The sequence below is a fragment of the Gasterosteus aculeatus genome, chromosome 21, assembly GCF_964276395.1.
Source record: "Gasterosteus aculeatus chromosome 21, fGasAcu3.hap1.1, whole genome shotgun sequence".
NCBI lineage: Eukaryota > Metazoa > Chordata > Actinopteri > Perciformes > Gasterosteidae > Gasterosteus > Gasterosteus aculeatus.
In genome coordinates this window covers 6,463,484-6,535,572 of record NC_135708.1, presented here as the reverse complement: position 1 = coordinate 6,535,572, position 72,089 = coordinate 6,463,484, and positions in this window count along the sequence as shown.

Genomic DNA, 72,089 nt, shown 5'->3' with positions numbered 1-72,089 from the left:
GATTGGTTCCACCTGTGTCCAATCACCTGCACCTTCCCAGTGTATTTAAACCAAGTTTGTCCATTGGCTCTTGTTGGTTCATTCAGTTGTCTGAGTGGGTGTCTTGTCGATGTCGGTGAGTTTTTGTTTGCTTGTGTTCCTGGTCTGCAGTTTGCCACTGGATATTTTTCACTTTTTGTATTAACAAACTAGTATTATTCTTGAAATGTGCGTTTGAGTCCTCCTTTCTCCAGTGCTGGACTCCTGTTGGCACTTAAGGACTGAAACAAGAGTAGGTTTGATTAAATAAAGGCAACTAATAAAGATGCACTCTTCACTTAATTAGCAATGCACTCCTAGAACAATGTTGGATGGAAAAAATAACCAAAAATGTTTCAGGTTTTTACTCCACTCTTCTTAATTGTATAAATCTTGTGCCTACTTCACCCAAGATGCAAATTGACGACAACCTTCCAGTTTGGTGGATTAAGATAGAAGTCCATCACCTGCAATAGTGATGGAGAGCTGGAAAGTTTGGATGAGAACCTATGTCTGACTCCCAACCTGTTGTCAGTTTAAAAAAAGCAAGTTGCAGACCCAACCAAAGTTAACTCGTAGAGGTCTTTTATCAGACGCCTTTCATCATTGTTCATTTTAGTTTGACTGTCCAGAGCCATATTGAGTTTACTTTTCGTTCTTTCTGAGCAAAAGCCAAAGTAATCCCTTTGAAATTACTTATTGTATTGTGCTTTACAGAAAATGTCATCATTTGTTTTAATAGAGAGCAGCTCCTAATAACATGCTCCAATGAAAAGGTCAATATTATTTCTCTCTGGCATGAGTTGCATGAGCCAGAGGCTGAAGGGAAGAGAGAAATCAGGGAGATAAATAGATATAGAGGCAGTCAGGTTTCTGTGTAAATTTACACCAGTTTTTACATTATTCTGAGAAAATCGGAATACTTCTAATTGCTTAGATGCCAATATTAAGAGTTGGATCATCCAGACGAGCAGTAGGTGGCGGCCATCAACCAGTCCAATTCCTGAAATAGCCATGATATGCAATTTAATGGTTCCATGTGGAACATTTCTCCTGCATTTGACACCGTAAACCCCCAGATCCTTATTTCCTCCCTTTAGGAAATTTGTGTCTCAGGCTCTGCTCTTTCCCGTCTCATCCTACCTTGACGGCCGCACTTACTAGGTGAGATAACACCTTGGAGAGGATCCGGAGTCCGACTGGACGCTTATATCGATTTGTTTGGCACCTCCAGGCTGTCGACCGTATTGTCCGCCGGTCGGATCGTAAGCGCCACCCCTCACTGTAATTTCAATGGTCTGGCCCGCGTTCGATCGTTTGGGAGATATCTGGCCCAAACCTGAAATTAGTTTGACACCCCTGCACTACAACATCAGGAGAATACATCCCCTCTCACTCAGTAGGCGGTGCAGGTACTGATTCGGGTTCTTATCATCGGCCGCCTTGACTATTGTAACTCCTGGCGGGTCTCCCTGCTAGCGCCATTTGCAGCTCATGCAGAATGCAGCAGCTCGACTGAGCTTTAACTTTCCTAAATTCTCCTGCGCTCTTTACTGACTACCAGTTGCTGCCCGGATCCAGCCCAAAACATTGGTACTCACAGTGAATGGATCCAGTCTACATCCAGGACATGGTCAAACCCAACCCGCACACTCCGCTCTGCATCTGCCAAACTGGTTGTTCCTTCCTCAAAGAGCAAAACACTAGACAAGATCACGACTCTTTGCTATCCTGCCTTCTAATGGTGGAATGAGCTCTCTGATGAAATCAGGACCTTTACTCGGACTCTGTACTTCTTCCGCCGCAAACTAAAGACACACCTTTAGGGTTTAACTTGAATAAACACTTATGGCTTAGCTATAGCAAGTTGTAAATCGGCGTATTTGATGAAATTGCACTAGTTTCTTGTTCTTCTGGGTTTGTATCCTTATGGTCGAAAGGCACTTATTTAAGTTGCTTTGGATAAAAGCGTCAGCTAAATGACATGTAATGTAATGAGCTCAGCAGAGCATGTTCATCCTGAGGCAGCTAAAGAAATTCAACCTGCCGAAGACAATGATCGTGCATTTCTACACCGCCATCGTTGAGTCCATCCTATGCTTCTCCATCACCATCTGGTACGCTGCAGCCACAGCCGAGGACAAGGGCCGGCTGCAGCATGTCATCCACTCTGCAGAGAGGGCGATGGGCTGTTAATCTGCTGTCGCTCGAGGACCCTGAAATGAGCTAGAAAGATTGCAGCCGACCGCTTACCCCGGCCAAAAACTGTTGTGGTCCTTCCATCTGGCAAGCTGAGGTCAATCAGGACCAAGACCCCTCGCCCCTTTCAATTTACATTTTCCACTGGTCACTCTCCTGCACATCCCTTCATTGTATATTTGTGTAGAGTATGGCCCTGTTTATCTGTGCACTTTATTCTCCAATTTATATTGTAATTATATCTAAATTGAATATTTTATAGATCTGTCTTGTTGTTCAGTGCTCTGCTTGCACCACCCACAATGTCAAATTCCTTGTATGTCTGATATATTTTGACAATAAATGTTCCTGATTGACGCGGGGCATTGTGAAGTTTCTAATTGGTAATATTTTTTATGAAAACTCAATGAACAGAGCTTGACTTATAGAAACTTTACCTAGGCACATTGATGCCTGAAAATTATACTCTTCGTACTAGTATAGCATAGTAGTCTATGAACCACAGCTCTGTCACGGTGTGGTTGTATTTTGTCTTATTTTGTAGTTTCTGCCTCTTGTCTCCCTGGGTAACTTCACTTCCTGTCATCCCCTGTGATTGTCGGATTGTTTCCACCTGTGTCCAATCACCTGCACCTCCCTAGTGTATTTAAGCAGTGTATCTCTCGTCACGTCATTGTCTATTGTCCCTGCCTGCCTTTTTTCCCCTGGTTCCTGTGTGAGTCTTTGCCCCTTGCCCTTTTGCTTTGGACCATTTGGACTATTAAAGTCTTTTGTTGCTCAAAGTCTGCGTGTGAGTCCTACCTTCCCCGCATCCCTGACACTACAGTATAAACCAAACCCTTAAAGATTGTAAAATTCTTGTGAATCAGACACAAACCTCAAAGCAAAGTACCAGTGTTTTTCAGACAATCAAGAATGCACAATAAATCAGACTTTCAATGATTGATTTATTTCTCACAGAAAAAACTTTCGGTTGTTTTATGCTACCACAACATCCTGCCATACTGAAATTATGTGGTTGAGAGAAGAAGCTCTGATATCCCTCAACGGTTTTGTTGGAATTGTTACCACAGCTCCATCACTGCGTCTGACAAGTCCAAATTGTCAGACAGGGCGATCCCTCGGAGCAGCACTACTACTTAGCGACAGAGGACAGATAGGGTATCGAACGAAGGACGAAAAGTTGTGAGATAGTGCTTTCGTTCATTACAGTGCACCTGATAAATGGCTCAAGGGTTCAGATATTTTTTCAGCAAACAGTTTGCTGTCCATCTCGTCACAGGCCTTCAGACAAGCCTGCTCCCCATCGGTAAAATACAATTCAATCACTCCCCACACTTGTCAACCGGCCCTGTTTTAGAAGTAGGAGTCTAAAAGTCAGAATACGTTCAAAGGTTTTTTTTTTTTCATCATTGGACTGTTTATGTAACAGGACCTAACCAGAGGGTTTGAACATGCCAGTGGTTCCCAAACTCGGGCTGTCTTATTTAACAAGATAATTAATTTATTATTAGATTACGTAATATGTATAAATCAAATTAATTTGATTGAAAACTGACTAACAATAGTTGGATATTATTTGATCAGTAGCTGACAATAGACGACACTTAAAATCAGCCGCTACCTATCAGAAATAATTGAAATGATTTTGAATTGACACCTGGTATAGCAAAGAGCACAACGTACAACAAAATTTGGACCTGAGGCGGACAGGATTGCCATTGATTCTGTTGGTATTTGGACAAGTATTGCAATGTTTTTACCTGATGGTTGTACTTGATAAAAAGAGGATTAGCTAAGTTAATTCAAATGAACGTGATGATGACGTATCTGACTATTTCAACCTCAAAGTAAAAGTCTGGGGATTACCAAAGTTATCAGTTACACACAAGTGTTTACCCTAGGTTTACAACTTCAGGGGTGGGTAGTAGTCGGGCAAACTTTTCGGCCGTCTGGGGTGGGGGGCTATTAGCCTTCAAACCGCGTAGGGAGTAGTCTCAAAATTTTGTTAAGGGATTTCAGTCCATACCAAAGTGGTAGAAGACTATCGCTGCCACAAAGCAATACTTTATCAATTAATCCATCAACAATTTTATAAAGTAAAAAAAATCATTAAAATAATTTCCTTTAAGTTCATGTATATTTTGAAAAGATCTCATTTGTTTGAGTCTTCCTTCGACTCATTTTACTCCTAACAACGCAGACAGGGATCCAAACGTCTTATACACCTGTTTAGCTGCAGGGGTGTCCCACCAGGATATAACTTGGGGGACGGGAATACCCGTCTGCCCCCCCATCTCAATTCAGTTCCCTCTCCTGCATAGACTGCATTGGTAATGGAGATACTATCAGTAGCCCGAGCCAATCTATCCCATTGCTGCTTCTAGCACTCCAGTTCCTCAAAATGAAATTCAGAAGCAGTGAACTCACTGAACTTCAAAATGGATGGCATATGCTTCTCTCCTCCTGACTAAAAGCTTTTCTCTCCGTCCGGCACGTATATCTGTCCTTCCGTCACCTCTCACATAAAGCACGCACAAACGCAATTACACACACACACACACACTCTTTCCTTGCAGCCTTAAGTTTACAGAGATCCAAAGTGATTCCTTCAAGCAGGCTGGAACAAAGGGTACCATGACAACAACATGCAGTGATGTGCTCTTTTCAAATGAGGCCGTGGAGCTGGCTGTGGACAAATCTCTCGAGTAATGAGACTGAAAACCTCTGGGCTTACTGTACCAAAACGCCAAGCCTGTTCTCTGTACACCATGCTCCGAACACCTATAGTGTGGGTTATGGAAATATGTTCTGCTGGATGTCATTATTTCAACACATTCTACTCTGATACCAGTTTTGAGTAATAACCTATGGGAAAAATATTCACATGCATGTTGATGTTAAGGAATCACTGAATTTGACTTTCCATTTAAAACATTCTATCTATTGTATGTATAAAATGACCTAAAATAAGTGACAAAAAGAGAACAGGCTGTAATGACTAAATAACACCCTGCCATTTAGCATCAAAATTTTAAGTTCTGCCCCACATTTTCACATGCTACATTAAAGAACGCCAAGTGGTGTAGAATGTAATTGCATTGTTGTTCTGTTGGAAAAACTGCAATAATGTCATGTCAAGAAGGGGTGTTTAGACATAACAATAGCGTTTGTACAATAGGTTGGTTGTATTACATGTCAGCTGAGAGAAGATGACCGCTCAGGATATAAAATCTGTGGGACGTGTGTGTCCGGTGTCTCATAAGGATTAGATGTATAAAGAACATGACGGTCCTTGTACAATGAGATCATTGTGCATTCGCAAATCCTGTTTATCAAACTATCCCAGTGTATATGTGGTGGCTGGAAAAGAAGTCCTTCGAGCAGGCTTGGCACATGACTTGTATGTGTGTCAACTCTGTCCCCTGTTTGCAAACATTAAATGTCCAGATTTTGATGATTTACACCGTGACATACACAGTGTTTAGTATTATTTTTTTCTAACATCTGTAATTTCAAAATTAGTGGTTTTACCATTACTTTATTGATTACATAGTTCCAGAATCATGGCTTTATTCTGGTGTGCACTAAATGCATTTCTTTAATTATTAATTTATGAACCGGGTCGTCAGTTTTTACTTTAAGCTCCCGAACAGCAGGCAGAGTAACGATGGGATAAAGGGCTGGTTGGTTCACCGGGAGTTGGGATAGTTGGAAGTGTGTGTGTGAGGCAGGAGACTAAGTAGGGAATTGACTAGTGAGGTGTGTGAACAGGTGAAGGGAGTTAAGCCTAGTTTATGGTTATGCGTTTTCAGAGAAATGCGTTCCCATCAAATTGAAGAGCTTTTGTCGAAGAAATATGACCTCTTATGCAACCTGTCATTGGCGGACTATGAGGATGCGCAGATGGCCTCCAATTCATGGAGGGAAACATCGGTTTGCGGTGTTTATTATTTAAAATGGAATAAATTATAAATTTAATTTATAAACAATGCAAAAAAATAAATTAATAGTATTGCATACACCACCTGATTGTCAGATGCGTGGGAAAGGCAGGACTCAAACTCAGACGTTGAGTAACAAAAGACTTTAATACTCACAACGGCAAAACGCAAAAGGCCAACGGGCAAAAACACACAGGAACCAGGGGAAAAACGGCAGGCAGGAACTACGAACATCAGGACGATTGACAATGACGCGACAAGTGACACACACTGCTTAAATACACTAGGGAGGTGCAGGTGATTGAACACAGGTGGAAACAATCAGACAATCACAGATGATGACAGATGACAGGAAAAGGTAGGAAGTGAAGTTACCCAGGGAGACAAGAAGCAGAAAACTACAAAATAAGACAGGAAATAAAACCACACCGTGACACTGATGTGTCCAGTTATTTCTGTTGAGTAGCACTGAATGTCGGGAATCTGATCTGTTTGTTCTTCTACGAAGTTTTCAGATTAACCTGAGCCCTTGGAAGCAAAATATCAATTTTGTGTTAGTTTTTGCTTATGTTTAAGAAATACTACTTTATTCTGCGTAAGACGAATCCATTTAATGTTCATGCTAGGATGTGGGTCAAAAAAATATTTTATCAGGCCCACGATGCAGAAAGTACTCCTATACACCTATAACTTGCAAGAGAGGGACCGTGGCCCTCCAGAGACAGGGTTTGTGCGATGCTACATATTCAACGAGCTGCCCCTGCACATGTGCGAGACCTGAGTTTTGTTTTTTCTCAGTGTGTTTGTATTGTTGACTGCTGGCGAAAGGGATGTGCAGGGCCTAATGAGCTTGGCTTCATTATGGAGCCAGCATCTGGAATCGATATGCCCCTCTGCATTAATGTTAATAACATTCGCAGCGGTGGCTAAGTCCCGTCATGTTAAAGCCACGTTCTCGCGCACATAACTCCTTATCGCCACCTTCACCCTCCCTCAAGAGTGGGAAAAGGTGTTAAGACGGGCGCATGCTTCGGCGTCTTTATGCACTGTTGTGTCGATGAACTCATTTCAATTCATGGTTCTAAAGTCTTGCGTGTGTTGCAGAGCAATTCACCACCAGAACAACAGGTGGAGTAACGTTTTTTGTCGAAGACAACCTAGAGTGTCATGTCTTTGTGTGTGGAAGTCGTTGGTTTGTTTATTCATTTATCATAGACTTTAGTACCCCGTGCATCGCCACATCGCCAAGAGGAATAAAGGATCATAAAATCAACAGTTCTCGAGTTGTCCTTTGCGTCCACCGGAGAGAAAGCTCTTTTCAAGTTTGGGCAGAGCCGTGGTTAATCCGGAAAAACACACGAAACTTGATAGTTTATAAGCAGTTGCGTCTCTGGGAGATTAGGAGCTGTGGCCACAGTGTCCTTTTCCTCAGGACCGAGTGAGAGGGCCATCTGAGCTCTCCACAAACGTTTTTTATGCCATGCGCTTCGTGTGGGTGGAATCTCCATTAGCCGCATCGTCGCCCCCTGCAGTCTGGGTGCGCTCCGACTGTCCGGGGTGAATATGGGCCTTGAGTGCTCTGTGCGGCTTGTAACCGGAGATTGACGCAACACCTCCCACTTGACCTCCTGGTTCCTCGGCCCAAGGAGGTCACACCAGTACCTATGTAGTGTCAGATTTAATCACTCCCCTTTTGATCCTGTTGCTACTGCTGCTCCTCAACTGGGAGTAGGACAACTACCCGCCGGACATCCCTGTGAAGAATTGTTGCAGGTATCTTGCTCGAGCGTTTTTTCCTCTTTTTTTGGGGGTGTCACAGTTGCGACTGGGTAGCTGGGAAAGGATCGGAGATATACATCCCTCACAATTCCCTTCCCGTCAGTGCTGACGTCAATGACCCTGGCAAGCCTGAACTGACTCAAGGGGACTCTCAAGGCGTTCTGGTCGGCCAGCCAGACGACATCTCTAATTGCCACATTCCTGTGAGCTGTGTGCCACTTAGTCCGGACAAACAAGTTTGGTCCGGCTAACTGGCTCCATTTCCTCCAGAACCTGTCAACTTCTGTTTGGATGGTTCTTAACCTGCTGTAAGAGTAGCCTTTAAAGTCAAAGGTCCCTGGATCCCCTCTGGGTCCAGTTCTTCCAAGCAGAAGTGCATTTGGGCTAATGTATTCTATACAGTCCTCTCGGCTCTGAGTCCTGGCATCGATTGGTCGTTCATTGGCGAGGTTGGAAGCCATATAGAGGAAAGTTTGAAACTCACCCCATGTGAAGACTCCATTACCCCCCAGATTGTGCAAAGCCCGCTTCACAGTCCGAACAGCAGCCTCAGCAGCTCCGTTTCTGTGAAGTGAGTCTGCTGGATGGATCTTCCAGCTCCACTCTGTGCCATGCTTGGAACCGTCATTTCCAAGCTCTGATTTCTCCAGTCGGTCCAGAAACATGTGGAGCTCTTTGAGGGCAGGTTTGGCTCCGACAAAGTTCCCAGGATCCGACGACAATTTCCTTGGGTGTCCTCTCAGTGCCGTAAATCTTTGGTAGGCTAGCAGGAAGCCTTCAGCCGACTGGTCACTGACTAGGTCTGTGTGCATAGCTCTGGACGCCATGCAACAGAAGACGATTCCCCACACCTTGAGTTTCACTTTCTTTCTTAACTCATCCTTCACTTTATGCGGTCCAAATAAGTCCACCGTTGTGTAATCTGTTGGCACCTTCGGGCCTTAAGTCTCCTGCATATCACACAGTTATCAACGATCTTCTGAGCTAGTTTCCGGCCTCTCACCACCCATGCTTTCCTTCTCATCCGGAGGAGTGTGCCTGCAATTTCTTCATGATTTGCCTTGTGGGCTTCTTGAGCCAGAAGAGTGGATACCCATGATGTGCAGGGCAAGACTGGTACTGCGGTTCTTTCTTTATTAAAGATTTGGAATCTTCCTCCACAGAGCAATAGTCCAGTGTTTTCCTCCCTGACCACAGCAAGCCTGCTGAGTGTGGAGTCTGGCAAGACTACCTCCATTTGAGCCGCAAGGAAGAGATCCCTGATCTTCCTCACACTCCATGATGGTAAGTGTAGCTTCCTTGACTCTGGACTTGATCTTGATCTTGAAGAGTTGAAAGAATCTCCTTCCTCTTTGGCTTGCTTCTGGTTGAGGTCTTGGCCAGCATTTCTTTCCACTTTGTGGCAGCTCTACACACCCAGGCAATGACTCTTATCAACCTGGTTAAACAGCTGAACTTACTGATGTTAAGTATTTAGTGGAGCATGTCGTTTTTGTCTAACTGGGCTCGGGTCAGTGCTGCTGTAAAACATTTCCTTTGGAGCCTGTTTATACCTTCTTTCGTCTACCTTCGTCTTTGGCTGACTTTGTCGGCCACTCTTCCACAGGTTTCTTTGAGGTCTTCTGGCGTTGCTCCTCTTGTAACGAGGTCAGCAATGTTTTGTTCACCTGGAATCCATTTCCAATCTCCAACTGACGTGGACTTCTGGATCTCTCCCACTCTGTTCGCAAAAAAGGTTTGGTACCCATAACTGTCCCTTTGGATGGCACCTAGCACGGTTTGACTGTCCAGCAGATGGAGCCAACGTTTGACTTGTATCCGACTGTGCTTTTCAATGTATTTTCTGAGTCTTGCCGCAAACACAGCACCACAGACTTCAGCCTTCACTGCTTCTCCCTTTTGGTCAAGTGGTGTGAGCTTGGCTTTGGACTCAATGAGCCGGACCAGAATGCCTTGCTCGGTCTCCCACCTGCAGTATGCAACTCCCTCATTTGGTTGGGGAGAATGAAGACTTCCGCTAATGATGCTGGACGTTCTGATGTGGACGTCTGCCTCCCACTTTGGCCTGATCGGACCCATGGCTTTAGGAAGAATCCACTTGCCTTCAGAATTTCTTTGACTTTTTTGGTAGTTCTGTCTAGCTTTTCCAGGTCATTGTGGGATGTCAGAATGTCGTCTACATAGGAATCCTCCTCAAGGACTCTCCGTTCCTCTTCCAGATGAGTGAACATGGGCAGCCTTGCTGTCTCTCTCATGGCCAGTTGTGCGATGCACCCTGCCGGTCGATCGCCCATGTTGACCCTGGTGATGGCAAATTCCTCAATTTCTTCATCTTCGCTGTTTCTCCAGAGAAATCTATGGAGGTGCATCTCCAGGTTTTCGAGCCACACAGAATTGTACATCTTTGATGTCGCAGAGGGCAGCATGGACTCCTCTCCTGAACCTTAGTAGCACTGCTCGAATGGGATTAAGCACATCAGGCCCTTTCAGGAGAAGGTCATTCATGCTGATTCCTCTAAACCTCTGGCTGCTGTTCCATACCAGTCGGACAGGTGTCGTTACAGAGTTCGGGTTTGGTGCCACCAAATGACTGACGTACCATACTGGTCCTTTCCAGTCAGCAATAGTCTCTCTAGTGAGTTTCTTCGCTGCCCTCCTTTCCACCATCTCGTGGACTTGAGTTTAGTATGCTGTACGGCACTCTGGTTCTTTCTTGAGCCGTTTCTCCGTCCTCAGAAACGTGGCTTCCACTGCGCTTCTGTTGTTGGGCAGGGAACTTGGATCTTCAACGGGTATTTTGCATCCCAGTGAGGCTCTCGACTATGCACATCTGACTTCACATAGCTGAGGCCCTGCCTGATCATCTCAAGCTCTCTTTCTTCACTCAGAGTCATGTTACCACACCGGCATCCTCCACACATGGGTTCGCAAGCCGCACCAATGCTGTCCCACTTCCACCAGTCCAAGAATTCCCTGCCAATAACAGTGGCTTTGGTTTCAGCTCTGGATTCTTGCATCTCTGCAATTTCTTGGTACTTCACTGCTGTGATCCTCATTGATCGTGCAAAGTGAGTCTCAGAATTGTGCAGGGCCATACCCACTACTTCACAGAGGTCTGGATGTGCTCCGCCAACAGTCTTTCCTAAGGGGCCTTCCCACAGGACGAGATCTCCTACTACTTTTATTCTCTGTGGAGCAAGTCTTCCTTCACGGTGGCTTATGAGAAGCTCAACATTCGGTCTGTGAAGATCTTCCAGGTTGGTCTCAGGGAAGAACTTCTTGAGTTGCTGTGCTTTGATTACTCTGTGAACATTTGCAATTTCATCCAACTCATAACAGATCAACTCATGAGCTCTATCCGTGCCTCTAGGTGTCTTGACTCTTACCTTGAGTAAGTATCTTTTGTTCTCCACCTTCATGACCATGCCTCCAACTCCATGGACGACAAGCGTGATATTTTCACTTTGGAGCTTCTGTCTCTTGGCGGCAACATGAGTGATGTAGTTGGTATCTGATGCTAAGTCAATGAGAGTTCCAATTTACTGTCCTGCGTTGGTAGTTACTTCGAGAAGCATAAGAATAACTGGTAACTCACATGTCCTTGAGTCCATCACTACAGGGAGGCTTCTTCCAGTGCATTGTGATTTTGCAGCCATGTTGGAGAAGGCTCTCCTGACTTTTCCTGCCATGTCTGGGGTCAGCTCAGATTTCAATTTCTCTTGTTCCTCTGTGAATGTTTGCCTCCTGGTGCTGGGTTTCCCACTTTCGCAGAATCTTTCCCCTTGAATCCTCCTTTCAGGCAGAGAAAGAAATGATGATCTGAAGAGCTTCCTCTTCTGCAGTCTCTGTTCCTGCACAGGTAAGTGTCGGTGCATTCACCATCATCTGCGTGACATCGGAGGCATCTTCTAAATGCTCCCAGCCTTTCAATAACATTCAGCTTTTCATTAGGTTCCAGTTCTTTAAACTGCTTACAAAAGAAGATCTTGTCACGATGCTTCTCCTCTCCACAGAATGTGCCGACAGACATTGGACACCCTGCTATAACGAGCTCGCTAATATGACCTGCTGGGCTCCTGACTAGCTTGAGCCAGGACTTGGAGTTTGTCAGGGGTCAGTCGTATATTAGGCAGGAAAGCACCGGCTTTGCCTCATTTGGGAGCCAACCACCTCTGGCTGCCGCCAGCGGTGCCTCTGGAGTTCATGCAACCCCCCCCCACAGGCTGATGCTATGTTGGTATTTAATGATGTGCTACCAAACAAAAGCCGAACTCCGGAGCCGGACATACATGCTGAAAAAAAGGTTGTCTGCTCTTAAATGTCATTCTAATTATCTATTATTACCTTCTCTTTATCGCTCAATAAATAATTATAAAAATAAATGAATCACTTGCAAAGTACTACACTTTTTACATCAGGGTTTGACTTCTTGGATTAGGATGTTGCTGCGTGAATGAGGTATCACAGGGAGCACTGCAAAGAATTAACTAATAACATATGAACCATTAATTGCCTTACTCCATATAACACTGGTACTTGACCAAATTAAGTTAAAATGATCATTGTTATTGGAGCTGGTATGTAACAAATGCACTTTAATAACGGAATACATTTTGTTTTTTAAACCACATTTCAGACAAATGACAAATGCAATTACCCAGAGAAACATTTCTAGCAGGGTGTGTTGCTGGTGATTACATTGATTAGTTTCATGCATGATGTCATTTTATCTGCACAGAAGCCAAGTAAAAAAGCGTTGAATAAAAAAACAAATCTTCCAGACTTCCAGGTGGAAACCAGCGGGTGTATTTTTAGACTCTTTGGGCCACAATAAGTCACTGCGTTTCAACCTGCACAGGTCAAGAAATGGCAACCCAAAGGCAATGTGACGTGCCGACAACATGCAGACAGGTCTCTCTGCAGTGAAGTGTATCGCTACTGCCCCATGGCTGCTTCCATTTTGTCCTTGCAGCGTGACACGGAACCCAGAGAGAGTGAGAGAGAGTCACGCTTGACCTTTCCGCATTTCCCAGTAAATCAAGACTACTCTTCATATCTAATGATGCAGAAACAGTCAAACATGACCTTTGAAGTTAGGATACTGTACTGTGGCACCGCCACCCCCCCCTCCAGTCCGCGCCCTCAATAGCCAACGGGCACCCTACTGCTGATTTCCACACTTACACGCCTCCTAAATCAAGACAAATGGTTAGGAGCGCAGAACATAATCAGGATGTAATTGACATCGATTTGCGAGATCAAACGAGCAAAGTGTTTATGGGAGAGTTGTCTGTGTGTGAGTAGGAGGTACATGTTGTAGTAAGGTGAAAGGTATTTTTCATCAGCTATTGTATCAGCTTGCTGTATCCCGCTTGTAGAAGGAGGTAGTACCGGCATTCACTTCTCCAAATTTTTGAATTGACGGGCAGAAAAAAATACAAGAAAAAAGGACAGACAAAAAGCAGCTACAGGGTTCCGGAGATGGTCAGAATGAAGTTGCGTGCTGCCAGTCATTGGTGGAATATGCCAATAATTATAGCCATCCATCTCTCTTCATTTCCAGCCTCTTGTCCTTCTTATGTATGTAAGCAATTGAGTTTCATCCCAAAAAGTCCTAGATATTTGGCTTCAGGGGGATGCCGTTAAATGGGAAATTATTCCAACCAACTGAATAGGTTATCATTCATTATAGTTAGACAAAGGATGGAAAATGTGAGGATATCTTGGGGGAAGGGCTGTGACCCAGCATCCGAAAGGAGAACGTTTAGAAACGCACAAAAGAGCGGTCCAGTGGTTGAATAAATAATGAATTATAGCATATTGGATAGTAATGAAACATTTGAATGAGCGGTTGACTGGATGAAATGGAAATAGTTGAGTATTGATGTACAAAATACTGAACAGTGCATACAGCAATGTTAAATAATGTGGATGAAACAAGAGTAATACCGGTGGCCTGATGCATTTGTTAATGATAGAAGCACATGGTCTGTCACATGAATCAAAGAGAAGGACATGTTACAACGATACTGGTGGCATCCGTACAAGAAGTGATGGAAAATGTTGATACTGACTGTTTATTGTTAAAACCATTACACAATGACAAACACATTTTATTCCTCATGCGATATTGACTCATAAGCTAAGTTTCGTCTTCACAGGTAGAAAACGCAGAAGCATCGTCCAACGAGGGATATCAGATATAGTTGCAAATGTGAGGAATGGCCATGGCTAATTGAGAATATATAAACGGAAGTCAAATGTAGGGAAAGAAGTTGAGGGAGTAAAACAGTTACCAAAGGTTTTCTGTAACCCACACCGATGTCCTTGACACCTCACCTAACAGTCTGTTCATAAAGGTGGACAATTTGCATCCCAGGAATAAGGACCACCCCCCTTGGAACTGTGGCGGACTCGGCAAGATGGTTTTGGCATGTTTATCTTCCAACTATATATTCCTGCTCTGAAGATGAGAACCTTTGAGTAGCCTTGGCGCATGACTTGTATGTGTGTTAACTCTTTCTCCTGTTGGCAAACATTAAATCCTGTTTTGATGATTTTACATCAGTGTCGAGTGAGAATTTCAGAACAGATCAAAGAACAAGAAAAAATGAGCCAAATCACTGATCAAGGACAACAGCCACACGTCGATTGAGCAAGCCTCTTATAACATTACATTACATGTCATTTAGCTGACGCTTTTATCCAAAGCGACTTACAATAAGTGCATTCAACCATACGGTACAAACTTAGAAGAACAAGAAAGTACAATATCCTCAAATAAGCCAATTTACAATTTGCTATAGATGAGTGGCGTTATAAGTACAATTTAAGTGCTTCAATTTGTCAGTCTTTTAGTCGAGGTAGAGTCTGAAGAGGTGTGTCTTTAGTTTGCGGCGGAAGATGTGAAGGCTCTCTGCGGTCCTGGTGTCTTCAGAGAGCTCGTTCCACCATTTTGGATCAAGGACAGCGAAGAGTCGTGATCTAGTCGAGTGTTTTGATCTCAGTGAGGGAGGGATGAGCAGTTTTGCAGATGCAGGGCGGAGAGTGCGGGTCGGGATGTAGGCTTTGACCATGTCCTGGATGTAAGCTGGACCCGATCCATTCACAGCATGGTAGGTGAGCACCAATGTTTTGAACTGGATGCGGGCAGCCACCGGTAGCCAGTGAAGAGAGCAGAGGAGTGGAGTAGTGTGGGAGAATTTCGGAAGGTTAAAGACCAGTCGAGCTGCTGCATTCTGAATGAGCTGCAGAGGTCGAATGGCGGTAGCAGGGAGACCTGCCAGGAGAGAGTTGCAGTAGTCCAGGCGGGAGATGACAAGAGCCTGAATCAGTACCTGCGCTGCCTTACAGGTCTAACTGAAGCCAGAGGCTGTGTGAAAAGAGAAGGATTCAACTTGTCTCACAGCATCCATACAAGAAAGTATAGCATATGCATACATGAAAGCAAGAATTGCATGTCCCTTCAAATACTTATCTAATATCACTCATATCACAGACCATTTCCAGCTAAGAAAAGGGACAGAAACCGCAAATTCAAACATACTAAATGGAGCTTTAGCGGTAGTTCTAGAAGAAAGACTCCCTTTATGCCACACGTAATTTAGATATGCTTCAGCTGGTCTCCCAGAATTATCCAATCAGCGGAGATTGGCTGCGCCCGGGTGTATGCGACCAACAGAGGCAGCTATGTGGCTCTAAACCAATCATATAGTTGCTGTCAAACCTTTTTTTAAGGGGTTCTCTCTGTATTGCTGCCAGGTGTCATTTCAGTGCGCAACCGGATGCGATACGTTGGCTCTGACGCCAGGCATTCACGGTAACCGAGACGAGGGCCAATTCAGACAGAGAGAAACAATTAGCCCTCAGCTTCATCTCCCTGCGCGACTGCAAGTTGTGTAACATCTCTACCACAGCAGGGTGGTCTGAGTCAGGACGTGGAGACCGATGCAGGGCATCTGAGTTTTTGGGGCGGGTTATGTGAGGCCACAAGACCCTGGCCTCATTCTGACCTCGCCACGATACTCTGAATCAACGAGTTTTGAAACTACCTGGTAAGTCGTGCATATAACTGGTGGTGGTGCTCTCGACCGTGACCGCCGTTTTCTCTGGGTCTAATGTGACCGCCGTTTCCTCTGTGACCAGTCGGATCTTGGCACATTAGTGGGTGTTTTTTGCAGTACTAGTCACTGGGGCTACTCCGGCTAGCTCAGCTAAAATGACGATGTAAACCGTTTCTCGCGTGACTAATGTTCTCTCTTGCTTAGGATGCAGCGGTAGGTAAGACTGTTCATTTTATCCATATAAAATTCATCTTTTGGGGGGATTCTGTCAAGCAGAACTCTGCATCACGGCCCCTTGATTTTCCGGCTTTAGGACAGAGTCCAATCCCCAAAGATTCTGCACATTTAATTATTATACATATGTGTAATGTCTGTCAATTCGGACAGAGTCTGTCCTGATTGAAACATGATCAAGATGCATACCAACGAATGCAAATGGTTGATATCAATATGAGAAAAGAAATTAAATTTCTTTATTGACTTCAGAGCAAGTAATTCCGTCAAAATGCCCAAAGAATTATCTGATGTCAAACTAAGCGACAGATATCCATATTCGCAGGGAGCATCTGGACTGACAGTCAAAGAAGGGAACTGTTCCATCGAAATGTGCTTATTCAGATGACCAATATAATCATTAAACGAGCGTTTTTATTATCATTTTCAAAATTCTTTAGAATGGTGTATATATCCAGAATGCTTTCTTTTTCACTCTCACCAGAGAAGGGAAAATTCTTTGAGCAATTTCACTCAAACATCTCGTTGGCGAAATAAAACTATGAACAGTGAAGTCATTTGAGTGCATTTGTGAAAAGGGTTTAAACCTGGCAGACTGGTTCCCTCTTCAACAGGTGTTTTAAAATGAAGAAATAGACACTTTTTTTATCATTTGTGTGTCATATACTTTTTTTTTTTTTTTTTGTGGGAAAAGAGGGGAACCCCTATGTGTGCGAAGATGTATAAAATCAGTTACCGTTAAAAAAAAATATCAATATTCCACACAAAGTTAGAATTGAGATTCGCCTCAAATGTCATAAACAGAGCCCAGAGTGTGGACAGTACTTGCAAGTTTCAAGTGAATTCAAGTCTAAATACGGTCACTTGAAAAAGATGCAAAGAGATGGCACTCATCAAAAAATGGGATTTGTGTATTAGTCCATTGTGAGCACTACTATGTTTGAAACCGATAAAATTTCCCGACCAAAGCCTCTCACAGCACCCTCTTCAAGAAGTCAAAGGTAATTGAGCAGGAGCCATATCAATTGGGAGGTTAACACCTGATACCAGAGACCATCTTTGTAGATGTAGATTCACCATATCTACCCATGCACAACCACCGGTTTTTACATGCCTCTGACCCTTTAGCATCCAGGGAATGCATTTATTTACATTTGTGAAACTTTCTCCGTATGACAGGGGCCATATAATTCCTTTTATAAATGGCCAACTTCAATATAAGGCTGAATGCCTCGCATTTCCCATCCCTTTTTTAAAGACCATGCGTGTCAACATGACCAATTACTAGGCTGATAAAACTCATGTGGCCCAGTCTACTTCATCGCCAGGGTCCTGATAGAGTACATTTATTCAGCTGCTTAAAAGCCCAGATGACTCCTAATATATCTGTTGGCCTTTGATCTCCACAGTGAGTTCCACTGGATGAGGGGTGACTTATAGAGCAATGTCTTTTTGCATGTGTATAAGATTACATGTTGTTTAGCTGATGCTTTTAGCCGAAGCGACTTACAATAAGTGCATTCAACCATAGGGATACAAACTCTGAAGAACAAGAAACAAAGTGCGATTTCATCAAATAAGCCAATTTACAATTTTCTATAGAGAAGTGCCATTATAAGTACAATTTAAGTGCTACAGTTTGTTAGTGTCTTTTTAGTGAAGGTAGAGTCTGAAGATGTGTCTTTAGTTTGTGGCAGAAAATCCTGATGTCATCAGAGAGCTCATTCCACCGTTCTGTGCTTTTTAGCATTGTTTGCCTTTTTTTGACTAATGTATGGTCATTTTAACTATTTGGCTAGTTTGAGTTGAAGTGGTCCTGCTCAGAATCATGATTTGCACAATTCATGCCTGTTACATTTTTGCCAAACTGGATCTTGACATGCTCTGACGTAATGCACAAGTCTTAAACGATAACCTCCGCTGGCTGCAGTCTTTAGAGCCAGACGCCACTTTCTACTGGGTGCATGACTCGGTCATTGGAAATGCCTTGTTGTCGCCAGATAAAAGCGCTGATTGGCTCCTGGATTTGACAACATAAATGTAATATTTACTGTTGGCTATCAATCTCACGTTGTGCTATAAAGGTTTAATCTGCAAATATCTTGTGGTTGATAATTTATTTATACAACCTATAAAAGTGAGCAGCAAAGTACTGTATGCAAACATAAAGAACAAAGCGCCACATACAATTCCGATACATGCGCATTTTTGTATACACATTTACAAACGCTCAACTTAATTACCATCCATTTCTATACTGCTAATCCGGACGGGGTGGAGTCAATCGCAGCTAATTTTGGGAGTGAGACAGGCTACACCCTGGACTGATCGCCCGTTAATCGCAGGGCTGACATAGACAAGCAACCATTATCTCTCCCATTCACACACCATTAGGCCATTTTCACCCATTAACCTTAAGTGCATGTCTTTAGACTGAGATGAATTGGACTGCCTCATTTGTACTTTCTACTTAGGGTTCTTTTTGATGCTTTTTTTTAATGCTTTTTTTCTTTTTTTTAAGGGCCTACTGAATTTCCCCTAGGGGCTCAATAAAGTACTTCTATTCTATGGTGAGTTTGCAGATCACTACCTAACTAATATACCCTTTCTCACTCCTCTTTGCAGGAGTTGGGTAACGTAATCCACAGAGTGCAAAAAGCCCATTTACCTTTGAGATGCATGTAATGGTAAAGTTTGTTACAACACTGTCTTGTGCTAAAGCCATCTCTCAAGTGTCTGTATTTGACCCTGATGTGCAAAGGCAGAAAAGATTTAAAGGCCTCCATATGCAGCTGTGTCTGAAGAAGGGAGTTAACTTGCTTTCACAGGCGCTCTAACAAAGGAACCGGGTGTGTTACCCTCATCTTCACCTGGGTTCTTATCTCAACCTGATTTGCTGCTTCTTGTACCCGGCACTGGCCTTCACATGTGTATAAAGACTCAGCGTTTTTACTGCTCGGAGATGCCTTTTACGCTGAAATACGTGCTTGTGTATTCGACCTCCTGCTTGCAAGCAATAGTTAGAGCCAAACATATCTGCGGAGAATTGCTCATGTTATCTTTTTCTCCAATAAATTAACTTTTTGACTTAATTGATCAACGTGTTGCGATCGGAGATCCCGACACCTTCCTCAGATGCCGTCCTTACCGCAATAACATTACCTTAAGAATATTGAAATCTGAAGCGCATTTGGTGGAACTACAGATTTGAATTTTGCGGCTCACGTAGGTGGCCTTTCAGTAACTTCACGCTTTGGGCATTCTTTGGAGCTGGTGGTTGATTTGTCCCTTCTGTAGAAATATTTGATGTAGAATACTTTGAAATTGCAATTTCTTGCTCTTCGGAGTTTGTATCCCTATGGTTGAATGCACTTATTGTAAGTCACTAAAAGCGTCAGCTAAATGACCTGCAATCTAAAATATGGCAGTGCAACATGCCCACACAAGTTGTCTCCGTCGGCATCCTAATGCGGACGCATTTGTTGACTGCATATGTCACTTTGGCTGCAACTCTGCTGTCCCATTCTGTCACTCCTCCGAATATAGTCGAGGGACTCAACCCTCCAGGCTGTATTTTGAGGACACATCTCATTGCTGGACAGCAAAGTATACTTTAGTTAGGACGGAAGCGGGAGTTCACTTTTAAATTAATATCCATAGACCGAAACAATGTATAACATCACATCTTAGTTTATAAAACTCCCAGTTGAATGCAACCCTCCTCCACTCCAGGCACCTCCAGCCACCTTCAGTCATGCTCCACGGGCAGCATAGGCTTGCAGCAACTTCCCTTATTCACCACCACCAGTGTCTCGACTCCAGGGGGGATTCTGTTGGAGCAGGACTTGGCATTGCGGCCCCTTGATTATCCGGTTTGGGTTCAAAGACATGCACAATTCCAATGTTACCGATGTAATAAAAGTATTGTTCATTCGGAATGATTCTCTCCTGATTGAAACTGAACTTTGCTCCATTTGTTGCATTGTGTTATTATGAAGTAACTATAAATTTAATTTTGTTTTAGGGCGACTGGGGAAAGCAGTATTAAGCTGAAGAGAACGATGTTTGTTGTAACAGCTACTGTAGCATTTACATATTTTGTAATATGTTACTGTTGAATTAGTTCGTATCACATGCAAGAAAAAAAGTCTGCATACAAGCTAATAAACGTGTTTGCTGCTGTTTTTTTTCTTGACTCTCGATTTATTTACTGATTTCTTTGCAATATTACCTCTAGCTAAAATTGAATGACTTATCCATTTTAATTTTAAATTACTGGAAAATATTCTTATCAAAACCCAAATATATTATGCCCGGAGAAGCATATAATCCTGAACTAAATAAGATTACCATCCCTATCCCCATTTTTATACGTTTTATTGCTTTCACCGTAAAGCTGTGGAGCAGCAGAAGCAAAGCTGATGAATCAATCAACCCATTCCAGGAGCCGCTTGGAACATGTCCATACTACTTTTATTTTTAAATTTCCCAACGTTTAGAAGTTTCCACACTATAACTAGTGTTGTAGAGCACCAAAAACGGATACCTCTTAGTGGTGAACAAATGCACAAGTTTGGACTGAACGTTTGTGCTTTATTGGGTCCAAGTAGTCACAATAGGTCACACCTAACGCTGAGCCTTTAAGGCAGTCGCGTCAAACTGTTTTTAGGTAAGAGGCCACATCCGGCCCACTTTGATCTTAAGTGGGGAAGACCTGTAAAATCCTATGGTTGCACCAACGGGGGGGGTTGGCGTTAGTGGATTGTCCGGCCGACGGATTTCAATCGACCCACTCATGGCAATCTACCCCCGCCCCAACCATCAGCTGGTTCAATTTTTCTGCTAGCTCCCGCGGTCGGCCACGGATTTTCCATTTCAACAGCAGGCGGTCCAGCGGCACTGATAGAAAAGAATAGCAGCTACTTTAATAGAAATTTGATTTGTTTTTCTAGAATTCTCACAATAGCAAAGTCATCCGGCGGGCCAGATTCCCGGCCTTGACCTCTGACACCTATGCTTTGAAGGGAACATCACAAAACAACTACCTGGTCAATGTAACATCCACAGCTGTTGTGCAGTAGCGGAGGAAGCGGCTGTTTGAGCAATTCGCGATTGGCCTATTTGGAAAGTCAAAAATTGTACAACAGGAATGTACAGCAATTTTTTCCTTTATTTGTCATCTGACAAATGATCTATAACGCAATATTGTAGATTATTATTAATATACTGAACACTGCACATGAATATTAGAAAAGATTAGCATTGGTTTATGGAGATCCAATAAAGTAACAATTCTCCCCCCCCAAAAAAGTCTACTGCACTCATGTCTCAGTTTTTCTATGGTCCGGTCATAATCACGGAAACATCTCCTGCTTTATGACTGCAATGTCTCTTGCAGCTCCTCCACGTGATAGAGACCAACAATTTCGTCCTCTTATCATGCAAGAGACTTCCGACTGTTTGCTGAAGAGTAAATTGGACTCGTTTTGCTGAGGGTCACGTTGAGGGGTGATGCTTTTTTATCCTCCTGTCCTGTTCCTCTTGGGTTTCATTCCCATCAGAGGCGTTTTACCTTTCCAGGAGTCTGTTATCTGGCGGGCCACTACCTTTTTAAACCTTCAGAGGACAGCAAGAAAGACTGAGAGCCCCAGCTGTCAGCTTATTATTATTAAAACCTTGCTGTTTACTCTGGAATAGTGGCCACTGTTTTTCATCTACCAACAAAATTAATGAGATTCTTTCCGCTAACATTGACACTCTCAGCGAGGCGAGCAGGGAGGGGGGGTGGGGGGATCCAAAAAGCCTTTGATGAGCTAATAAGCTTTTAGATTCATACTATCTTTCCTTTTTAAAAGGTTTACTGTTTCATCCCCTCTGGCGTTCTGCTTTCACAATCACACGTGGCGTTTTATTCCTCCTTGCCGCGTTGCTGTACGTGGCACAATTTTGAAAAATTGATTCAGTTTCTTGAAAGTGACATAAGGGCTGATCCCAGTGACACAGTGGGCTCGCCCTCGCAGAATACTCTCTCCTGTTGGGTTGTTTTAACCATGTTTCCATTGTGCTGCAGGGTCGTCTGCTGTAAAATCATGCAATATATTTGCAGAAGTATTCATTCATCAACCGGACGTAAGATTTCATTGTGTCAATGAGCAGCGACTGATGGCTCACTCCAAATGTTATGTGCCAGCTAGATATCCCACTTCAATTTTTTTGTCTTTATTTTCTTCCTTATCTCAGACATTTGCCGTGGAGATAATGCAGAATGTGAAAGCATTACCTCCGGCACTTAGCAACTTGTCTGGTAATGGGCTATTTTGTTTCACAGTGAACACAAGCCTTTGTTTCTGGGGAAAATATAATCTCAGAGAGAAAACTATGTTATTGAATGCATTATCACATCCCCGACAGAACCGACGGAGGCAAGGCCACGCTGATAAGAACCGTGCAGCCGGCATATTCATATGTACTGCTAAGCTCCCATCAGCGGATAAACCTGCTGTGTGCCGCCTGAGGACATCACTTTGTGAGGATTTTCAAAATAGGAAGCTGATGTGAGGCAGATGATAACTCTGCATACTCTCATCAACTCGGTGTTGGCAACACAACCTGTCACGACTCCCAACTCCCGCTTTCTCCAAAACACGGCCATCTCCACACATGTGAGCCCCTGCTTCATGTTCCACAAACGCAAGAACAGCATGCTGTTTTGAATAGCTGTAAATTTACGGTGGATTTTGAATGGTATCTCTTATTAGTATGTAGTTAAAACCTTTAACATTACAGTAAAATGTTCATCCCTTGCTTGTAAATGAATGGTCAATGGCATAAATGAACAGCTAATGTGGTCATTTCACGACAACAGCAGGCACCCGTAATTTAACAGCATGATAGATACAGTATATTTTGTGAAGTGGTGAAAATACACAAGTCCAGTGAATCACAATCCATCTACTCTTTATTGAAGGTTAATGTGTCTGTAAGGATGTTAGAATGTTCGTATTATTCATGCTGTTCATTGCCTAAAAGGTAATTTTTGAGTGACAAGACATGACTGACTGCTCCTGAACGTGACGGCAGCCTCCATTCATTCAGAACCCATGTCAGTGCAGTTCAACAACGGAAGAGTTACCTTGTTTCTTCAGGGGTTGCGTTTCTCATACCAAATTAAAGGTACTTTTTGTTTTCATGATTTTTGAACTGTTAAATTCTTAGATAATGTTTTACTTGGTCTATTCCGCTATATTAGGTTAATGAAAAACAATGCTGTAAACATATCCGGAACCCGGACTGGCCTTTCCACTAACATATCATGCGTCAGAACATGTAACAAGAATTCCCACGTCACTCGGCACATCCCGGTATTATGGACTGCATTGTGTTTAATAGTGATATGAAATTTCATGATCCAGGTCAGAATTCCAAACAGTCTGAAGTATGCCCAGAGGCTGAGAATAAGAGAATAAATTCTTCCGGAAATGGTTTTCTTTGCAAGCCAGATTTCTCCTTCCTGCCTCTGTGATTCAGATTATCAACATATACGTGACATCAGCCTAGTCACAACTAGTTTTCAAACTCAAGGAAGAACTTAGAATCTGGATCTAGCAGAAACTGACAGAGGAAATAATTGATACCCCATAAATGTGAATATCTCAAACACAAACATTAAAACTATCGGAGGAGAAAGCTGTCTTCAAGACTAACTGATTATAATAAATCAGTGCCCATTTTTTCAGTGGGTCAGCCAAGGAGTGTTTTGGATAGAGGTGTGTGGGATATCGTTGTTTTAAAAAAAAACACGATGTTGAGCTAGAAAAATCTTTATTAGGCATTATTCTTTTTGAAGATGCCTTAAAAGTTGTAAATCTAATTGGATCAGGGAAAAGAAAATGAAGTCGTTGCAGTATTGCTATATAAAGAGCAGGACAGTATTTTGACCAAGAGCTAGTATTTGGATCTTTGATCAGAGATCTAGAAGATCTTGAGACAAGTGGCATCACACTCCCTGATGGCAAAACCTACAAAGGAACTCTGTGCCATTGCAGGTGACAACTTAGGTTTAAACTGCATCAGACGCTTTCTTGAAAATTTCAGCAAGAGCTTATATTTGTGGCAGATCCTCTTGCTAAGGGCCTAGATCAGGGGTAAAATGTGAAGAGGTCCCGTTAGAGAAAATTTCTAGAGGCAAAAGGTGCGGAAGATCATAATGTGACTGTATGGAGGAATAGAGATTGATCAACATTTGCATTTAAACCAATACACAACAGAAAAATTGAAGTAATCTTGTTTGTCCTGCCAGGATGTTAAACCTGGGCCTGAACCAGGGCCGTTCTCGTCACGTGGAGGAGTTCATCGTGCCTCATGATTGCTGTTGTCCCCAGAAATCTGGGTTCATATAATGATTCCGATTTGGGGATTACTTGTAGTTGCGTGTGTGTGTGTGTTTTCCAGATAGGATTGGGACCCGGAGCTCCACCCCCCTCGTCAGTGGTTGCAGCTGGCTGGGCTCTTTAAAAAGCCCAGTTTTGGACCAGCTCTGGCGCTGCATGCTCGCTGCATATGCTGTTATGTTGTCTTTGGTTTGTACCCTGTGTGAGGATATATTCAATTGCGATAGTGTTAAATAACTTGTGTTCCTTTTGGAATGTGTAGCAGCAGGAGGGAGCAATTGTTTGTGTCATTTGACTAATTATTTGTTTCCTCTTTTGTTCACAGGGAGTGGGGAGTAGATTTAGAGCCACCCCGGAGTATACATCACCCGTAGGTTTACTTCTGTCTAGAAACACCAGTTTAGACCTGAGCGGACCACCACCTGTACGTTTGGATAGAGATTGTGTTTTCAATAGGGGGTTAGTACAGGTTAGGGTTGGGGACCTTTTTGTTTATTTCTTTGTTTTGGTCCGGACAGCCCTCCCCTTTTCCCAGAAAGATATTGTTTATGTATGTGTATTTATTTTAGTAATTTGTAAAAGCGTTATACTGTATTTGGTGGTTGTCCTTTTCTCGCACCGTGACTCCATACCCCTTTTGCTGGCACCGGTGGGCCGGAGCAGTGGGTTGTCATGTTCCCCTCCCTTTTGGGAGCTGGAACGTAACAATTGGGGGCTCGTCCGGGATCTTGGCACCCCGCTGCTCGGACCACCCTGTGGTTGGTGATTGGGGTGCGGTGTTGGGGTGAGAGTAAGGTAGTTTTTTTTTGTCTTGCCTGGTAGTTGTTGTTCTGTCCTTTAGTTTGTAGTATTGGTAGTTGTAGTGTTCGTTGTGCACTGAATAGTGCAGGGTTGTGGTGTGAGCATGGCAACTTCTTCGGATGTGGCAGGCTTTATTTCGGAGCCCTCGTTGGGTTTACTGTTTAACCTGCGTAAGGTGGATTTGTTAGCGCTAGCGGACCACTACAATCTTACAGTTGAAAAACAGGCTCGTAAAGAGAAGTTGGTAATGGTGATCAAAAGCCATTTATTGAGTGTCTAGGGCAGGAGTTATGGCTGTGGAGGATGTGGAAACAGAGGATGAGGAGGATGAGGGCCCTGTAGAGAATCTCTCGCCAGCAAGGCCAAAGGGCAGTGTTTGAGATGGGGAAGCTCCAGTGCCTCAAACTCTGCCAAAGTATGCACCGTCGTCTCCCGAGTTCTCAGAGTCTGTAGAGGTTGCTCGGCTAAAGTTGAAAACGGCCCGGCTGGAAGCAGACCAAAAAAACAGGGAAGACAAAAGGAGGTATGAGATAGAAATGAGAAAAATAGAGGCAGGCAAGGAGGCTCGTATTCACATTCAACGAATGGAGCTTGATGCTGAGAGATCTTCTCGCCCAGTGGGTAAGACTGGCCATTTTGATGTGGGAAGGAATATTGCGGTGGTTCCCCCATTTCGTGAGTCTGAGGTAGACTCTTATTTCTCTGCCTTTGAGTGGGTAGCTGCTGCTCTGCAGTGGCCAAAATATGTCTGGCCTCTACTCTTGCAATGTAAGCTAACTGGGAAGGCCCAGGAGGTCATGGCCTCTCTATAGAGGACAGTTTACATTATGATGTGGTCAAAGCCACCGTGCTGCGTGCCTATGAGCTAAGCTTATAGACAACGCTTTAGAAATTACAAGAAAAACAGTACTAAAACATTTGTTGAGTTTGCTAGGGACAAAGAGTCGTTGTTTGACCGCTGGTGTGCAGCCAATAAAACATCTACTTATGAGGCTTTGAGAAATCAGATTTTGCTGAGGATAAGAACCACTTACCTGAAAGGATTGTGATGCATCTTAGTGAAAACAAAGTGGCGACGTTGAGTCAGGCAGCGGTCCAGGCCGATGAATATGCCTTCAGCGTCCAGTCAGAGCAGGACATCTGTTTCACCCGCAGCTGGTGCATCACGCTCTTCAGACCCTCCTACTGTTCCCAGGAAAGAGGACAGGGAATGTTTTTATTGCCACCGGAAAGGCCATTTAATCACAGATTGTCTCTTACTCACGAACAAGAAGTCACCCCCGCTGTCCCGTAAGAGTGTTGGTTTAACTCAGTCTGTTTCTTACCAGCAAGCTACAAGTGCTAGCGAGGCTCTTGCAGGAAAACCAGACCTGGTGTATGCTCAGTTTGTGTCTGTCGGGAGTGTTTCATGCACAGGGAGAACTGAAGACCAAAGAGAAATTAAAATCCTACGTGACACTGGTGCGGCTCAGTCAGTTGTCCTTGCAGATGTGTTGCCCTGGTCTGACCAGACATACTGTGGTTCACACATCCTTTTGTGTGGCATTGAAGCCAACCCATTTTCTGTGCCTTTACACTGGGTTCATATGCATTCTGATTTAGTTTCAGGTCGGTTCCGTGTTGGGGTGGTGCCTACACTAGCAGTGGAAGGGGTAGCACTATTACTAGGAAACGACATTGCTAGAGGTAAGGTGTCTCCAGTACCAGAAGTAACAGACAGGCCACAACCTAATGGTTCTGACATTGTCTTGGTTCAAAAATACCCTCAAGTGTTCCCTGGATGTGTTTTAACAAGGGCACGAGCTCGCACGCAGGGGGATACAGTGAATTTGTCAACTATTTTTGAACAAGTTGAAACTGTAGAGGTAGAGCCTAAAGCAGATAAATTACCTTATGTGCAGGCTGTGAAAAGGGGATGCGGAGTCAATCCCCAGTTAGGTGATGTGTTGTCATCCATCACACCAGAGAGACTGAGTGGCAAAAAGAGGATGTCAGTCTCAAATGCTTTGATTTTGTGGTCTCTTTTGAAAAGGCAAAAGTACAGGAGACTGCTTACCTTGTGGACGCTGGTGTTTTAATGCGTAAATGGACTGCGCATAAAACAGGTGAGGACTGGGATACAGTTTGGCAGGTAGTGGTTCCGTCACCAATGCGACAGCAAGTACTGTCACTGCGCCCCCCCAATTCAATAGGTTCTGGGTATGTGAGTTTATTTGGATTGCATGTAATGAACATACACAAAATAGTCCAAATTGGTGAAGTGAAATGAAAAAAATCATTGTTTCAAAAAAATAAATAACGGAAAAGTGGTGCGTGCATATGTATTCACCACCTTTGCTATTAAGCCTCTAAATAAGATCTGGTGCCACCAATTACCTTCAGAAGTCACTTAATTAGTTAGATTGCACACAGGTGGACTTTTATTTAAGTGCCACATAATCGCAGTATATATATACCTGTTCTGAAAGGTCCCATAGTCTACAACACCAATAAGCAAGCGGCCCCATGAATACCAAGGAGCGCATGCCAAACAGGTAAGGGACAAGGTTGTGGAGAAGAAGTACAGATCAAGGTTGGGTTATACATTTTTTTTCCAAAACTTTGAACATCCCACAGAGCACCATTAAAGCCATTATTAAAAAATGGAAGGAATATGGCAAGAGAGGGCCCACCAAAACTCATGGCCCAGGCAGGGAGGGCATTAATCAGAGAGCCAACAAAGAAACTAAAGATAACCCTGAAGGAGCTGGAAAGCTCCACAGCGGAGATTGGAGTTTCTGTCCATAGGACCACTTTAAGCCGTACACTCCACAGAGCTGGGCTTTATGGAGGAGTGTCCAGAAAAAAGCCATTGCTTAAAGAAGAAAAATAAGCAAAAAGGAATGATGGATGGCGCTAAATACAAGGAAATTATTGTATACAGTTCTAACTTCCACAGGTGGATGAACAGTTTCAACCTGTAAAAAATGATTGAGGGAAACCCGTTTCAGTCATCCAGAGTCTTGAGACTGGGATGAAAGTTCACCTTTCCAGCAGGACAAAGACCCTAAGCATACTGCTATAGCAACACTCGAGTGGTTTACGGGGAAACATTTAAATTTCTTGGAGTGGCCTAGTCAAAGCCCAGACCTGAATCCAATTGAGAATGTGTGGTATGACTTAACGATTCCTGTACACCAGTGGAACCCATCCAACTTTAAGGAGCTGGAGCAGTTTTGCCTTGAAGAATGGGCAAACATCCCAGTGGCTAGATGTGCCAAGCTTATAGATACATATCCCAAGAGACTTGCAGCTGTAATTGCCTGTTGATTCGTGATAAAATAGGGAACTAGGCAGCTGATTTTACAGGTAAGGGAGATTGTGGACCTCAACAGTGCTCCAGCTATATATCGGAGTATTGAGTCTAAAATACAAACTTTTCCAGATCAGCCAATTAGACCAAAGAAACACTATAAAGTCCATTATCATAAACGCATCTTTCAGTTTGGACTGCTCATCCACCTGTGGAAGTTAGAGTTTGAAAGTTAACATACATACGTCAGGTGTTGTGCAATAACTTTTAAAAACTTTAAAAAAAAAAAAACTGTGGTGCCTTAGCAGACTTTTGTAGGCTCATTCAGTGGAAAGATGAGTTTGTCTTGGAAGACCAAAATGGTGAGTTGCACGTACTATTCTTGATCCCCTTAACACTCGAGTTACCCATGAGGTGTCAGTAAAGGAACCTAATATGGGAGCAAAATGTTTGTTGTCATAGCTCACAACGATGTTGGCCTTATTGTTGGGAAAATCAAACCGGCTCTTATTCATGAGTTCATCTGTTTTTTTCATTACTGAGCAGTATCAAGAGGTTTGTCTGCCAGAATTGTGTTTGTTTTTTTACATTACACCTACTGCTGTGTTGCTCATGAGGAGATACTTGATTATTATCCATTGACAGACATTCTCCAAGCAGTGTATTCTATTTTAATTATTCCTCATTCTATCCCAACCTTTTTGAAAAATGTCTTCGCTGAAAGAGAATATCAAAGGGATTATCCTCAATACCTTTCCCTGTCTCCCTGGGGATTGTTTCCGTGCTTCAGACATGTGGTGTCCAGTCCGTTGATGACCTTAAATATGTCCAACAAGAGGACATTAAAAGACCTGTTGCTTATTATACAGCAAAGAAAAATACTGGAAGCTTTCAGAATAGGCAATACTTATCCAGACAGATTTATTTTCATCAGGTATATTCATTGTCATCTAATGAAGTGTAATCCTTGCTGCGTACAGTGCGTACCATTTATCCACTGCAAATTTCATTAGATCAACGGTTCCCAAACTTTTTAGGGCCATGCCCCCTCTTCTGCATCCCGACTGGAATAATGTGCCAATGCAAATCCCCACAATAAAACAAAAAGAAAAGAAACAGCCTATTTATAGGCCCAATGAGAGTACAGTTTACCCATGCCCGTGTGGCCCGTGTCCTGCAGCCAACACCCCATGCCCGGCTACTTTTTGCCCACCGGAGGTTCCCTGACCGCCGTCCCGGGCCGCTTACCGGAGTTCCCCCAGCTGCCGTCCTGCCTTGTCCTGTCATACCCTGTGATTGTCTGCCATGTCCCTGGTTGGACACAGGTGGAAACAATCACCTGCACCTTCCCAGGGTATTTAAGCCCTGTGTGTCTTTTGTCCCTTGACACGTCGTTGAATGTTGTAGGTGTGGATGTTCTTCTTGAATGTCGTCATCTTGCTTGTGAGTTCCTGGTCCCAGTCAGTGTTTTTTTTGCCCCTCGCTGGTTTGAGTTGGAGTAATAAAACTGTTTTGTTTTTCGCACTCAGCGTTTGGGTCCTCCTTCTGGCAACCCCACCCCTGCACCGTGACAAATATTTAGTCTGGTGTTAAATGTTGGGAGTGTGAACGCAAACCGAACAAAAGGGAATCCACAACGTATCAATCCTGAATCGGAAAACACAAACTATCGGTGTGAGAATACCCTGAAACACAGTCTCTAAATTCCAGTTAAGTCATTTTGAAACTGCAATAAGGATGGTGAGGACCCACACACAGGTGTATTGCTTCACATTTCATTTACAATTAACCATGAATACCTGTTACTGTACTGTTAAAAATGTATAGTAACACACCACGACGGATCATGAGTAGGGGGATTTGAAATTATTTAAACACAGTAAACCTTAAAGAACGTTAGCTGCGCAAACTAGGCTAACATTAGCTAGTGTGTATGTGAGGAGCTGTGCTTTTATTAAATTTTGTTTAGTTTTAAATTTTACAAAGGGTTCATACAAATGAATGTTCCTACTTTTGTGTAAACACTAAATTGTATATGAATTATTGCATCATTAGTTTTCTCATGCACTCCCCGGGGTGCCTGCAACAGACTTTGGGAATCCCTAGCTTAACGTATTTGATATTCCATGTGCCCCAGGATATACAGTGCATCCGGAAAGTATTCACAGCGCTTCACTTTTTCCACATTTTGTTATGTTACAGCCTTAAACTTATTCATCCTCTGTGAATGTCCTTGAGTGGCCCAGCCAGAGCCCTGACTTGAACCCGATTGAACATCTCTGGAGAGATCTGAAAATGGCTGTGCACCGACGCTCCCCATCCAACTTGAGAGGTTCTGCAAAGAAGAATGGAAGAAACCGCCCAGAAATAGGTTTGCCTTGCTTGTGGAATCATACCCAAGAAGACTTGAGGCTGTAATTGCGGCCAAAGGTGTTTCAACAAAGTATTGAGCAAAGGCCGTGAATACTTATGTACATGTTATGTTTTCGTTCTTTAACAGATTTGCAAAAAAGTTTCTTTGTCATTATGGGTTGTTGTGTGTAGAATGTTGAGGAAAATAATGAATTTAATCCATTTTGGAATAAGGCTGTAACATAACAATGTGGAAAAAGTGAAGCGCTGTGAATACTTTCCGGATGCACTTTAGTTCTAGCCATCAAAAATGGTCAGAGCACCTCTTCCAAAAGAGCAAAGCTAGACAATCAAGAGTGCTGCTCGAAATTAGACAACACCAACCCCTTTCGCTCTGAGTGCCGCACAGTTTGTCAGAATATTGTGCGGCAGTATCTAGTTTTGGCGCGATGACCTGAAAGGGAATTATTAAAAGATTTTACTTGACACCGGTGTGAAATCATTGAACAGGACATTAAATGCTTGCCAGCATGGAGCAGAGTTGAAACACATAAAAGTCATTATTCAAGCCTACTCAAAGGATTGGCTTCAATGGCTTAAATTTATATAGTCTCAGGTGTCACAATCTGTACAGTTGGATCAGCTCCCACTGATCACTTCCACATCATAGAAAGAGCATTGTTATCCATGATTTAAGGAGATTGAAGCGAACAGCTTGATGTCTGGATCAGCTCTCCATTGGTCAATGTAGCCATGATGGACCTACCCTGCGGGTTCGTGGACAAAGACACGCACTCGGTACATTCTGATTTGTAACTCTTTATTTCGGTTGTGACACTTTCCCGGGCTCTCCCGTTGACCTACGCTTTCCGGCTGTGCCTCTGAGCATCCGGTTAAGTCTCTTTCGCACTCTCTCCAAGTCCTGCGGCTTTTGTAGGGGTAAAAAATAGGTCATGATGTTGATCAGCTGCGCTCATTAACTACCTGCCGGCACCGTTCTCTGAAACACTCTGCTCAGCTCAGCTCTGCAGCTGAGCTAACCACACCCCGCCACCAGTCACCTCCACACCAAAGGGAGGGATAGCGTTGTCATTTGTGATTAGAGAAGTTGGAAGAGAAGACTTGGTTTACACAAATAAAAAAATAGTTCCTGGGATACAGTCCAGGGCCCTGTTCCTCGTACGTGGCTAACTGAGTTAGCCGGATAATTTTCAGGATGAGATGACATAGATCAGACTTTTCGGTTCCCTGAAGCAGGTTTGTCTAAATCACCATAGCGACACATCGAAAAACTTGAACCTGCTCCGGTGCAGGCTTATTAGAGCTGCTGGATTAGTTCACTCCCCCGGAAAAAAAGGGCAGCTCACTTCCTCATTGATGAAGGAGCGATATCAGTTAGAGTAACGTTTTAAAGGGAGAGACTTCACCGAGATCACAAAGACCCGTTTAGCCGCGATGACGTCCTGTACGAGCGCTACAGATGCAGAAGACAAGAAATAATTTATATACAGTCGCCTCTAAAAGTATTGAAACGATAAGGCAAATCCCTTTTATTTTTGTTGTTCATTGAAGACATTTGCTTTTAAGATCAAAAGATGAGTTTGAGACAAGAGGTCAGAATGTCAGCTTTTATTTCCTGGTATTCACATCTAAATGTGTTAAACAACTCACGACATACCAATATAAACCTTTGTTTGAACCTCACCATTTTTCAAGTGAGCAAAAGTATTTGAACATGTGACTGACAGGTTTACTTGTTGCCCAGGTGTTGGCTTTTAGGTTGATTGTCCAAACATTAAATAGCGCTGCATGACTAGTCTAAGTTTTCACCCTTGGTTCAAACCTATCAAGACCGAATTTCCTGTTAAGACCAGAGAGCTGTCTATGGGAGAAAAGCAAGCCATTGTCAAACTGAGAAAAGAAGGAAAGTAGATTCATTGGATAAACATTGGGCATAGCAAGCACAACAATTTGGAATGTCCTGAAAAACTACTGATGTACTGAGTAACAGACGTCGAACAGGTCGGCCAAGGAAAGCAACAGTAGTTGATGACAGAAGTATTGTGACAGCTGTGAAGAGAACCCCCAAGACATCACCAACCATACTCATCTTTTGATCTCAAACCCAAATGTCTTCAGTGAACAACCAAAATAAAAGGAATTTGCCTTACCGTTTCATTACTTTGCAGCCGAACATCTACTGTCCCACGGACTGTCTCATGTCTCACACATTGTCTCTCATACTGTCCCACACTGTCTCACTCTCTCATGTCTAGCACACTGTCTCTCATACTGCCCTGTCTGTACAGTGTTGCATGCAGAGAACATCTGGAAAGCCGCTGCATGTCGTGCTCTTCGTAAAGTTCTGTTGGTTTATTTGTCGCTTAATAAACTTCTGGATGTTCCACATTTCACTTCTTCAATTTATCAAATGTCTGATTATGAACAATGGATATATAATGATTCTCCCAGAGACACATTCACACACATATAATAAAACTCCTAGTTCTACATGGTCATCTACATACACATGAAACATAAGCTGATACAGTACATATGTCCTATTCATTCATATCAATTTGATTCTTTGGGCTTGTTTTCATCAACATATTGTGAAAGAGTTGAGATCATTATGCTCATTGGATGATCATCCATGAAGCCTCCTGCAAGCACACATTTATAGAAATATAATCTGGATTAATTAGACTGACGAGGCACTTAAATGAGCCTATACATTTTACACTTGCGCATTTAATGTTAACTTTTGGGTGATACTTTGTCGGGCTTGTAGCCTCGCAGGGGGGTCAGTTTTTGCCATAATTATATGATTCATTTAATTTCATATCGCAAATTTGCCTCAGAGGTCTTTACAGTCTGTACACATGTGACATCCTCTGTCCAGAAACTCTCACATCGGCACAGGAAAAACTCCCCAAACAATGAAAAAGAATTTGATGGGAAGAATGAAGAGAAGAAACCTTTAGAGAGACACAGGACGATCCTCCCTGGACGGACAGACTGCGATGGACGTACAGAATGAACAACGTCAAATATGTATAATACATTAAATTCATCAGACAGAAATGATTCAAATTTACGTATTATCTCCTCATGTGTTCATGGTAATTTCCTTCTCGTCAGCGGAGAAAGAAGACGCTCTTCCGTTAAATTTATTTGCCATTATACTGTTAAAAAATCCTGGTTTCGGTGATAGGCTCTTCCGCCTTAACGTAACGTTAGACGATTATCCTGATGATTGACATCTGGTTCAAACTAACGAGACGTTTTGAGCACCGATCCGCCTTTGAGTACCCGAGAGCCTGATGTCAATCATTTGTTTCCCTCTTAAATTTTCAGGTGGCTGCCACATACACTGATGTTGAGAGGAGCTTCACTCTACCAGCCACTCCACGGCTTAATGTCCTTGGTATGTCATTTGGTGTACATATTAAAATGACTTTCATAATCAAAATAAAAAATATTTTCCCTCTTTGTGATAATGGTTGGGTCAACAGTGAGAATGATGTGGATGAGGTAGAAAGCACTTCATACTAATTTTGAACTTAATTTTATTGGAAATGAGTCCACGACAAACAGGCAGTGGATGATCGGCATTGAGGGACGCCTGGTCTGTGAGAACCTTCAGCCAACTTTTGGGTCAGGACTTGTTTGCCGTGTTCTACATCTTCAACATCCAGTATCAAGGTGAGGCCTACAAAAACCTGGAATTCATTCAACAATAGCTATCACTGGTGTAAACGATACAATTTGACTGAGCTTGGTAAACTAAATGTATGTTCTGATGGTTACGATAACTTCTGGAGTTATCTTACCAGGGCTCAGTGTTGGGCATGACAGTCACTCGTTTTGGTCTCGAGTCACGCACTCCCGCCACACATCCAATTCCTCATACCACGCTGGTCACTCCCCCCTCCGTAGCGTCCGCGCCAACCCTCCCTGTCGACCGTCATGTCTTACTGGAACTTACAAGAGTATCCACTGAGGTAAACAATCAGCAATGATCACCTCACCTCTTATAAAAAAACACTTGGCGCTACCTGTTTTCTATGTCATTTGTCCTGCTTTGTATAGTCTTAAGTGATTCAGAAAAGGGCCAATGTGTCCGTGTCAATCCACATGTTGCCACACTGTTGTAGATCACATCTAACCACTATGATATCTTTATTATGTGCTTGCTTGAGCTTCAGTAAAACGGCACAGAAAACACATATTAGTATCCAAGAACACGAGCAACACCCTACAAACCAGGTACAAAATGTCTCCAGCGTTTGCACATTGTAGCAACCGCCTTGACTTAAAGCACAGTTTTCATTCAAGTACTCCAAAAGATTGCAGGCATGGCCATCTATGTGTGTGTGAACGGGGCACACAGAAAGAGTTGTTTCTCTGATAATGTAGACATTACGCCACTATAGTTTTATATAGAAAGTGGTTTTGTGCTGCTATGCTCTGAATTCTGTTAAGAAATCTTCTTTTACTTTCAAACCAACAATCTACTCACTTATGCGAAAAACTCGTCTCTGTAACAATAATCCCACAAACCTGTCCCCTTTTCATCAATTCTTGCTGTCTCTCTCATCTTTTTACTTTTTGTCCCTCGTTTAATAGTCTCCCAGTGAGTGTTTCTAAATGTTTTTTTTTGGTTGTTTTACAGTAGTCACTGGATCAAGTACGACGGCTGGTTGCTGTGGTCAACTAAAAGTGGTCTTGTTCCAGATTAGTTCAGCTGGTTCCTAATGATTTCATGGGTAATGTTTTTATTATTGTACACATGTATTTATATATATGTTTTGTTCTTGTTACAAATGTCTAAAATATGTCTTGAAAGCGTTTAATAATCTCCAACAGTTGTAACCTAAAAGACTGCTTTTGTCTCTTATTTTTGTGGGAAATTAAATGCATAAGTATTTGTTTGCATATCACTTTTGTAAATAAACAGCAACATTCTGACATGAATAGTTAAAACTGATATCCTACAATAATAAACTGTAATCCAATAAACTAACGTACCGTAAAAAACATGGCATGGCATGGCAAAAACTGGCATCTGCTGCCAGTAACTTAACATTAATTAATTGGTTAGAGTTTATGGTAATATACCATTTAATATAACAGGAACACATTCAAGTCCAGAAAACACCCCAACCATTTATATTCTTGACATTTGCAAGATGATGTGCCACTATGAATATTTTGAGCAAACATACCCAATCAAATCACAATATAATCAGAAACCTAACGCATGAATTCACTGCCAAACTATTCACTACTCAGTTTGTAATATAATCTAAGAAATCGCTGAATTTAGTTTGAAACCTTCAGCTGAAGCTGGGGACGGTGTAATGCTTCCCTTCCCTAGCAGATACACGTAGAATAACTACACGGCTTGGACCATCACTGGTAGACGTACGGCCGCCTTGTGTGAGTGTTCCTCCACGGGCCGGCGCTCTCCTCTTGGTGTGTGTTTAAGTGGAGAAGTTAGACCTCTCTCCTTAATTTCCCAGATTAGCATATTGATGACAGTCAGGAGAGGAGTGTTCGTGTCACTATCCCAGAGTGCTCCACACAGCTGCGTTGCCTTTGACGTGGTTCAGACAGAGTGTGTGTGAGAGGCAGAGGGAGAGACAAGAAGCAGTCCTGTAGTTTTGTGTAGCTGCGCTGGCGTGTGGCCATGTGCAGGACACACTGAGAGACATGGGGGAAGTTGTGCCTTTTCATACATGCCAGAATGCCAGGTTGATCTCAGGCACAACATGCCACTGTGGCTCTGTGGAAAATGCAATCAGTCAGCTTCGACAGGGGTCCCCCTCACTCATTTGGAACTGGAAATCTAAAAAGCTGTTCAGAGGCATCAACATTGATTTCCTTTCTTTTGTTAAAACCCGGCAACAAAGACTGAAGCAAGCTTATATGAAGGTCAGATAATTTTGACAATGAGCTGCGGTCACACACACACACACACACTCACCTTTTGTTGTGAGAGAAGTAATTACACAAGAGTGGGAAAAAACTTCTAAAATTTGCATCTGGTAGCTCAGTTTACAGTACAGGAAGTGTGCTGTCATATTACCATAAGAGCAACAAGTGTAAATGGAGGAGCTTGATTCAAATCCTCTCACCATGACCATCGATGTCTATCTCAGCCAATGCACTCGTCTCATATCAACATACAAGCTTACACAGGCTTTTTCACAAGGAAGATCCACAAGAAAAGGCCCCAAACCTTTTTCTTTTATTTTCAAAGGCGGATTGAATGCATATAATGTGAAAGCCTCCGGTTATTGCGACAAACCCGCAAATAATTATCTTCATCTCTGCAGCTTTATACAGTCTTCGTTCAGTGGCAGTACAGTATATTCTCAGCAGCCAACTGCAGTTTCATTTTCGTTTGTGAAGAAACAAGACTCGCTGGCATCTGCTTGTGGCACTGTTGCGTAGGCTGCTGCATTGAATAACCCCCACAAAGTCCCTTTCTTGGATCTAAAATGAAAGGCAAAGTTGATGTAGTGCTGAACGAGGAATAATTCAACAACGGAAAACTCCATTAGAAAAGGGAGAGACACTAAACTGGATCGCTGCTCCCTCTCAGCCCATGCAGGAAACTGTGTTGCTGATTTCAGTGCAGGGAGAGACTGCGTGCATGAAGGTCCCTTTTTCATTTTCCCCTCCTCCCTCTAGATCTACTTCACCACATTTTGCTCTCAGCAATTCGTCACCGCCTCTCTTGCAGAGGGACTTTTGCTCTCCATGATAGGAACATAAGGCTTTGTTTCCCCTCGTACACACACAGCACTATTAAGAAGAAATCAACTTATGAATAAACAACAACAAATAGATGGGAGGAGGAAAACCGAGCGAAAGGGGAGAAAAACAACACAGGCAAAGGGGCGAGGGGCATAATAATTGTGTGATTTATCCTCAATGAACCACCGTGGTCGCAGCATAATTATACATGAAAAGCTAAATTTATCGTTGTGTCCTCAGCCTCCTCATTAACTTAAGACTGAGACACCCACAGTTGAGGCCTCCCTCTAATCCACCCACTGCTTCTTTGCTTTTTCCTTTCCCCCTCTCTCCCATTACGGGGCATTAAAATGTATATTAACCTCAGAGCTCCATCTTCATAAACCACAGGGCCCGCCAAGGAGGAGGGGGGGCTGGATGAAATCCTCAGAGGAAGGGGGAGCATTACAGAGACTGGGAGAGTTAGTTAGGCTCATTACGGATTAGAAAGGCTCTCATTAAGATGAAGCTTGGTGCAGCGTCCTGCGTGGTGGCCACCTATTTGTAGCCGGACGGCTCCAACCAACGTGAACGCATCACCACCCACAAGGACATGACGGCGGAGGTGACTCCTCTCCCGTCCGTAATTCAAAACGCCTCGGTGCCATCGGCCCACCAGCACAGGTTTGATTTTTGTTAATGCGTTCTTATTTGTTATACAAGCTTTCCAAAGACTGTAAATCGGGGAAGCAGCATGGGGGAGGGGGGGGGGCATAACCTGCCCTGTGTAAATGCCTTCAGAAATTGTGCAGCAAGCCGCAGCGCTAAAGGTTGGAGGGAAATGATGCTCAGAGCAGAGGGAACCTGAATCAGAGTTGTTGCGAGATTGTCTTTTGTCCATGTAAAGCTAGTTTGGAGTATGTTAACCACGAGTGTAACGGCATCGTGGTTGTTGTTGTTCGAGTCAAACACATAGCTTAGGTTGCTCTGGGCTGTGCAAAATAAAACCCTCTTTAATGTGGAATACGACTCGCGTATTGTCTCATATCATGACAAGAGTGAATGGTGGAATTTTTAAACTTACCAAAGTATAAAAAAAAAATCCTCTCTAAATGAATGACTGAATGCAACGCTGTTGTGTTTTTCGTACAAAATAGCATTCGTTTGCGCAGACAGCTCGGTGAATCTCACCAACTACTAAAGGAACTGCGTCTGGATGACTGCTGCTTCCAGCGGTACCTGATGCTAATTGTTAGCTCGTTTGATAGCTTGTTCGCTCGGATCGGGGCCCGGCCTTCACATCATATTCCTCTGCCTAGGGAAATGTCCCATGGCAAGACACTGCGTGCTCAAGCAGATCCAAACAGCTCTTTTAAGAGCCACCCACACGTTATTATTGAGCAAACTTTCTGCAATATTGCTCAATATTAAGTTAATGTGTCACAGTCACAATTATCCTTCGGCCCTCAAAGCAGACACGGAGTGGTTTGTAGTAGGATATATGAACAGAGTTTATTAGCTGACACGGAAGGCAGGAATAGCGGGGTGCTGGCTGGCTTGTGGATCCTGGCAACGGGGAGGATGAAGAGCCGAGCGAGGAGGCACACGAGAGTTCTGGGTGAAGAGAGCAACAAGGTTAGCGTACATCCAAAACGACAAAGAGGTCGAGAGTATCCTGCTAATCCCTTGCTACCGTAGTGGACGGAATAATCTGGCATCAAAGTGATGAGACGCCCAGGTTTATATGGAGAAGGATGATTAGAAGGATTGGATGCAGGTGCGCCTTGTCCTGTTGCAGCGACCAGACAGCCACACACAAACACCCAGGAGAACACAGAAGGGAAAGGGGAGAACACAGCCAAAACCCATACAAACAAAAACACAATCACCACAGATGTAATGTGATGGGGTGTTGTAAAAAATATAGTTGGTCTTGCAAGGTCTTTCCTGGACAGGTCGCAGTATAACGTTAGGTACAAGGATGTATCCTACAGCTCGGGGTACCCACACACTAACGTTACGATTAACTCGACGTAAGAAAGGTGCCACGCTATTGCAGATTCACGCTGCTCCAGTCTCATCGCATCTGTGCATTGACTTTGCATGTAATTATGTGGAGCATTTAGTGTGAACACAGCATTATACTTATATTATAATGCCATAAATAAAAAAATAAAAAGGTACAACCGTTTCCCCATGGTGCTGAGGAGAACGAGAAAGCTCTTTTCAGTGAAGCACATTACATCAATACAACTGTCAGCAGATTTCTAAATTCTATATTTTTTTGTGGTGAAAAAAGCAATATATAAAAAAAGAAAGTATTGCTAAGTGGATCCTCCTAGGATATAGACCCTGCACAGTTCAGGCGATATCTCTACCCAAGCCGGTCCTACCTCCGATTAGCGCTGACCACGGTCAAGGTGAACAGTTATTGCCACGGCTGTCTGGTGTTTCCTCCATGGGCTGTTTCATTAGACGCTCATATCAGGCCCCAGAGACTCTCAGACCAGAAACCCTCCACCCTACTCTCTCTCTGTGCAGCACACCCAGTAGGTGGCTCTGACGGGAGCCAAACCCCAGATATATATAGTCAGAAGCAGAGGCAGCTAGTGGAAAACCGTCTAGGGCTTTCTAGTCAATTTCTGAAGTCGAAGAAGTAGTGATTGTCTGTGAGTAGTAGTAGTAGTGAGTAGTGAAGTCTGAAGTAGTGATTTAATGCAAAACAATTAAAATAGCAAAAACACATTACTACTGCAGATACATATTAAATATGTATTCCAACATGAAAAAAGCAGTAAATAAAACATTGACAATCTTATTTGTCACCCTCAGTATAATATTATAAACATACTAATAAATACACCAGGCGTGCCCAATACGTCAATGGCCAAGGCAGTGCCGGTAGATTTTCCGCCAGTCACCACGCTTGCACCGACGACAGCCAGAACGGAAAACTTGGTAGTGCTAATTAGCGATCCTTGCTTACTAGCGGACGCATTTCATTTCATTCAAGAGCAACCCAGGCTGACTCCAATCCGTGCAAGTCATCTAGTAATGACCAAGAATGTTTGGGACGGTTCCCTCCTTCTGACAGATCAGAGGCTTGTTTTTTTGTTTTTTTAATATCGATTCATTTTGCGCTTGCGGTTTGAAGCGTCATTGTTATGTTTCGTTAACGCCAAGACAAATTATTAATTTAGTATTTTCTTCTTCAGACTAAAACTCTAACGAGTAATCACTTCAAGAATGTGTATTTTAGAAACTGTTGCTCTAATGTATTTTTTTCAGTTGGATGCAATCCTTTCGGCCCTTAAATACAACAGAAGTGAAGAGGGCAGACTGGGCTAGTGCACAAAATGTTTTGTTGACTCAATCTTCGTTAACACTTTCACATCTTGTTTTCTGATTTCCTGACGTGGAGCAGAAGCATGTTGCTTGTGAAAAGCACAAAGAATTGCATCCAAAAACCAGAAAGGCTCTGACCGACCTTTGGGCAGATTGTTTCATCATCACCCCCCCCTACTTCTTTGTTTTCTTCGCTCTCTCTCACTCGGCCTCTGCTCTCCAGCAGAGCTGGACAGTCTGTCTGCTCAGAAGTCTTCATTAGCGCTGCTGGCCTGCCAAGCAGCAGAAGGGACTAACGGCTATTTAAGACCCGGCGCTCCTCCTCCTCCTCCTCTTCTTCCCCCAAGTTTCTCATTTGTTCTCTCACAGAGCTCAACAGCCCATTCCTAATGCTGCGTTCACACGCATTACTCGCACTAGTTGTAGTTATTTTGCTTTGTAGGGGGCGTGGCTTATCACTGGTTGGTTTGTCTCCGTAAACACAGTTATCATTTCTGCCATCCACCTTGGAAATAAATAAGCACTATTTCTCCTCTTTATTTGTTGTATGAATTATACAACCGTGGGAACCGCAAATGCCGTCTTGTTTGGGTTCATAACTGTTCCAGGAAGTACGTCTGGATGACTGCGGCTTCCAGCGCAGCTTCAGGCGGACCAGCAGCCGGTCTGATGACCTGTTGTGTCGGCTCGGTGCGTCTCTCGGTTAGACACCAACTAACTTACAGATGTTTATTCTCAGCTGCTTGTGTGTCTCTGGCAGTTTCATAAAGTGTATTCACTTTGACAGCAGGACGGCGGTGACAAAGAGCAGAGCATCTCAACTCTGATTGGTCAAGTTTAAGACACTTGACGGTAGCTGTGATATTGTACAATTTCTTTCAACTTGTTATTGGCAGACCTTAACATCAACTGATCTGACAGCAACTACCGCTGACGCGGAATATGTGCTGAAAGCAGCATGCTACTTAGCTGCGACATTAACGGGGTTTTACCAAAGTAGTCTCAATCTGTATTGTTCATTCATGTCAATTAATAATACATGTCAATACGTCACAACATTTAACAATGTTGACAAAGATCAAATAAATAAACTCTTTACAGAGTAACATAGAGGTAGAGCTGGATGTGTCAAAAGGTAGACTTAAAGTTTGAGCAGAGGACAGAAAAACTGCCCTCTTCAATTTGTTTTCAATTCAATTAATTTTATTGTATTTTGAATGGCCCAAAATTCAGTCTGTACACATGCGACATCTACACATCGGCACAGGAAAAACTCCCCAAAAAATGAAAACCCTTCCATGGGGAAGAAACCTTAGAGAGCACGTCAGAGGAAGGATCCCACTTCCGAGATGGACAGACTACAATGGATGCCATGTGTACAGAATGAACAATGTAAAAGATGTATAATACATTCAATTCCTATAACAGAAATTATTCAAATAATTGTGAGCAGCAAGCCAGGCGCACGGCAGGGACAACCACCATCAGATAGAACCACCATCCAGAAGCCTGTGGAGAGGGAGAGCACAGAGACTTTAGGAGAGGGTAATGCTGGTTTATGATTACAGTAATAATATGATAAATATTAAAAAAATACTAATAATAGTGATGATGATAGCAGCAGTTGTCAGCAGGTCCACGGTAGGAGGCAGGAACAGGGTCCAGATAGAACCATGATCCATGGAAACCTGTCACTCGAGAAACCACAGATGCTCAGACATTGAAGATTGGGACAATTCCGGCTTAGCCTCTTCTATGTAGAGGTGGCTTAAGTCCGTTACACCTCGGCCTCCATCATCCATATTCTTAGTACAAGGAGCCTTAACTTCATTGGTGGCCTTATCCATTGATGTACTTCCTTCAGTCTCTGAATCAGCTATTTTGGGTCGGTGTGGGGAGTGTGGCTCAGGCTCCACGGACCAATTGTAATGTATTTAATGTTCTACTGGAGCCACAAACCAACAGGAAACAAGGTTTCATCAACTCTGCTGTTTATTCAGCCATGCCATTTCACTCAGTTGCTTGTATCATATTTACACGGTCTATACAAAAAGACATTACAACATTTTATATGTCCAAACAAACAAATCAAATCGCTTTGGATAAAAGCATCAGCTAAAATGACATGTAATGTGATGTTGGAATCAGTCCAATAGACATGGAAACTGACCAAACACTCGTCGGGATACAAAACAGGAAGTTGGCCTCAACTATGCCTGGTGTAACGTTACTGACTTAGAAAGTGATATTTCAGGTTCATATCTCACTTTGATCTATTTCTGTTCAAGTGTGAAAGTCATTAAAGTGACTTTTCACTAATAACTATGGGTGGATGCGAACAGACAAGCTGCCGTCAACAGCGCAGCGGCTCCTGATAACGTGAGCTGCTCATCATTGTTTTTTTATTAAGTTGTTTGTACATTGCTGTTCATAAGAACAGTACATGGACTCAGGGGCTGTATGAGGGGGGCAGCAAGGAGTTAACGATATCACTGAGAGCAGTTTATTCTATCGTCTTATGTTTATTTAAAAACACGTCACGTAACTTTAGTGATTTCATAAACGAAGATGTGATGTTCTATATTATATTAAAACATTTCTATCGGAAGATCCATCCATCTGCAGACCGCTTATCCTGCACACAGGGGGGGCTGGAGTCTATCCCGGCCAACTTCGGGCGACAGACGGGATCTATTGGAAGATATTCGAGGTAATTCTATTACTTAACCTTCTTGCTGTGAGACGACAGTATTCACCACCACACCACCGTACTGCCTTGTGTTATGCACCTATTTAATAATTAAAATAATGTGGTGTGCACAAACCAAGACATTATAAAAACAATATGATATTAAGTCCAACCAGATCTACAGAAGTTAAATCCCTCTCGCAACTGCACACAGCTCAACTTTTCAAAGAGGAAAGGTCACAGTTTTCTTTTGGACTTTTTGATGACAGCGTCCACATTTTAGTAGTCGGAACATGCTGCATAGATTAGTGCTAAATAAAATATTTTTTTCACTTGGTTACACAGAGACACGCAACATGGAAACGCAATACTCTGTCCACTAGGCCCTTTGTCATTGTCCATATCTACAATTGTGTTACACTAGATTTAGCTCCCCCTTTCTTCTAAATGTCCTTGTCTTAGGGGACGCCCGTCTCCCTCCATCTATGTCCAGGAGTGCTTCTTCGCTCCTCCTACCCTTCCTGCCCTCCGTCCTCTTTCATCAAAGGCGAAAGAGGAGGGAGGGCTGTGTAGTAAGTAATGCGATCGTGTTAACCCCCGCTGTGTGTGTCTCTGTGGGCGAGTCATGCTGTGTTTCATGTCATCACCACCCCCCCACCAGACCAACCCCCTCTTCTGTGTGCCTGCAGGCCAGCGGTGCCCTATGCACCGCAGGTGAGCTGTCACTGCCTATCTGAGCTGCCTGACACACAGGACTGCCAAGAATAGACTCGACTCCGCTGGTTGCAACTGATACACACACACTCAACACACTCACTCCCACCTGTCTGCGCAAATAAAATGCACTTGTTCCTGGCCATGACCCCCATGGGCTCTCTTTTATCAGAGACTTTTCACTTTGGATTTAATTCAAATTTTCATTTTTCTTCAATTCGATAAAATAACAAAACTGTAATATATATATAAACCTTTTTTTCTAAAGTGAAGCTTTTGTATGTATGCAATCATACTTAAACAACATTTATTTTTCTCGTTATTGGAGAAAATTCGATGTAACAATTGCGCATAAATATATATTTTGATTTTCTAGGGACCTCAATTACTTGATGGCTACGGTACAGTACCGCTCTGTGGCGGTGAAATATCACTCAAACCTAACAAGCAGTAACTGAATGACAGGCTTTCTAATGCACACTCCAGACAAACCACTTTGAGCCTGAACACCTCCCACTGTATAATCAAGACGAAAGGCAAAGTCCAACCTTCAAAGAGCAGAGCGATCACAGCTTCCCTTAAGGCCTGTTATGGCTATAGGTCAGCAGTCCAGCTCAGTTGCAGACAACAAGAAAGACATGGCTTTATTTTGTTGACTGAGATGTGGTTGTATCCCGCTCTCTGTATGTGTGTTTGAAGTTGGTGAGGGGAGGAGGGTGAGAAAGAAGTAGAATTAAAGAGAGAATCCTAGTTGTGGCCCTGGCTGTGACTGACCTTTCCATCACATTATTTTTGCTATTTAAGTCTACTGGTATATATGGCCCTATGTCGTAGGGCTGCAATCAGTTCGGCCAGGATAAAACGATTGGATGGGCTGCCGATCTGCCTAATTGTTGCACAGTTACACAGGAAGTTCTGGCAATTTTTTTGTGGGAGTGGGTAGCCTGAAGGGCTGTCAGTTTTGCCTAACTTCTCACTAGATCAAGACTTTTGGAGCTATTGCTGAAAGCTACCTTTATTGAAAAATAGTTGGGAACACTGGGCTGGTTAGTCTTCTTGGTCTCTAAAAATGTGCTATTGTCATCATCAATCAGCACAAGCATTTTACATTTTTAGGGGTCTATTGTGAGAAATCTAATACTAATATATGAAGAAGTCTGCCATGTTGCACCGCGATGTTTCTACAGTAGGTCAGAACAATTCAATTCATTTTATTTTGTATAGCGCAAAATCGCAAATTACAAATTTTCCTAAGAGGGCTTTACAGTCTGTACACATACCACAACATCCTCTTTTCCCGAAACCCAGGAAAAACTCGAAAAACACTTCCATGTGGAAAAAAGGGAAGAAACCTCAGGGAGAACGTGAGAGGAGGGATCCCACTCCCGGGATGGACAGACTACAATGGATGCCATGTGTACAGAATGAACAATGTATAATACATGCAATTCCTTTGACAGAAATGATTCAAGTAATTGTGAGTAGTAAGCCAGGCGCCCAGCAGGACCAGAACCACCATCACATAGAACCACCATCACATAGAACCACTATCAGAACCACCATCAGATAGAACCACCATTCACAGAAGCCTGTGGGGAGGGAGAGCACAAAGACTTTAGGAGAGGGTAATGTTGGTTTATGAGTACAGTAATATGATTAAAATCTAAAATAATAATGATGATGATGATGGCAGCAGCAGAAGTCAGCAGGGCCACGGCAGGTGTCAGGACCAGGGTCCAGAAGGAACTACGATCTACGGAGACCTGCTAGGGGAGAAAGCATTAAAAACTCCTGGAAAGAAGCTGAATTAGTCATGTGCATTAATAAAAATGATTGTAGAAAGAGAGCGTGAGAGAGGAGCTTGGTGTGTCCTCTGGCAGTCTTAACTAAGTGCTGGTCCGGGCTAACCTGAGCCGGCCCTAACTAAACGATGTCAAAGAGCAAAGTTTTAGGCTTTCTCTTAAAAGAGTTGACCGAATCTGCCCTCTGGATTGAAAGTGGAAGCTGGTTCCACAGCTGAAAAACAGGTTTGAGAAACCTCTTCACTTATTTCTGAAATATATTATTGGCTTAGAAATTTTAAACTCATCACGTTTTGCAGAAATGTAAAAGACATTTCTTTCCACCATCTTGGCTGGGACCAACCAGCGTTTGTATATGACATCGGCCCCATGCCATTGTCTACTTTGATTCATTTCCCTTCGCTCCCTCTTTTTCCCCTCTCTTCCCCTTTCAGTAGAGGGCTTAGAAAATATAAGTTCCTTTCATTGTTAAAGCCGTGCAGACAATTTGTTTGACAATGTCAACTCGTGCAGCACTGTAGAGGAGAGAATAATTTCATACTTATCACTCTCATATCCTACCCCACCAGCAATGCTTAATTCTTTCCCTTTACCCCCCCCCCCCCTTTCCCTCTACTCATTTGGCATTAACATATAACTGCTGTGAGCCTTGACTGTAAACACAACGGGAGGTTGGCTGTGTAAGAGCGTGTGTGTGGGTCTGCACGTGTAAGCCGAGGGTGCCTTTGATCTGATAAAAACCTATAATTTGGATGGTTGAAAAAGTGTACATACTTTTCTCTTTCTCCGTTTCTTCCACTTCCCATTTACATTTGGCTCTGCTCCACTGTTGGAGACCTGCACGTGGACCAAGCCAATGCTTCACAAGAACGAAGCAGTTTGACAATTGACTTTGTCAAAATTTGGTTTGAGATTTCTTTATCGTCATGCGCGGCGGACCATTAGATTAAGGCCGTGCTTGTGTAAATCCTTTTCCCTCCTAACATGATTGATGTTCCATTTCAAAGTAAAGCAACAACAAACAAGTTTCCGTGCAGCGTAGGCTTTTGAATAGCGTGCCATTACTCAATTACATCCCTGGCCTTTTAAATGAGTGCCACAGAATCTTTTCAGTTAGTTATCAAAAGAGGCATTTTAGTTTAGAGACTTTTCTCTTTTAATTTGATTCAAATTGATTCGCATTTGCTTAATTTTTTTTTCTTTTCTTGAATAATACACTGAGTAGAACCAAAACAACAGCAGCCTTTGAAGATTGAAGAAGTCTTCATGTTACTAACATAACTCTACAAGTCTACAATGCCCGAACAAATGATAAATATATATGCAATTTGTTCGGCCATTGTTCCTATATTTATATAGAACACAAATTTGTCCGTAAAAAGCAGGATTGTCAATCCACAAAGCCCAACACGGAATACAGATTGGCATTTTACGGCCTCCTCAGGAATCAGGAACATTTATTGCCAAGATATGTTAGACATACAAGGAATTTGACATGGCGGTTGGTGAAAGACAACGGACAACAAGACAGACAACAGTGCAAGAAAAATGTTAATGTTCAATGTAATTCTCTGCAGCTGCGTTGCAAGTGAGACTTTTTGTGACTATACATGTGCCAACATTTGTGGTTTACTCTGTAAATAATTTCAAATTCCCCTACCTCTGACAATCAGTCATGATTTGTAACTTTACATTTTTAATTAATGTAACCGCTGTGTATGATTTAATTGTAAATTACATATGATGCAATCTGCCTCTGTGCATGTGCACAAGCCATCTTTGTTCCTGTTCCAATCAGGGGCAGAATAGGACGAGTCTTCACAGAATTCGGGTGGGATTATTTGCATGGGATGCTGCAATGACGACAACTCGGAAAATACGGTACAAACCCCGTCCTGTATTCATTCAAAATGGGATTTTAAGGGACAGGTGGCAACCCCAGATACAACGTTGCAGTGTTTGCTGACACTGTTCAACAGCCATTTAAATATTAGATAACTGTGAGGGGTCAGGACTTCGACTCAGGTGCAGAGCAATAAGGCAACAGAAAATTCTTTCAAGGTTTGGAATCTTTTACTAGGAGAGTAAACTAATGCAAAACAAAGGGGGCACAGGCAAAGGCGGAATCCTCACGCTCTTGTAGAAAACAAAAAGGAAGAGAGCCTGGCAACAAAGTAGAAACAAGATTACAAAAACAGCACTGGGAATTTAACAACAAACATGTACCTCTAGGAACGACAAAAGATAACCTGACACAGACAAGTGGGGAACTGAGGCTTAAATACAGGTGGGGGTGATTACAAACTAAACTCAGCTGTGGGGGGAAACTAGATACAGGAAGTGCCGTGGTTACAAAAATAAAACAGGAAGTTAATCTTCAGTCTCTTCGAGTCGTCACAGTACCCCCCCCTCTAGGGGCGTCTCCAGACGACCCAGCGTGCTCGGGAAAGCGTCGATTGAAATCCCTGATGAGGGATGGGTCCATGATGTTGCCCGCCGGTTCCCACGACCTCTCCTCTGGGCCGTACCCTTCCCAGTCCACTAAGTACTGACAGCCCCTACCCCGCCGTCGGACTGCCAACAGTCGCTTCACGGTATACACGGGGCCCCCGTCGACGAGTCGGGGGGGCGGAGGGGGTCTGGAGGATGGGACCAGTGGGCTCTCCTTGACTGGCTTGACACGGGAAACATGGAACGTGGGGTGAATTCTCATGGTTCTGGGGAGGCGAAGACGGACGGCTGCCGGGTTGATCACCTTGATTATTGGATAAGGGCCAATGAACTTCTGGGCCAACTTGCGGGACTCCACCCGAAGAGGTAAGTCCTTTGTAGACAGCCAGACCCTTTGTCCAGTTCGGTAACGGGGAGCAGGACTCCGATGCTGGTTTGCCCGCCTCTGGTACTGCGCCGATGCGCGAAGTAGGGCGCACCTCGCTCTTTTCCAGGTGAGGTGGCATCTGCGGACAAGGGCATGGGCCGAGGGAACCGAAACCTCCCCCTCCAGGTTGGGGAAGAGTGGGGGCTGATAGCCATACACGCACTGGAAGGGCGAAAAACCTGTGGCAGAAACGGGTAAAGAGTTATGGGCATATTCTATCCAGATGAGATGCTTACTCCATGCCTTGGGGTTCTGCGAGACTATGCAGCGCAACCCAGTCTCCATCTCCTGGTTGTATCGCTCTGTCTGGCCATTGGACTGGGGGTGATACCCAGATGATAGGCTGGCCGTGGCCCCAACCAGAGAGCAAAACTCCTTCCAAAAGTGCGACGTGAATTGCGGGCCCCGGTCAGAAACAACGTCCTGCGGGAGACCATGTAGCCGAAAAACGTTAGACAGGAGAGCCTCTGCCGTCTCCTTGGCGGAGGGTAATTTTCTCAGGGGGATGAAGTGAGCCATCTTAGAAAACCGGTCAATGACTGAGAGGATGACTGTATTACCTTCAGAGGCTGGGAGACCAGAGACGAAATCAATGGAGATGTGGGACCATGGCCGCCGGGGGGTGGGGAGAGGCCGGAGTAAGCCAGCTGGTGGACGACGTGAGGGTTTGCTCTGGGAGCAGACAGGGCATGCAGCAACATACTCCCTCACCTCCTTCATCATGGCAGGCCACCAGAACCGTTGTTGAAGAAAGCTCAGGGTTCGGCCGCTGCCCGGGTGGCAGGTAAGTTGAGAGGTATGTCCCCAGTGAATGACCCGGGACCGCAGGGACTTGGGAACAAATAGGCGGTTAGGTGGGCAACCCTTGGGGACTCTTACCCTCTTGAGAGCTCCCTTAACCTCTTCCTCGACTCCCCATGTCACTGCCCCAACTGTGCAAAAAGGGGGCAAGATGGTGGAAGGTGCAGCCAATGGAGCATCCGGGTCGAATAGTCTTGAAAGGGCATCCGGCTTTGTGTTCTTAGATCCTGGACGGTAAGAAAGAGAGAAGTTGAAACGGGTAAAGAATAAGGCCCACCTGGCTTGTCAGGAGTTGAGTCGCTTAGCTGATCTGATGTACTCCAGGTTCCTGTGGTCGGTCCAGACCAAAAACGGATGTTCTGTCCCCTCGAGCCAGTGCCTCCACTCCTCTAGGGCCAGCTTGATTGCTAGTAGTTCTCGGTTGCCCACATCATAGTTTCTCTCTGCGGGCGACAATTTCCTGGAAAAGAACGCACATGGATGAACCTTATTGTCGACCGCAGAGCGTTGGGACAGTACTGCTCCCACCCCAAGATCAGAGGCATCGACTTCGACAATGAATTGAAGCTTGGGGTCAGCATGAGTCAGGATTGGGGCGGAACAGAATAGCTTCTTCAGGCCCTGGAAGGCCTGTTCTGTGGCCGGGGTCCACTGAAAGCTAGTAGCCGTGGACGTGAGAGCATGGAGAGGGGCGGCTATGGAGCTATAATTCCGGATGAAACGTCTATAAAAGTTAGCAAACCCCAGGAATCTCTGCAGTTGCTTGCGGGTTCCGGGCTGGGGCCACTCTGCTACAGCACTAACCTTTGCAGGGTCCATCCGCACACTTCCTGACGACACAATAAAACCCAGGAATGACACCTCTGGGGCATGAAATACACACTTTTCTGCCTTGACAAAGAGCTGATTCTCGAGCAGTCTTTGGAGAACCTGGCGGACATGTTGAGTATGCTCCAGCTCTGACCTGGAAAAGATCAGAATATCATCCAGGTAGACAAACACAAATCTGTTTAGCAAGTCCCGGAGTACATCGTTCACTAAGGCCTGGAACACCGCAGGGGCATTAGTCAGACCAAAAGGCATGACCAGGTACTCGTAGTGTCCGCTGGTCGTGTTGAATGCAGTCTTCCATTCGTCCCCTTGCCTAATACGCACAAGGTGGTATGCATTCCTGAGGTCGAGTTTGCTGAATATGGTTGCGCCTTGTAACAGCTCAAAAGCAGAGGAAATTAAAGGGAGGGGGTACCTGTTTTTGGTGGTTATTTCGTTAAGACCCCTGTAATCTATACAGGGGCGTAGGGATTTGTCCTTCTTCTCAACGAAAAAGAATCCAGCTCCAGCTGGAGAGGACGACGGCCGGATGATGCCGGCAGCCAAGGAGCTCTGGATGTAGGTCTCCATGGCCTCTTGCTCCGGTGCAGACAGGGAGTAGAGACGGCCTCTCGGAGGTGAAGTGCCTGGTAGGAGGTCAATACCACAATCATAGGGACGGTGCGGTGGCAGGGAAGTAGCGCGAGCCTTGTTGAAGACCTCCTTTAAGTCCTCGTAGGCGGGGGGAACAGAAGTAAGGTCGGGAAACTCTGAAACAATGTTAATAGGTTTCGGAGAGGCTGCAGCAGAGGTTAGGCAGGTGGCATGGCATTGATTTCCCCAACCCAAAATTAACCCAGACGACCAGTCAATATGGGGGTTGTGTTCCTTTAACCAAGGATTACCCAGAATCAGGACAGCTTGCGGTGAATGGATGAGGTGGAATGATATTTGTTCAGAGTGATTACCTGATAGTAGAAGGCCCACAGGCTGGGTGCGGTGAGTAACCCGGAACAGTAGTCTCCCATCCAGCGCGTTCGCCACCAGAGGGTGAGGAAGGGGCTCTGTAGTCAGCCCTAGTTCCTTTGCCAAACTGTGGTCCATAAAGCTAGCGTCAGCCCCAGAGTCTATGAAGGCCGACAGACTTACTGACTGGGTCGCGGTGGACACCCGGGCACGGGTAAGAGGTCTGGATCCAGGAGGTTCGGACGTGGCGAGGCTCACCAGTAACCTCCGGTCTACTGATGAGCCCTGTCTTTTACTGGGCAATGGGCCAGGATGTGGCCAGGTTGTCCGCAGTAAAAGCAGCTCCCCTCTTTGAACCGGCGCTGTCGCTCGCCCGGAGACAGACGAGTGTGTCCCACCTGCATCGGCTCCACAGAGAGAGCATGCGCTGGCGCACCGCCTCGGGATGCTGTAACCTCGGGGTGGTGTTCTCCTTGGGCAGGGGGACGGACAACGTTAGAGGAGCGTTCCTTGCTTCTCTCCATGAGTCTATTATCCAACCGTACCGCCAGGTCCACAAGGGAGTCCAGGTCCTCTGGGAGGTCCAGAGGGGCTAGCTGATCCTTGATGTTGTCCGCTAGGCCATGGTGGAAGACGTCGGCAAGCGCGTGGTTGTTCCATCTGCTCTCTGCTGCTAAAGTGCGAAACTCAATAGCATAGTCCAGTACTCTTGTCTTGCCCTGTCGAAGACTAAGAAGAGCCCTTGAGCTCTTGCGGCCGGGGGTTCCATGGTCAAAAACCCTTGTAAGGGCTGAAGAAAAATCTGCATAGGACTGGCAGACCGGTGACTGTTTAGTCCATTCGGCCGTGGCCCATTCCCGAGCTCGGCCGGTCAGGTGGGTAATGACCGACGCCACCCTTGCCCTCTCCGTGACGTAGCATGAAGGATTAAGTTCAAACAGTAGCAAGCAATTTGTCAGAAAAGAGCGGCAGGTGCCTGGGTTTCCATCGTACCTCTCGATCTGGATCCCTCTGGGCTCGTGGACGGGAAAGCGCGTCTCAGTGGTCGGCCCCTCCCGTGAAGGTGGGCCCGAGGCGTCGGTTCGCTCTGGGTCAGCAGCCCCTACCACTCCTTGTGCCTGGTGTGAGAGTGAGCTGATCATGTCCTCCAGGGATGACTGGAAACGCCCCTGATTGGCATGAAGCTCCTGCATGGAGGCGGCGAGGGAGTTTAGTAGGTGCTCGTGGTGGTGGAGCCGTTGGCCCTGGTTCTGGATCACGGCTTGAAGTGGCTCTGCTGAGTCTGTCATGGTCAGGTTATGCTGTGAGGGGTCAGGACTTCGACTCAGGTGCAGAGCAATAAGGCAACAGAAAATTCTTTCAAGGTTTGGAATCTTTTACTAGGAGAGTAAACTAATGCAAAACAAAGGGGGCACAGGCAAAGGCGGAATCCTCACGCTCTTGTAGAAAACAAAAAGGAAGAGAGCCTGGCAACAAAGTAGAAACAAGATTACAAAAACAGCACTGGGAATTTAACAACAAACATGTACCTCTAGGAACGACAAAAGATAACCTGACACAGACAAGTGGGGAACTGAGGCTTAAATACAGGTGGGGGTGATTACAAACTAAACTCAGCTGTGGGGGGAAACTAGATACAGGAAGTGCCGTGGTTACAAAAATAAAACAGGAAGTTAATCTTCAGTCTCTTCGAGTCGTCACAATAACAATAACACGAATGAGCAAATTTCTTCCATTGGTCCAATTTTATTGCAGCTATAAATAGGCTCTGTTTCTTCTTTTTATTGGGGGTGCATGAACGAGGTCAGGATGTAGAAGGGGGTGTGTGGCCTAAAAAGTTGGGGTTTTACTCTGCACAACTGTGTGGTGAGCGTATGTGAAAGTGACAAGTGTATGTGCATGTGGGGTGTGAAGGTAGTGACCGGTGGAAAACGGGAAGTCAGAGTCAGTCAGTGGGGGACCCGGGCTCTGTTGATGAGCTTGACTGCCGACGGGAAGACATTGTTTATATGACGAGAGGTCTTGGTCCTGATGGACCTCAGCCTCCTGTTAGATGGAAGGGGCACAAACAGTTTTTGACCGGGCCCTGTATACGAACGCACACTTACCTAAGTTGAAAAGGCAATGCAGGCAATGTCATGAATTGTGTGTCTTCTTGTACATAGAAGCGTAGTGGCGAGAGGCTTCAAAAACGGCTTTGCGGGGAGGGATCTGGACGCCGGGAGAAAAAACACTGCTGCAACTCTGTTGAATAAAGCTGTCAGAATGCCACACTCGTGCCGCACTTTCATCCACCCAGGACCCCAGAGAATACACAACGTTACATGGACTGTTCAGAGAAAATAAAACAAATGAAAGATAAATAATAGATTGCATTTTATATAAAATATTTATGAATAGAATGCACATATTTCATTAATGTCCATGTAGAAATAATAAGTATGAGGATATAAGATTACAGTATAATTAATGAACAGCAGAACAATGCCTGGTTATCAACACGCACGCCTGGCTGTATACCAAAAAAAGGAATGAAAAATACACTTCTGTCGTTATATATGCACACAGACACACATACTTGTTGTGTTCTCTTCCTTCCATTAATTAATTATTACTTTCAATTAATTAAAACTTACCCAAGCGGAATAAGACTTATCTGGAGAGTCACTCCCAGATATCTGCAGACATGTACACGAACACACGCACATTTAACTTGGGCTCCTCACTGTTCCAGCCATTCATCCTGTTTATCCTTCTGGAAAGACGATCAGATCTGTATCAAACACTCACACTATGAATCTTCGTCTCCCCTTCATCTGTGTCTTCTACTTTACACACAACATGCACAATGAGATGATTGCTTGAGCATTTGAGGTAAGATGTGCTGTCGTCTGCAAAAAATCACACGAGCGAATCTGGCGAACCTGCAAGGTTACGCGGCGATTGTGACCTAACAAATTACAAGAAGCCACCTGCGTTGTGTCTGCAAAGGGGTTTCCTTGTGGGAAATCCACTTTTCCTTGCCGGTGTGTATTGTAGGCGGGTATTGTGACAACAAATTGTTTTTCCCATTGTGTAGAGAAGTCAAGCTGTGCTCACCGCTAGTGTATTTAAAAAACGCATTTTCCTAGTGACAGGACACCCCATGCGGAGTTAAATGAAGGCATTTATTTTCCCGACTGAAATCGGGGCCTGGAGATATGCTTTCATTATGACCGCGATTAGCATAGTGCTTGTTACTGCTGGGCCTGTTAGCGAAACATAACTGTCTCCAAACATCCCCTCATTACAAAACAACATGGAAATCAGCTGTAGAACGGAGCGATGCCCCTCACAGAAAGGCCATATAGGCTGGAGCTGTGGGAAGAAAACAAAAATAAATAGGGTTTAATGACTTGAAAAAAGAACACTGGCAGAGTTGAATGCACCCAAGCGTATGGAAAAGAAGGAGAGAGACGCTAATGTCTGGTATTGTCGTCTTCTAGCCTGCTGAGAAAACAGGAAATAGTTCAAATAGTTTAGGGGAAAGGATTCATAGGGAAAATGTTATGAGACTCTTAATGGTAGAATCAGAAATACGGCTAGTTGTGTTACTGTTTACTTTAACTGTCATCATCCATCATCCATGCATTTTCAACCGCTTATCCGGGGTCGGGTCGCGGGGGCAACAGCTCGAGCAGGGGACCCCAAACTTCCCTTTTCCGGGCCACATCTACCAGCTCTGACTGGGGGATCCCAAGGCGTTCCCAGGCCAGTGCAGAGATATAGTCTCTGCACTGCTTTTTGCAGATGATGTGGTCCTGGTGGCATCTTCTGTCTGTGACCTCCAACTCTCAATGGAGCGGTTCGCAGCAGAGTGTGAAGCGTTTGGGATGAGGATTAGCACCTCTAAACCTGAGGTGATGGTTCACAGCAGGAAACCAATGGATTTGCCTACTCCGGCTAAGTAATGTGACCTTACCCCAGGTGAAGGAGTACCTCGAGGTCTTGTTCACGAGTGAAGGGGAGATGGAGTGTGAGTTTGGCTGGAGAATCGGAGCAGCGGGGTTAGGGTTACCTGGGAGGTCTTCCTGGCACGGCCAGCTGGGAAGAGGCCCCGAGGAAGACCCAGGACTAGGTGGACAGATTATATCGCCAAACCAGCCTGGGAACGCCCTGGGATCCCCCAGTCAGAGCTGGTAGATGTGGCCCGGGAAAGGGAAATTTGGGGTCCCCTGCCGGAGCCCCCGCGACCCCGGATAAGCGGTTGAAGATGGATGGATGCCTCTGATAATTTTTCAAGCTACTATATAAAATCCTGCCTCCCAGACACACACCGCCAGATTGTTTTCCATGCTCAACCCACCTTGCCTGACTCCCGGTAAACCTACCAGTCTTCTGACTGATTAACCTTCTGTTCTAGAAAGGTTTGTAATAAAAGGCAAAGATCTCAGAATCTTCTGGTCTGTAGGAGCCAAATGTTCACATCAAATGTCTTTATTTTATTCTGTACACTGGGTGGCGCTGTTCTTGGGTCCTGTGCACACTTATAGAATTGATTGTGTAACAATTGACATCAGGTGTTGGACCCGGAGAGCGAAAGGGTTTTCACCGCTGTCGCGGCACGAGAGTTGGTTCCATTGTGAACAAAACATTATATGTAAGAAATAAAACTAAGATCCATAACACTCATAACGTGTCGGTGGATTATGTCTGCAAACCAAGATGAAGGCAGGGGTGATTAAGGCTGGCAGAGCAGCGCATCATACATACCAATCCGGGGGGAATCCAGCACCACAGTAGCCCAGGTAAAAGGACCGGGCTCCATTATTATTGTCTTTTGTATTTGGGTCCATATACAACCAGTTACAGGCGTTTTCTTTAACGTGCCACTAGCACAGAGGTAGCCACATCAGTACATGAGCATTAAAATATGGCGTAGCATCAACGTGCCCCGTGATAGGTCAGAGGGGCAGCATGACTTGTCAAAAACTAGCTAGCAGATCATAATATCAAGTAAAACTCCAGGTTGAACTTTGTCTGTAAATAGAAAATAGCATTTGGTAAGTGAACTGCATTTGTGTTCTTACATCTGCAGTAGCTTGTCAAGGCAGTTAACAGCTACACAATTTGAAATTCTTCTTCTTCTTATTCTTCTGATTATTTTTAAATTGGTCATAGGACCTCATGTTTTACAGATTGGCCCAATCTTCAACCGTAGCTCCTCCCATGTTGTCTTCTTCACATTCCTTTCTGCCTTCAAGAATTTTATGACTTTCTCTCCTGGCTTCATCTGGCCCTCACTGAGCAACACATTCAATTATCACATCTTTGACCTAAAGCTTCTTCATGTACACATAACATAATCACTCTCTTGCTTCTACCAACGAACTCTTAGAACAATGGGTGCCTACAGGTATTTATACAGATCAGTAAAGGCATGCAAGTTAGTTTCCACGCCGCTGGGAGTGGTCTCCTGGTGAGTTCAATGTAACTTGGATTTTGAATGTCTCTGTCAATTTCAGTGTCATATGCATGGATTTTGGCTGATCACATTACATTGAAAACAATCTTAGCTGTACATTGGTATTATTCCATTGATTACAGTTTCAAAATTAGTGGTTTAATATTCTCATTACTTTATTGATTACACAGTTTCAGAATCATGGCCGTATCCTGGTGTGCACTAAATGCTCTCTACTCTACAGTAGCTAGAAGAGTTCCGGTGTTTTATTGTCTGTGAGTAACGTTACACCATACTGATGGGGGGGTTGTTTGATAACTGTTGGTCCTGCTTATGAATAAAAGGATTCATGCCGCAACGTCCATTCGCCTTGGTGTCTTCAGTGAACCATTACACCCGAGACACAACAGTATAGTCATTATAACACATTTTATGGTTTATACCGCAAAAGGCACGCTCCTCTACTTCCCACCACCACCCAAACTGCTAAGCCGGACAAGGAGAAAACGAATCAGAGAAGTAACCAAGAGGCCCATGGTAACTACAGGAGCTGCAAAGATCCACAGCTGAGGTGGGACAATCTGTCCACAGGACAACTATTAGCCATGTGCACCACTATTCTGGCCTTAATGGACGAGTGCCAATAATAAAGCTGAAAGTAAACCCCGTTTGGAGTTTGCCACAAGCCATAGTTCAATTTTTTGTTATCAGGCTGATCTTATAAGTTGCTTAGGTCTCTCCAGTTCATTCACAATGCTGCAACACCGGTTTTAACAAGAACTAAGATAAAAAGGTGATATCACTTCCGTATAAGCTCTACTGCACTAGCTCCCTGTTCGATCAACAATGCAATTTATGAGGCTCTAACTTTCCAGGCACCATTGTATCTTAAGGAGCTTATAATACCATAATTCCCTATACTAGAAAGCTACATTCCATAAAAGCTGTGTTACTTATGTTTCCTAAAGTCTTCAAAAGTAGGATGGAGGCCAGAGCCTTCAGTTATCAAGCTCCTCTTCGGGGTTATAGCCGGACCCTCCTCCCGCCTCCTGCCATGGCCTTGCTGACGCCTACCGCTTCCAACACTAGATTTGGTGGTGACATTACTATTACTGTCAACGTTGATGCACATTGCCTCTATGGGGACCATCACTGGGATGGAGAGGTCTGTGCATGTAAACCTGGGGGTTATGTTGTCTGGAGCCTGGTGCTCTTGGCAGGGTTACCCTTGGCATTTGTGACACACCTTCTCTTATGTGAGAGATGCAGCAAACGTGGAAGATGATCTGGTCAGATGAGACCAAAATTGCACCTTTTGGCCTCAATGCAAAACGCCATGTGTGGCGGAAACCCCGGATTACCCCGAGCACAGCATATCGATACAACTCAACTTAAAAAACATGGATTTGATCAATCAAAAACTGCATTTTATCCTGTAATTAAAATTGTTTTATTGGATCAGGTGGTGGGTTGGCTCTGTCACTAACAATCCTGCATCAAGGGATTTTTATGCAAACAGGTAAAGGCAGCAATACAGAGTGGAGATACCAAGATATTAAATCATTGAAGAAGAAAAAGGAAATCAAAGAGCACGCGCATTTATTCACAGGGCGAATTCAATTTGCATACTGGTTTCAAAACTGATTACTCCCTTGGCACAAAGCACTAAAGAAGCAGTGAACTTCGAAAAATACTTTGCAGCTTAGAGTTTGACATCTAATCCTTGTCAAACTGACATCCAATAAATAAGTTCAATTACTGGTCCCAGCAGCACACAATCAAAAAACATGCCCACACACAGCCACACAAAGCTGTGCTTAAGCTGTGCTGTGCGTGCTACACGACCGCTGTGCGCACAGGGATGGCAGATGGGAATCAGTTCCAAGCCATAATAGCCACAGACTGGGCCCCAGCATGAGCTCGTCCATACTCAATGACACATTATTTCAAGTCCTCAAGAAATGTTTGTAGGCGTCAAGTATACAGTACCATTCCAATCCCATTGAGAGGGTATGGGACAGACGTGAGCAAAGTACGGCCCCGTTGGGCTTTTTAATCTGGCCTGCCAAACTTGTCCAAAGATAAAAAAATAAAATACTAACAATTTTAGTAGCACTTCGATGGAAAGTTACTCAAACCAGGGCTTGACATTAGCAAGGACCCATTCTATATATCTCTCTATATTTTTTGTTGTAGTGTAACGGCGGTTATTAATGTGTCATGATTACATCATTGACAAACCTAGAGCGATCGGTTACATTGGTGCATTGACCGCGACGCTTCGTCAAGGTTGATTGTGCACTTCCATAGTTTAGCAGGCTAAAGCCCTTCAGAGACCGATGTGCGCAGAGATGATGACCCGTTTAACTGTCGGCCAGCAGAGATCCATGTAGACCTGCCTGCTCCGTTTTCAGGCCATGGTAGCCAGTGTATCTTCGGCTGGATGAGACAGTCCGTTACAGTAGTCTCTCAATGCACATCTAAAATCATTCAGGGTTATGAAGCCTCACGCATTGACCGTGAGACACACAAATTTCAACCACTTCACATGCCTTCATCTTGAGATGACAGTGTTAAACAGCCTCGGCCACCGTACGGCCGTTACTAAGCAACAAAGATGCGCGAACGCACGTGACAGGTGGAGGCTTTTGATGCAACTGCTCAGTGCAAGTGAAGGATGTAGCGGCACAATAAAGTGTAGGAAAACCCGGAGGGCAGACACACGGGAGAAAAACTGGTCATGAAACCAAAAATGAATGAGTTGCAGTTGTTTTCATACAAAATGAGCTTTACACTTATAAGAGCTGAATATTTGGTGAATGTACATATACATTTTATGCGGTCTTGATTTGGATATTTACAATGGTCATTTACATTTGAAAGGTTTGATAGTTCTTCAAGTAAATTGTAGCAACTGTCAAATCTTTTGCATTCTTTCACTGGCTGGTGTAAATAGTTTTTTTTAACAATCCTTTAATGTAAATAATAAAGTTCAAGTAAGGTAATTGGTTTGGGGGCAGGCCTCAGATGTTTGATCAGTCATGACATATTTTTGTATTGTTCATGTTCGTGAAATTCATCCATCTGTTCCTGACCTGGACACTCTGTCAAGTTTTAGAACCTATTGTGGCCGCGGGTCAAAAAGTTTGCCCACCCCTGGTCTGGGATGAGTTGAACTGCAGAGTAAAGGCAAAACTACCAACAAGTGCTTAGCACCTCCGGGAACCGATTTAAGACTGTTGGAACCCATTCCAGGGTAATACCTCATGAAGCTGAAGAATGCCCAGATTGTGCAAAGCTGTCTAAGGAAAAGGTGGCAACTTTGAAGAATCTAAAATATAAAACATTCTGTGGCTTTTGTGTTTTTCTGAATACCTGATGCTGGGAATGCAACATAAGAAAGGAAGCAACTGCACATTGTAGGATCCCTTTTTTTGTGTTATGTACAGTTGCATCATCCAGTTACGCCAAATTCATGAGCTGGTTAACTAATTTTTCAGAAAATGTGTGTTTTGAAAAGTTTCTGTATTTTGAGCAGCTGGTCAAGCAGAGGTCAGAAAATCAGTTCAGTTTGTATTTTTACATCCTAAAATCACAACCATGAATCTTTCCTCACAGTACTTTAGAAACAATACAGCATACAACATCTTGTGTCTTTGGATCCTTACTTACTCAAACAAGCATTGTTTTTCATTGCACCTCAAACACCTGTGTTTGTGTTTACGGAATTCTTTTTCATACTGTGTATTTTTGCCATGCCTATTAGTTCGTAGTGGGATTTGGGGAGTGGTAGATTTGGATTTCATGGACTCAGGAGCGTAGGTAAAATTCTGGAATCTGGTACCTACTTTAGAAATAATGCAGACTGTCCTTTTTTTTTTCAACTCCCACCAATGTTACGGTGTGGGTTTACTTCCTGTCTTATTTTGTAGTTTTTTGCCTCTTGTCTCCCTGGGTAACTTCACTTCCTGCCTTGTCCTGTCATCCCCTGTGATTGTCTGATTGTTTCCACCTGTGTGTGTCCAATCACCTGCACCTCCTTAGTGTATTTAAGCAGTGTGTCGTGTCATTGTCGAATGTTCTGGATGTTCCTAGTTCCTGCCTGCCTATTTGCTCTGGTTCCTGTGTGCGTTTTTGCCTTTTGACTATTAAAGTCTTTTGTTTTCTCACAGTCTGTGTTTGAGTCCTTCCTTCCCCGCATCCCTGACAACCAAAGTGCTATTTTTTACTGCACAGACATATAAAGTATATGCCAGCTGTGGTTCTCCGACGATATCCTTTCCTTTATTGGATTCGTTTGGCTTTGTTCCGATCACTAGTCGAGATATAATAAACTCAAACGATCCAAAATGTTAATATGAGTGTGACATCATCAGAAAGCTTCATAATGTTGTAAATAAATATTTCTGTTTTACCGATTTTTCCAGAATTATCATTCTTCATGCATTACTTTTGGATAAAAAGTTAAAATGTGGTGTGCTGGTTGTAGACATGTGACTATGGAAACTAACATTTATACATTTGGACAGAGCACCCCAAGAGTGACCAACCAAGTCCCCATCCACCTACGGAATATATAAAAAATCTGACAGTGCATCAAGGTGATTCAGATAAATGTTTTCATGCATTTGTTACTTCTCACTAGATTAGTTCAATTTTTTGTTATCAGGCTGATCTTATAAGTTGCTTAGGTCTCTCCAGTTCATTCACAATGCTGCAACACCGGTTTTAACAAGAACTAAGATAAAAAGGTGATATCACTTCCGTATAAGCTCTACTGCACTAGCTCCCTGTTCGATCAACAATGCAATTTATGAGGCTCTAACTTTCCAGGCACCATTGTATCTTAAGGAGCTTATAATACCATAATTCCCTATACTAGAAAGCTACATTCCATAAAAGCTGTGTTACTTATGTTTCCTAAAGTCTTCAAAAGTAGGATGGAGGCCAGAGCCTTCAGTTATCAAGCTCCTCTTCGGGGTTATAGCCGGACCCTCCTCCCGCCTCCTGCCATGGCCTTGCTGACGCCTACCGCTTCCAACACTAGATTTGGTGGTGACATTACTATTACTGTCAACGTTGATGCACATTGCCTCTATGGGGACCATCACTGGGATGGAGAGGTCTGTGCATGTAAACCTGGGGGTTATGTTGTCTGGAGCCTGGTGCTCTTGGCAGGGTTACCCTTGGCATTTGTGACACACCTTCTCTTATTCCAATGAGCTCACCACCTGTGGGGGAAACCGACGGGGTCGGTTTCACTGCTACCAGTTAGGAGTCTAGACTGACCAGACCTGGGCAGCAGATTCCAGCTCTGGGGATGTGCAATGACACTGTGGTGGCGGGGTGTGGTTAGCTCAGCTGCAGGGGAGAGCGGGGGAGTGGTTCAGGGGAGTGAGGAGCGCAGGTGGATGTGATTTGTGATTTTATTGTCTCCCTGTTAAAAACAGTGAACAGGATCTGGAGAGGGGATGACGGGAGCAGAGCTGATCAGATCAGATCAGAGCGGAGCAGTGCTGTGCTGTGCTGAGCTAAGCCGAGCGGAACAACGCGACGAGTGGCCTCAATCCTGCTCTCTCCCCTTTGACAAAATAAATGACAATTTGCTGGCAACGTGTGTCCTTGCGTCCTTGAAGGAACCCGACGGTGGTAGGTCCAGAGCTACAGTGGCTACAGAGGCGCCCGGCCAGGGATGGACGCAAACGAACCCGGAGAGGGGCTGATGCAGCCGGCGGTCGCACTTGGGCGGATGCTGGGAGAAATCGGCGCGATGCAGCGCGAGCAAGCCGAGGCCAATTGGCACTTCATGGGGGCGCTGCAGGCAGCAGACCCAAGTATTGGAGCAGTAGCGGCCCGGCCAGCCGTGGCCCCCGACGGCGCCGGGTCCCGCGGCGTATGCGGGTCGTGCACAAAATGACTCCTGGGGACGAGGTGCAGTCCTACCTGGAGATGTTCGAGGTGATGGCAGGGGCGTGTGGGTGGCCGGCTGACGAGTGGGTGATCCGCCTGCTGCCGCTCCTGACCGGGGAGGCACAGACAGCTGACCTGGGTCTGCCGCCCGGGCCCAGGCACGTCTATGCCACCGTGAAGAAGGCCATCATGGACCTGCTGGGGCTCTCCCCCGAGGACCATAGGAGGCGGTTTCGAGAGGCGCGGCTGGGACCGGGAGACCGCCCGTTCAGGTTTGCCCAGGGTCTCAGAGACGCGGCTAACAGGTGGCTGCAGCCGGAGGACGCGGGAGGGGCGCTGGCGGTGGTGGAGAACGTGGTGGCGGAGTAGTTCCTGGATGGTCTGCCCCCGCAGCCGTGGCATGGGTCCGGTACTACCGGCCGGCGACGCTGGAAGCCGCCGTCACCCTCGCTGAGGACCACCTGGCGGTGGGGGTGGGGGAGGGCGGTCGGCCGACCGCATCGACGCAGCCCGTCCCCGCGCAACGAAGGAGGTCCCCGCAGCCTGTCGCGGCTCGGCCCCTGCAGACCCCGCAGGCTCCAGCCCCTTCTACGGGGTACTGATCCACTCGTCCTGACCGGCACTCTCCCCGACCAACGGAGGGCTCCTCAACCGCCAGGGCAGGATTGTTGGAGGTGCGGGCAGCCCGGACACTACCGTCGGGAGTGCCCGCTGATGGACGTGGGCCAAACGGTGCGGGTTGCCGGACCTCCAGCACTCTCCCCCGATCCAGGAGCGACGTACTGCGTTCCGGTAAGGATCCAGGGGGGTACACATTAGGCGATGGTGGATTCGGGCTGCACGCAGTCTATGATCCACCAGAGGCTGGTTCGACCCGGGGCATTGGTGGAGGCATCCTGGGTGAGTATTAAGTGTGTGCATGGGGATATTAACGACTACCCTGTGGTGCCGATAGAGATTAGGTTTGGGGGTAAAAAGCATAGAGTAAGGGTTGCGGTTAGCTCCCGCCTGACGCACTCCCTGATCTTGGGGACAGACTGGTTGGGGTTTCATAATTTAGCGGGGCAGTGCGCGGGGGTGTGTTCGGGTCCTGTAGGGACATGCGGGGTGTGTGCGGCGCTCGGTGGTGACGCGAGGTTTTCCGACACTGCGGACGGCGAGACACTGCGAGTTACGCTCCATGGTTGATTTTCCACTGGAGCAGTCTCGTGATGATACTCTATGCTTTGCCTTCGACCAAGTGATGCGAATTGATGGTCAAATGGTGCGCCCCGACGGCGCATTAGCATACCCGCATTTTTCACTGATTAGGGACAGGCTATACCGAGTGAGTCGCGACACACAGACAGGTCAGGAAAATACACAATTGTTGGTACCGAAAAGCCGTCGGGAAATGGTTTTCCAGGCGGCTCACTATAACCCGATGGCGGGCCACATGGGTAGCGACAAAACTCTGGATCGGATAGTGGCCCGATTTTACTGACCAGGCATCTTGGCGGATGTGCACCGCTGGTGCGCCTCCTGCCCACAGTGCCAGCTGGGCGCCGCTGCATCCGCTGCTGTCAATGGAGCTGCCGTTCGAACGCTTAGGTATGGAACTCATCGGGCCATTTCACCGGAGTATCGCTTTGTGTTGGTTCTGGTGGATTACGCAACCCGATATCCCGAGGCAGTGACTTTGCTGTTTCAGGTCATCTCCCGAGCCGGAATCCCGAAAGAGATTCTGACTGACCAGGGCACCTGGTTCATGTCACGCACCCTACGGGAACTGTACGAATTACTGGGGGTTAAGTCTGTTCGGACCGGTGGGTACCATCCCCAGACTGGCGGCCTGGTGGAATGGCTGAATAAGACGTTAAAATCCATGATTCGTAAGTTTATTCACCACGATGAACGTAATTTGGATAAATGGCTTGATCCTCTGTTGTTTGCAGTCCGGGAGGTTCCCCAGGCCTCCACGGGATTTTCTCCCTTCGAGCTGCTGTTTGGCAGGAGACCATGGGGGGCGCTCGACATGCTTGAGGAACACTGGGAGGAGGGTCCGAGCCCCGGTAAGAACGAGATTCAGTACGTCCTGGACCTGCGAGCCAAACTCCACACACTGGGTGAGTTGTCACGTGAGAATTTGCTCCAGGCCCAGATCCTCGTCATCAACGGCTGTACAACGGAGGGGCCAAGCTGAGACAATTCACACCGGGAGAAAAAGTACTTGTATTACTTCTTTCTTCTAGCTCAAAACTACTCGCCAAGTGGCAAGGGCCCTTTGTGGTCACACGGTGGGTAGGGGACGTCGACTACGAGGTGGTGCGATCTGACAGAGGGGGAGCAACACAGATCTACTACCTCAATCTCCTTAAAGCATGGAGGGACGTGGAGTCCGTGTCCCTGGTGTCTGCAGTAGCGGAGAGAGAGGAGCTGGGGCCAGAGGTCCTAAAGTCCACCGATCCGACCCGGCTCCCGTCCGACCCCCATCTCTCTGCAGCCCAGCAAGCGAACATAGCCCGGTTGCAAGACCAATTTAATGATGTGTTCTCCCCTCTGCCAGGTCGCACGGATCTCATAGTACATCACATTGAGACGTCCCCGGGCGTGACAGTGAGGACACCCTACAGGCCCAGATTCCCTTGTCACCAGAGTCCAAGGAAAAGTCTGCTTTCTCCCCTCCGTTTGGATTATACCAATTCACCACGCTTCCCTTTGGGTTGTTCGGTGACCTGGCCACCTTTCCAGCGCCTAATGGACCGGTGCTGCAGCCGCACGGTGCATATGCTGCCGCCTACCTGGATGACGTCATCATCCACAGCATCACGTGGGCGGAGCATGTGCGACGGGTGGGCGCGGTGCTGGAGTCCCTGAGGCAGGCCGGGCTCACCGCCAATCTGGGGAAGTGTGCAGTTGGACGGAGGGAGGTACGGTATCTGGGGTACCACTTGGGCGGCGGGAGGGTGCGCCCGCCGGTGAACAAGACCGCAGCCATCGCAGCCTGCTCGCGGCCCAAGACGAAAAAAGATGTGAGGTGGTTTTTGGGGCTGGCGGGCTACTACCGAAGGTCCATCCCGGGCTTTGCGAAGCTGACCAGCCCCTTGAATAACCTGACCCGGAAAGGTTCCTCAGATCCGGTCCAGTGGACGGAGCGGTGCCAGTGGACGGTTGAGGGGGTGAAACTAACCCTAACCCTAATGAACCCTCTGTGGGGAACCACTGCTCCATACACCTGACTTCTCTCTCCCCTTTGTCTTGCAGACTGATGCGTTGAACAGAGGGCTGGGGGCCGTTTTGTCCCAGCAGGTGCAGGTGGTGGACCGCCCGGTCCTCTACATCAGCCGGAAGCTGTCGGAGGGAGAGGCCAGGTACAGTACGGTCGAGAAAGAGTGCCTGGCCATCCTGTGGGCAGTCGACTCCCTGCGGTACTACCTTCTGGGACGCCAGTTCACCCTCTGTTCGGACCACGCCCCGCTGCAGTGGCTCCACCGCATGAAGGATGCCAACGCCCGGATCACCTGGTGGTATCTGGCTCTACAGCCTTTTAACTTCGTGGTGGTCCATACGCCGGGGGCACAGATGGTTGTGGCAGACTTCCTTTCCTGCCCTCAAGGGGGTGGGGGGGGGGGTCGGTTCAGCCAGATGAATCCCCGGCCCAAGTCGGGCGGTGGGGGTATGTGGTGGCGGGGTGTGGTTTGCTAAGCTGCAGGGGGGAGAGCGGGAGAGTGGTTCAGGTGACGGTGCCGGCAGGTGAGTGAGGAGCACAGGTGGATGTGATTTGGATTGATTGTCTCCCTGTTAAAAACGGTGAGCAGGATCTGGAGGGGGGGTGACGGGAGCAGAGCGGTGCGGTGCTGTGCTGAGCTGACTAAGCCGAGCCGAGCGAAACAACGCAACGAGGGGCCTCAATCCTGCTCTCTCCCCTTTGACAAAATAAAAGACAATTTGCTGGCAACGTGTGTCCTTGCGTCCTTGAAGGAACCCGACGGTGGTAGCTCCAGAGCGGCTACAGTCGCCTTTCTGGGAGAGAAGGAGCCGACCCTTGTACAGGAGGTGGAGCACTCAGCCTTGGATCTGGAACTGTACTACTAGATAAGGGGCCGTTACTGTATTCTACTCTAGGCATTTATATGCTGATGATACACAACTCCATATCTCATTCAAACCCAGTGAGGTTTTCAAATTAACTAGGCTCTTGGACTTCCATCAGAGTTTTGGTCCATTCTCCTCTGCTGCCCAGTGCAACTCGTGTAAACTGGGGATTCTTTCTTTGATCCATTCATGTCATTTGACCCCGATATTAAGCAGATGTCTAGATCCTTTTTATTCCATATTAGAAGTATCAGTAAACTCAGATTTGTTGTATCAACTGCTCAACTTGATGTCATCATGAATTGATTACTGTAATTCACTTAATCATCACAGCTCTTAACAGTTTGCAGGTCATTCAAAACGCTGCAGCCAGATTATTCACCAGGACTATTGACATTGTTACATCACCCCCATACTCCTTTCTCTCAACCAGCTCCCTTTAGCTTTTAGGATACACTTCAAACTTCTCACCCTCACTTACAGAGCACTCGACGGTCAGGGTCCCGCATATGTAACTGATCTACTTCTCCCGTACACTCCTGCTCACACTCTGAGGTCCAATACCTTAGGTCTTCTGTCTGTCCCTCATACACTGCCTTAAGACCTGTGGTGATCTAACTTTTGAGCCTGCACCCCTACACCTAGCAGATTCTATATATATGTGTGTGTGTATATATATATGTATATATATATATGATGGCTCTATGCAGGAAAACATATCAAAAAAGGAGCAGGCAGGGAGTCCGTGGTCGAAAAGTAGGCTAGGTCAGAACAGAGGTAGATCGGGCTAACTGAGAAAACGCTGCAAAACACGAAAGACAATCTGGCAGGGAACAACAGAATGAGACTGGCTTAAATGGTGAGTGGCTGATGAGGGAATGTGCTCCAGGAGAACCAGGTGGGAGGATCTGAAATGACAGGAGAGTTTGATAACATGCATGTAAAATGAAAATAAACTAGGAAGTGGTCAAATTTCTGACACAAGCATAAACTTTATTCCAGATACTATTGAGGCAGTAATGAGTGTTTTCATTTGTCCCACCTCTGCACATTGAGCTTCATCATCCCTCGGACCAGTGATTATAAGAAATCTTACAGAACTCCGTTCATCACCGTAGTGGAATTCAGGCTTCACACACTGTAATCTCAATCTATTTGCCTCATGCTCTAAGCAGCACTGCCTGGGATGAATTAAAAGCCCTCCTTCTAACAGCCAGCCAGTCAGACTACTTCATCAAACTACATTTAACCAGGATGTGTGTGTGTCTGGAGCAGTTGATCACATTAGATGTAACCTGCCCAGGCCACCAGGCTCTGCCTTCATTGATCACGGTCAGACACTGTCGACACTCATTTAGTTTCCTGAAATCTAACTCCTCTCCATCGGCCAAACAGCTTGCAGGTAGACAGAGAAAAGGGGGAGGGAGAGTAGAAGAGGAAAGACTGAAGGAATACAGAAAATAACAATAACACTAATAAAAGTTTTATAAAAAATCTATTTGATTAAACCTTAAATAACCTGCGCAGATTTTTCTGACCCTCTCCAGATGCCAGAGCTCAAACTATTTAGTAATGAATCTCTTTTAAATATTACGAAACTGTGTCAGTGTCTTAATGGGACTATTTTAAAAGCTTTCGTACTCTGATGGAATGATATTTACTTAAAGTGTATTGTTTTTCAAAATGAGCGTTGTGTTAAAGCCAATAGGGTTTTAAAGCATTTGTTTACAATTAAATAAAAGCCTTACCATATATTTGTCTACAAGTGCTAGAAGTGGGGTTTTTTGTAATAGACTATCATGCAGTATCATTTATAACTTCCGATGTCCCTATGAAACATTGGCCCAGCTTCACCTGGCTGGAAACTATTTATCACTCAACGTTATATATTCTACAAGCTTTGGCTTTTTGACAGCTTGAGCAATAAATGAATACCTGCACAATACATATATAATGTATCCATTACTGTGATGGTTGAAGCTGTTAGAAACCCGTGGATACAATTAAGACAATTTAAATGATGACTAGGTTTAGGTTTCATAAAATGAACCTTGGAACTATTCATAAAACATACTGCAGAGATTGTGGGAATATAAATGTTTTTTTCAAATTCACTGTAGGGCTGGGCGGTATGGCCAAAAATCCATATCACAGTATTTAGAAATATTCTGACGGTATACGGGATATAGCAAAAAGTCTTGAAGCATGTCCATGTCCGTTACCGACAGGTGCGCCAAAGCTATCCAGCTGTGGAAGTAGGCAAAGGAAACAGCTAATTAGAAACGGGTACGGATAAAAAAGACTTATCCAACTATTTGTATGAAACTATGAAATGGTTAAAATCCATGTGAGAAGTCTTACTGGAGTTTATGGTTCAATTAAATTAATTTTATTTTGTATAGCCCAAAATCGCAAATTACAAATTTGCCTCAGAGGGCTTTACAGTCTGTGCACATACAACATCCTCTGTCCCGAAACCTTCACATCGGCACAGGAAAAACTCAAACACAAAAAATGAAAACCCCTTCCAAGAGGGAAAAAAAGAAACCTTAGGGAGAACGTCAGAGGAGGGATCCCACTCCTGGGATGGACAGACTACAATGGATATCATGTGCACAGAATGAACAATGTAAAAGATGTATAATACATTCAATTCCTATGACAGGAATTATTCAAATAATAGTAGTGGCCAGGCGCACGGCAGGACCACTGCAGGGACAACCACCATCAGATAGAACCACCATCCACAGACAGTATCTTCTCGTTTCATACACAGGACAAACTGCCATCTCCTGGCTGAAAGATCATCTTTTGTTGGACCCATCCTGATCCCTCCGCTTGACTTATGTGTGATGGACCGATTCTCATGTCCTTGTTGAGTATTATTTGAATAAGATAAAAAAAACATATCATGGGGTATCTAAGAGTGACAGGGGATTGTTTGGCTTGGGAAGAGACAATGCTGATTCTGAGTAGTCTCAGATAATAAATACGCAGGCCGCACACACACATGTGTTATTGTAATATAGACTTCATTCTGATCAGTGTCAGTCAAGTTTTAAGAATTGAAAGTAGTTGAGATGTCAGTTGAAGATATTAAAAGGGAACGGAAAGAAAGATAGAAGGAAGCAATAAAAATCGAGATCCAAAGTCCGTATGAGTTAGAAGAGCGCACTAATCCTCCTCCCCACGTCAGTTTCTACAGTCCTTTGCTTTTTCATCTGAATTCACCTTATCTTCCTTTACATCTCTGTCATCATCTTGTTCAGCCCAATTGGCATGTTTATCCCTGTAACACTACACCCTCTCTTTCAAATCTCCTGCTGTCTTCCCTCCTCTGATATCGCCCCCCTCTCGCCCGTCCTTCTTAATCCCCTATCATCTCTCCTACTGTGAGTGCTCCCTCCCCGCAATCTCTCTTTATCTCACGTTTTTATTTTTTCTTGTCCTCCCTTCCCTCCTTTATCAGGTGCGACCCCAGTATGGAATAATGGAGTCTTTCACAAAAGGACACATGTCCGTCACCTGCAGCCTTTTAATGCAACCTCACCTCAGGAGGTAGGGCACATTGAACTCACTGCTACACTTTTTCCAATGAGCATGAAAAAGACATTCCATCCACCTTCCATGGACTGGACTGGGTTTTCCCAATGAGGTCCAAATAACTTAAAATCTTGCAGGTCATTTCTAATATCAGTGTGGTTTTGATTTACATAGTATTTGAAGCAAGCAATATGTTTTTTGCATTTTGGCATTTTTATATGAATGTCCATCATAAATAATTTTACATGGGTTTTTTAAGACTTTTATGAATTTGGTTCTAGATACTCACTTCTTTCATGACATTTTTTTATTGGTGAAATTAACTTAAGTAAAAAAACTTTTATTTTATTTTATTATTGCCAGACTGATACAACCGAACATTTTAGATTAAACTGCAAGCCCTCATTCTGTCCCTAACTCTGTTTTACAACTCTGATTTGATTTTTTTCCCATGTAAGCGTGAACGTGTTGTGGCCCTGAACTGACCAACATGAGCAAAAGAGACATACATTTCATTATGGGCGCCTGTGGGTGAGTAGGGAGCACGGTCGTCCTCCAATCAGAGGGTTGTTGGTTCGATCCCAGGCTTTACAAATCCGCATGTCGATGTGTCCTTGGTCAAGACACTTAACCCAATATTGCTCCTGTAGCTGTGACTACAGTGTGTGAATGTTCAGGATCAGGAAACATTTATTTACCAAAATATGCCAAACATACAAGGAATTTGTCTTGGCGGTTAGTGCGCGACAGTAGACAGACAAGACAGCAGTGCACAAGTAATAAAATAAAGTAAAATGAAATGCTAATGCAATGGGTTAGTAATAAGGCTATGGGTTAGTATAAAACAAGTTAAAAATTTTAAATATTAAAAAAGTTAAAAAGAAAAAAATTAAGCATAAAGTGCACTAACGAACAAGTAACAAACAAGTAACAAAGTGACGAGTGACGACAAAGTGATGAATTACACTTAAAGTGGCATGTGCAGTGTGAAGGGGAGTGACCGGAGGAATGTTATAGTCAGTCAGTGGGGGACCGGGCTCTGTTGATGAGCCCGACTGCCGACGGGAAGAAACTGTTCGTGTGGTGGGAGGTCTTAGTATTAGTTAGTTACTGATGTGCAGGTGTCACTGTGTATGGTTCTCCTGTCATCAGCGTATGAATGGGTGTGAATGGGTGAATGATGTCATGTAGTGTTAAAGCGCTTTGAGTGGTCAGAAGACTAGAAAAGCGCTTTACAAGTACAGTCCATTTACCATTTACGATCAATAACTTATACTACCCTAAGAAACATTTTGTGC